At 36.6% G+C, this 72,089-nt stretch overlaps 4 protein-coding genes across 4 annotated transcripts; 2 read left to right on the top strand and 2 right to left on the bottom strand.

Moving 5' to 3' along the window:
* Positions 1-10,411: 10,411 nt before the first annotated feature.
* On the bottom strand, positions 10,412-17,243 carry LOC132556713 (probable ubiquitin-conjugating enzyme E2 W-A). Its single transcript, XM_060221157.1, has 4 exons — positions 17,229-17,243; positions 15,869-15,960; positions 14,456-14,558; positions 10,412-10,519 (listed from the first exon to the last, which is right to left on the bottom strand). Exons 1-4 carry the CDS (start codon positions 17,241-17,243, stop codon positions 10,412-10,414), a joined length of 318 nt encoding a protein of 105 aa, XP_060077140.1.
* Positions 17,244-17,483: 240 nt separating this feature from the next.
* On the top strand, positions 17,484-29,027 carry LOC132556723 (inositol monophosphatase 3-like). The gene is made up of 5 exons (XM_060221168.1): positions 17,484-17,807; positions 21,009-21,174; positions 25,946-26,041; positions 26,496-26,678; positions 28,045-29,027. The coding sequence occupies exons 1-5, from the start codon at positions 17,484-17,486 to the stop codon at positions 28,329-28,331; spliced, it is 1,056 nt and encodes a 351-aa protein (XP_060077151.1). The 3' UTR covers positions 28,332-29,027.
* Positions 29,028-40,232: 11,205 nt separating this feature from the next.
* Positions 40,233-46,983, bottom strand: LOC132556265 (uncharacterized). Its single transcript, XM_060220651.1, has 2 exons — positions 46,677-46,983; positions 40,233-41,389 (listed from the first exon to the last, which is right to left on the bottom strand). Exons 1-2 carry the CDS (start codon positions 46,981-46,983, stop codon positions 40,233-40,235), a joined length of 1,464 nt encoding a protein of 487 aa, XP_060076634.1.
* Positions 46,984-53,468: 6,485 nt separating this feature from the next.
* LOC132556285 (uncharacterized) lies at positions 53,469-58,978 on the top strand. Its single transcript, XM_060220669.1, has 2 exons — positions 53,469-53,799; positions 58,146-58,978. The coding sequence occupies exons 1-2, from the start codon at positions 53,469-53,471 to the stop codon at positions 58,976-58,978; spliced, it is 1,164 nt and encodes a 387-aa protein (XP_060076652.1).
* The last annotated feature ends 13,111 nt before the right edge of the window (positions 58,979-72,089 follow it).

Raw genomic sequence — 72,089 nt, forward strand, 5'->3', positions numbered from 1 at the left:
GCGAAGGGTGACGTATCAATGTATTGTGTACAAGTTTCTGATACCAGGACAGAGGGGGTGACGTATCAATGTTTTATGTACAAGGTTCTGATACCAGGACAGTGGGGGTGACGTATCAATGTATTGTGTTCAATTTTCTGATACCAGGACAGCGGGGGTGACGTATCAATGTATTGTGTACATTTTTTCTGATACCAGGACAGAGGGGTTGACGTATCAATGTATTGTGTACAAGTTTCCGATACGATGACAGAGGGGTTGACGTATCAATGTATTGTGTACAAGTTTCTGATACCAGGACAGAGCGGGTAACGTATCAATGTATTGTGTACAAGTTTCTGATACCAGGACAGTGGGGCGAAGGGTGACGTATCAATGTATTGTCTACAAGTTTCTGATACCAGGACAGAGGGGCGAAGGGTGACGTATCAATGTATTGTGTACAAGTTTCTGATACCAGGACAGAGGGGGTGACGTATCAATGTATTGTGTACCTGTTTCTGATACCAGGATAGAGCGGAGAGACCTCTCGTATCAATGGAATATTGGGGGAGATTTAAAAAGAGTAATGGGGAACGGAAAACAATATAGAGATGAAAGATTTACATGTTGGGGAGGGAAGAATTACACATTTACACTAATTCACAGTATACATATTAATGGATTTTTCTATATAAATATCCATGTCCATATATATTTACTGTAGTGTATCTATGACATATATTAGGAATATGAAGTTCTAGTAGCCTAAATCTGTACCTATGACATAAATAAGGAATATGAAGTTCTAGTAGCCTAAATCTGTATCTATGACATATATTAGGAATATGAAGTTCTAGTAGCCTAAATCTGTACCTATGACATAAATAAGGAATATGAAGTTCTAGTAGCCTAAATCTGTATCTATGACATATATTAGGAATATGAAGTTCTAGTAGCCTAAATCTGTACCTATGACATATATTAGGAATATGAAGTTCTAGTAGCCTAAATCTGTACCTATGACATAAATAAGGAATATGAAGTTCTAGTAGCCTAAATCTGTACCTATGACATAAATAAGGAATATGAAGTTCTAGTAGCCTAAATCTGTATCTATGACATATATTAGGAATATGAAGTTCTAGTAGCCTAAATCTGTAAACTTCCATGTGATGATTGTTGAAACATTTGACTCCTTTTCGAAAGCAGTTTAAAAGCAAAACACCTCAGATTGGTTTTCTTATATGGTATCTGAAAATATCTATGTATTTTCATTAATTGTACATTTTTTTCATAAATAAAGTCATTCTTTCAACTATATACGTCTCTCCATCCTTAAAATGCAATAGAAAAAAACTGGAGTTAAAAACAGTACTATGAAAATGTTAAAAATTTGTTCTATTTCCCAAGGTAGCACAGCTACTATTTAAAAAAAAACACATCAAGAAATATTAATTAGAATATTAAGGACCCCGAGATATGACAAGATCATGATGACGGAAAAATACAGGAGGCTGTAATCTCCCAAATGTACATGCACATTATATTGAATCAAACTGCCTTTCAGAAAAACACAACTTGTGGCATGATGATAAAGCTGATGTTGATGAGAATACATCTAAACGGTTATTATCGACAGACAAATGTGTCCCGCTCTACTTCAGTATTCCAAAACAAACCAATTAAATTCAAAACTTTTATTCTATATGAAAGCAAATGTACAATAATTTATTAAATTGGTATCATACCTAACAATCTTAAATTAGAACATTTACTCGATGATGACTTAGCGAAGTATTATGGATAAACATGGGTAAATTTGTTCAAAGCCGCATTTGAATAAGCTGATTGAAACAGTTCAAGAGGTCCGAATTATTCCATGATAAACAAATGCACAGGTACAAGGTGTTGGAACCAACATATGTTAATATCAAAATGCACAGCTTCAGAATTTCTAGTCAAATTTCTAACTCATACTTTATAGAATAACATTTCCGAAAAGATTTGCTTGCATCGACCCTGCTTTATGCTGAAATTCTGAAAACTAATGATATTCAGCAAGTTAGTTATGGACCCTTCAGACATGCTGAAGATCTGTACCTGCTGGCTTGTCTCTTGGAGTTTCATTCGGTCCAACCATTTCAACCGCTTACCCTAAAGCGACCCTTGTATTAAAATCTTCATCATTATGTGAGTAGGACAGTAGACATCAAACAATAATCATAGCCAGAATGCTGTACTGATGACTATAATGCAGTTTCAATTTATTGTTGATGTGTTTAGACCAAACAGGAAATCATAATAGAAACAAGAGGCCCATGGGCCTTAACGGTCATCTGACAAAAAGCAAGCCAAACCTAGAAAGTGGGTTGAGGTCATTCATTTGAACAAACTTGGTAGCCTCTCCTCCAAGCATCTTACAGGCCCAATATCAGCACTCATGGACTTTTGCTTGTTGAGAAGAAGTCGTTTGTATATTCTAACATATTTGACCCCTGTGACCTTGAAAGTGGGTTGAGGTCATTCATTTGAATAAACTTGGTAGCCTTTCCTCCCAGCATGCTACAGACCCAATATCGGCACTCATAGACTTTTGCTTATTGAGATGAAGTCCTTTGTATATTTTAACATATTTGACCCCTGTGACCTTGAAAGTGGGCCAAGGTCATTCATTTGAACAAACTTTGTAGGGCTCCATGCCAGCATGCTATGGGCCAAGTATTAGCCCCCTAGGCCTTCTAGTATTTGAGAAGAAGTTATTTAAAGATTTTGACATATTTGACCCCTGCGACCTTGAAAGTTGTTCAAGGTCATTCATTTAAATAAACTTGGTAGCCTTTCCTCCCAGCATGCTACAGACCCAATATCGGCACTCATAGACTTTTGCTTATTGAGATGAAGTCCTTTGTATATTTTAACATATTTGACCCCTGTGACCTTGAAAGTGGGCCAAGGTCATTCATTTGAACAAGTTGTAGGGCTCCATGCCAGCATGCTATGGGCCAAGTATTAGCCCCCTAGGCCTTCTAGTATTTGAGAAGTTATTTAAAGATTTTGACATATTTGACCCCTGTGACCTTGAAAGTTGTTCAAGGTCATTCATTTAAACAAACTTGATAGCCCTTCATCCCAGCATGCCACAGGCACAATATCAGCAATCTGAGCCTTTTGGTTATTGAGAAGAAGTTGTTTAAAGATTTTAACATATTTGACCCCTGTGACCTTTAAAGTGGGTCAAGGTCATTCATTTGAACAAACTTGGTAGTCCTTCATCCCAGCACGCTACAGGCCTTATTTTAGTTGCCTGGGCCTTTTGATTACTGAGAAGAAGTCCTTTGAAGATTTAAAGACATTTGACCCCTGTGACCTTGAATGAAGGTCAAGGTCATTCATTTGAACAAACTTGGTAGGGTTTCATCAAAGCAAGCTACAGGCTAAATATTAGTTGCCTGGGCCCTCCAGTTATTGAGAAGAAGTCGTTTGAAGATTTTAAGACATTTGACCCCTGTGACCTTGAATGAAGGTCAAGGTCATTCTTTTTAACAAACTTGGTAGGGCTTCATCAAAGCAAGCTACAGGCCAAATATTAGTTGCCTGGGCCTTCCAATTATTGAGAAGAAGTCGTTTGAATGAAAAGTTTACAGACGGCGCACGGCGGACGGCGCACGGCGCACGGCGGACGACGACGGACGAAGCATGATGACTATAGGTCATCGGACCCTTCGGGTCAGATGACCTAAAAATCCTACAGGATGGAGTGTATCTGCAACATTTAGCAAACGTAATACTTAATTGTTTAAATTCTTTCACAATAGTACTGGTCATCACTTCCATTGTGTAGGATCACAAAACATTTAAGAGATGCCAGTGAATATCTACCAACTTCATCCAGTTGGTTATCCTTAAATTTCTAGGAAGTAACCCGAACAGCTGAACTGTTTTTCTCAGACTTGCTTTGATATTCTTAACGTTTAGAAAATTACCATTTCTCAGACAATGATACAATCTAAACACATAATCAAAGAATTTCTTCCTTCAATTTACCAATAAGATGGGAATGTAAAACAGGAATAACTACAGAGTATCTCTAATGTCAATATTTACTTGGTAAATAAATAAAAAATACAACAAAGTCTGATTACCTATGTCATAATATACAAACATCAATATCCAGATTTAATATCAAAACTGGAAAGAAAACATCAAATTCCCAACAAGCCAAAAACTTTTTCAGATAATTGATATCCCCCCCCCCCCCCAATTTTTTTTCCTGTAGATTACCTGACTTGTTTAGATCTGGACCATGACAACAACACAATTTCACAGATATCTTTTGATGTTTATCTTGAAATTGCATCTAACATTCAGCTGACCTTTTACCTCAATTAATTTCAGAAGTCAAATCACAAATTTAGGGTGTCTATTATGTGAAATAGATATGTTCCTTCAAACTTAAATGTCAAAAATCATTTTTGGGAGTCCAAAATGTACACCTGTAGGCTAAATGGTATCCATGAATTGTGTTATCAATTACACAGCCAATCAAAATCAACCCTCGTTAAGATATCTTCCAGGGGCAAACAGAAGTAGAATGTCGTCATTCATTTATAACCCTTACAACATAATACAACTTGGTCATCCTTACAAGTTGTCAGGAAAATAAAAGGATTTTCTGACAAAAAATCACAAGATAACTTCGATTAAAACATCTACCAACTTAAATCAAGGGAGAAACATATCACGTATTGGATGATGTTAAATGTGGGCAACAAAGTCAGTGTACTAAGGCAGCATACAGCTTCCCTTTTACTGTGTGGAGCATAAGGCTCTAAGTCATTCAATGACATTGCATAATTAGCACTAGTGGAAATCTGAAACACTAAATGTTCATCATCTAGAAAGTGATGTACAACACCAATCCAATGTCTAGTGTGTATACAGATACTCTAAAACAAAAACTAGCTTTGTATCATGATACAGAGCTAGTTTTTATTTTACATACTAAATATCTGATTTCTATGATGGAACTTGTATATCACAGGAATCTGATATCTAGTATGTATATTGATACTTAATCAACAAGAGGCCCAAGGTCACCTGAGTCACAATGTTTCTTGTAACATTTCATAGAAATGATTATAATAAAATAAGTAATATAACTTTAACTATATTGTACACATAATGCAAATGTAAGTTGTGTATACTTTAACTGTTTGACCCCACCCATTAGCCCCATGAGGCTAATAAGAAAAAATCAATCCAAAGTTTGAACTATTTCTGAAAACAAATTAACAAATTAAAAAAAAATGCAATTTTCCTATATATAAATACAATAAATTTCACCCCCTCCACAACTTTCATAAAGCACTGTAAGACACTTCCATCCATGAAGAGTATTTTGTTCTACATTATCACGGTATTGAGAAGAAGGTTTCTGAAATTTCAGTCAATATGACCCATTTTTGGCCCCACCCAACAGCTCCTGGGAGTCAGATGAGGTCAATATCTGCATTTCATTAAACTGTCATCTTATACTAATAATTTTAACCAGGTTTGAACTATTTCAAAAAGAAAATAAACAAATAATGTTAAAAAATGTAATTTTCCTATATAAACTTTAGTAAACTTTACCCCCTCCCATGGGGGAAATGCAAGACCCAGGGGTCATAAAATTCACAATTTCGTTAAACCATCTGAAGGACTTTCCATCCATGAAGAGTTCTTAAATCTACCATACCTAGAATTTCAGAAGATTTCTGAAGTTTTTGAAGCTGCACCTCAGGCCCCTGGGGATTGGGTACCATATAATTTATAATTTTGGTGTGGTTTTAGCCATGGAAGGTTTTTGTAGAATTTCATCGAAATTTGGTTTAGGCAATTTCCAGAAGAAGTCGAAAATGTTAAAAGTTTAAAACACGTGATGCTGGATAAAAGGGGATCGCAATAGATCACCCCGAGACTTTGTCTCAGGTGACCTGAAAACTAGCTTTGTATGATGATGCAGAGCTAGTCTTTATTTTACATACTAAATAACAAATTCCTATGGTCTAACCAATATCATTACATAAACACCATAAACTTTGCAACCTCATCAGCATTGCTCTAAACTTGTACATTTAAATTACTACAGGTAAATCCGATTCATCAACCAATGAAATCGACATTGTCTATGATTATCACATCTAATCAAAATTCATAACTACAATCAAGTTAAAGCAAGCTTTTCATCAATTTTTAGATTTTTCTTTTTCTTTCAATAATTCAATAACACAAATTTTTTAAATGAGAGTATCCTGTTAAGGGCACCCTCTACCTTATTCTTACAATCAAACTGCATTTATTTATACAACAAATATCTCAGTTAAAACCAAATAAACATATAAATATTTATCCTTTATATCGTATTCAATATCACATACATTCAGGTTTATTAACTTGTATACACAACAAAAATGACAATCATACAATGTCAGTATAACATTTCTAAAATTAGCTGATCATGTGTAATACAGTGTGGTCATGTTTAACAAGCCATCCATACTAAAAATCCAAACAGGGAAAGCTAGATCTATAGAAATGATACAGAGAATGTTATTTAATATTGCAAATTCATGTCTGTTCTCATGATATTTGAATTCCTATGAACGACTTGGACAGAGAAACCTCTTAGATGAATATAAATATTACTTATCTTTAATATGTATATATGTGTGTGTGTATGAATATGCATATATATACTTGTATGACATCTACGTATCTAAACAGATGACTATGCAAAGACAGACCTTGAGTTACCTCCCTTGTTAGAGCTCAATATTGGGTCTTCTATATATGTATAGTATCACCAACTCGCCTAACTTTTTCAGAGCATCCTGATATTGGCTACATCATCACCTGTTTAATATTGAAAGGTTTGAATAATGTGATATTTATTTACTTTTAATCTGTGTTCAAACATTGAGAACATTACTTAATACAAACAAATTTATTCATTATAAGGAGTTTTTCCTTGAGGACCCTCTAATGATTTCATTCAACCTTTATTTTGAATGGGTATGACCAGAAATGAGATGACTAGAGGTGGGCAACTCTATATGTATGTAATGTGTATATCATACTCAAATTACTGTATCTATCAAGAATGTTTTTGTTTAATCTGTAATTTCACCTGTGAACTATTTTGGCAGATCAATGTTCAATACTGACATCACAGATGTTATAGATTGAATGAGTTTTTACACTATCAAGGATATAGTATTTGTTAATACTGATACTACCAGTAAGACTTTGACAGAGACCTCGTGTATTATTGGCAAGGTATATACATTCTTAAAAACATTTAAAAAGTCATAACATTAACAGGTTGACAACATACATCACAGCCGTAACTGCCCAATTTTAAGCGGAAATAAAAAGTGAATATAACAAAGGACACATCCAGGTTCCAGTGAGTTTCAAGTTCTGGTTACCAACCATATTGTTGATGTGTCAAGTCTTGGTTACCAACCATATTGTTGATGTGTCAAGTCTTGGTTACCAACCATATCAATGATGTGTCAAGTCTTGGTTACCAACCATATTGTTGATGTGTCAATTAAGTTTTGGTCAACAACTATATCAATGATGTGTCATTTTTTTGGTTACCAACCACATCAATGATGTGTCATGTCTTCGTTACCGACCATATCGATGATATGTCAGGTCTTTAGTTACCAACCATATCAATAATGTGTCAAGTCTTTAGTTACCAACCGTATCAGTGATGTGTCATGTCTTGGTTACCAACCATATCAATGACATGTCAAGTCTATGTTTCCAACCATATCAATGATGTGTCATGTCTTGGATACCAACATATCAATGATGTGTCATGTCTTGTTTACCAACCATATTGTTGATGTGTCAAGTCTTGGCTACCAACCATACTGTTGATGTGTCAAGTCTTGGTTACCAACCATATTGTTGATGTGTCAATCAAGTTTTGGACAACAACCATATAAATGATGTGTCAAGTCTTGGTTACCAACCATATTGTTGATGTGTCAAGTCTTTAGTTATCAACCATATCAATGATGTGTCATGTCTTGTTTACCAACCATATTGTTGATGTGTCAAGTCTTGGTTACCAACCATACTGTTGATGTGTCAAGTCTTTCGTTATCAACCATATTTTTAATGTGTCAAGTCTTGGTTACCAACCATATCGATGATGTGTCAAGTCTCTAGTTACCAAACATATCGATGATGTGTCAAGTCTTGGTTACCAACCACATCAATGATGTGTCAAGTCTTGGTTACCAACCATATAGATGATGTGTCAAGTCTCAATTTTTGGTAACCAACCATATAGTTGATGTATCATGTCTTGGTTACCAACCATATTGAAGATGTGTCATTTCCCATCCATTCCTTAAGTGTGGTTCCGTGAATGTGTCCCTCCTGTCCCTAAATTGTCATACATCATCATCTACAAGAAAAAAAACCAACAAAATGCCAAACACCACATGAAATTTGAAACACTTTTTCCAATATAAAAATACTAAGATGAACCATCAAATCATCGTTCTCTATGCCAAAGAAATCACCTGCAGACAAGTAGAACATTTTACAAGGATTTCAAAATTGTGCTTCTGCCAAATGTCAGAAATCAAATCCCATTAATCTAAACACTAGCAATTCTGAAAATTTTTTCTATAAAATATTAAAAAGTTCAATTATAATGAGTAAGAAGCTTCAGTATTTTGTTATTGTCCAAAATATGTTTAACTACTCAAATCAATTCATGGAATACAAATGTACAAGCTTAACAATTGTGTTATAATGATGCTAGGAACAGTAAAAGATTAAAACCAAGTATTTCAGTGATATATATATGAATATATATATATACTTAACATGTTTCTCATCGTCATCAACAATTATTCAGATCTGAGGAGAATGTGATGACCAACCTATATCATAATACATGCAAAATATACGGAGAGGAAAAAGAAACGCAATTAGCAGAAAGTTAATATTGTAAATTAAATCTTTGCCGTACACCCTTGAAACTTGACAAATGTGTGCATTGGAGTTAGGTCCCTATGGTACCATATTAAAATCACTGATGCACAAAAGAATAAGAGACAAAGGCACGATATCTCGAACCCAGTATAAAGGATTGGTTCAAAATCTGTGTGTGCGAATCTTCAGACATATTTGTCTTGATTTCCAAAATTTTAAGCATAAACAGTTCACTGTAAAAAATGCCACGACTGTCCGAAGTTGACAGGGGTCGTGCCATTGCACTTCTTATGCAAGGTACCCGGTAAAATCTGGTCGCTAATCAATTTGGAGTCCATCCATCGAACATTTGCCGTCTCATGCAAAGACTACACGCCACCGGAAGGGGAGCTGACCGTCCCAAAAGTGGTCGCCCTCATGTGGCGACACGTCGGCAGGATAGGGCAATGCGACTTGCGCACCTACGCAATCGCTTTCTGATGGCCACGGAAACAGCAAGGAACACAATTGGGCGTCACCATGTTCCAAATGATTCAAGACAGTGCATACTCAACTGCGTGCCTTCGGTCTAAGACCACGACAGCCATATGTTGGACCACAGCTTAATGGGCGGTGACGTAACAGACGAATGCAATGGCAGAACGCACATTCCGGAAGACGCTTCATAATGCAACCTTGGAGAAGGGTCCTGTTCTCAGATGAGTCCAGGTTTTTCGTTTTACCGGGCAGACGGCTGACGTCATGTCTATAGAAGTACCCATGAGCGCTGTGCAGATGCTTGCGTGATAGAGAACGACTGCTTTGGAGGAGGATTGGTCATGGTATGGGGAGGGATTTCGCATGGTACCAAGACTCCTCTGGTCGTTATTCAGGGAAATCTCATGGCCGTCTGCTATAGAGATCAAGTTCTGGTGCCGATTGTTGTTCCTCTAGTACAGCAGCGTCAACTAACATTTCAACAGGACAACGCCCAGCCGCATGTAGCCAGGGTTTATTGTGGTTATCTCGCAGCAAACAATGTCCCCACCCTAGACTGGCCCCCATACAGCCCTGACCTCTCCCCAATTATGGGACGAGTTGGACAGAAGGATAAGACATAGGCCGAATCCTCCAATTAATGTTGCTCAGTTGGCGTTGGCGCTGGATGAGGAATGGAATCATATACCAATGAGGAGGGTTAATACCCCGATCAATTCAATGTACAAAAGAGTTAGTGCAGTTACTGCAGATCGCGGGGACTTCATTTTGAGCGGGGTACTCTTGAATCAACGTCAAATTTGAAAGGTTTACTTTACGTACACGAATGAAATTCTCATAGATGACAGAGTGGTCAACTATCTTCCAGATGCACCATAATAACATTCTAAAACCCTTTTCTATTTCCCGTAGTTGACCTGGAAATTCCTAATTGCGTTTCTTTTTCCTCTCAGTATAGTTTAAAATCATTATCAATCTTACCATGGTACCACCATCTAGTTTTCTTTGGATTTTTGCTGCATGTTTTCACATAAAATGCATTATCTGGTGGTCGTTTCTGCAAAAACAATTATCAAGGAAAGTGTTGGGAATCTAGACAATGAACTACATATGTAAGATATGAACAATTACGTTGATGAATTTATAACTGTTTTCTATTTTAAGTATAATATCAATCTTGTACATCAAAAAACAGACTCAAGACTAACCAAATGTTCAGTATACCAGACAAGATTGAGGGTTCTCCCTTCCCATTGTCTGATATACCAGACAAGATTGAGGGTTCTCCCTTCCCATTGTCTGATATACCAGACAAGATTGAGGGTTCTCCCTTCCCATTGTCTGGTATACCAGACAAGATTTAAGGTCCTCCCTTCCCATTGTCTGATATACCAGACAAGATTGAGGGTCCTCCCTTCCCATTGTCTGATATACCAGACAAGATTTAAGGTTCTCCCTTCCCATTGTCTGATATACCAGACAAGATTGAGGGTCCTCCCTTCCCATTGTCTGATATACCAGACAAGATTTAAGGTTCTCCCTTCCCATTGTCTGATATACCAGACAAGATTTAGGGTCCTCCCTTCCCATTGTCTGATATACCAGACAAGATTTAAGGTTCTCCCTTCCCATTGTCTGATATACCAGACAAGATTGAGGGTTCTCCCTTCCCATTGTCTGATATACCAGACAAGATTGAGGGTCCTCCCTTCCCATTGTCTGATATACCAGACAAGATTTAAGGTCCTCCCTTCCCATTGTCTGATATACCAGACAAGATTGAGGGTTCTCCCTTCCCATTGTCTGATATACCAGACAAGATTGAGGGTTCTCCCTTCCCATTGTCTGATATACCAGACAAGATTGAGGGTTCTCCCTTCCCATTGTCTGATATACCAGACAAGATTGAGGGTTCTCCCTTCCCATTGTCTGATATACCAGACAAGATTAAGGGTTCTCCCTTCCCATTGTCTGATATACCAGACAAGATTGAGGGTTCTCCCTTCCCATTGTCTGATATACCAGACAAGATTGAGGGTTCTCCCTTCCCATTGTCTGATATACCAGACAAGATTGAGGGTCCTCCCTTCCCATTGTCTGATATACCAGACAAGATTGAGGGTTCTCCCTTCCCATTGTCTGATATACCAGACAAGATTGAGGGTTCTCCCTTCCCATTGTCTGATATACCAGACAAGATTTAAGGTTCTCCCTTCCCATTGTCTGATATACCAGACAAGATTTAAGGTTCTCCCTTCCCATTGTCTGATATACCAGACAAGATTGAGGGTACTCCCTTCCCATTGTCTGATATACCAGACAAGATTTAGGGTTCTCCCTTCCCATTGTCTGATATACCAGACAAGATTTAAGGTTCTCCCTTCCCATTGCCTGGTATACCAGACAAGATTTAAGGTTCTCCCTTCCCATTGTCTGGTATACCAGACAAGATTTAAGGTTCTCCCTTCCCATTGTCTGATATACCAGACAAGATTGAGGGTTCTCCCTTCCCATTGTCTGATATACCAGACAAGATTTAGGGTCCTCCCTTCCCATTGTCTGATATACCAGACAAGATTGAGGGTCCTCCCTTCCCATTGTCTGATATACCAGACAAGATTAAGGTTCTCCCTTCCCATTGTTGATATACCAGACTATACCAGACAAGATTGAGGGTCCTCCCTTCCCATTGTCTGATATACCAGACAAGATTGAGGGTTCTCCCTTCCCATTGTCTGATATACCAGACAAGATTTAAGGTTCTCCCTTCCCATTGTCTGATATACCAGACAAGATTTAGGGTCCTCCCTTCCCATTGTCTGGTATACCAGACAAGATTTAGGGTCCTCCCTTCCCATTGTCTAGTATACCAAGATTTTGGCTGCCCCTCCCTTTGTGTATAGAAGTCAATGCTGAGGCATAAACACCAGATTCAAACAAAGGATCAGTTTACCTTTTCTTTACAGTTATATATACAACGCTATCACCTGTCACCTGTTCATCATATAAATATCACCCATATAAACATCACCTGTTACACCTGTCATATCCTGTTACATATAAATATCATCTGTTATATATAAATATCACCTGTTACACATAAATATCATCTGTTACATATAAATATCATCTGTTATATATAAATATCACCTGTCACCTGTTACATATAAATATCACCTGTCACCTGTTACACATAAATATCATCTGTTATATATAAATATCACCTGTCACCTGTTACACATAAATATCATCTGTTATATATAAATATCACCTGTCACCTGTTACATATAAATATCACCTGTCACCTGTTACACATAAATATCATCTGTTACATATAAATATCATCTGTTATAAATATCATCTGTTATATATAAATATCACCTGTCACCTGTTAGATATGTATATCATCTGTTACATATAAATATCATGTTATATATAAATATCACCTGTCACCTGTTACATATAAATATCATCTGTCACCTGTTAGATATAAATATCATCATATAAATCATCTGTTACATGTTACATATAAATATCATCATGTTATATATAAATATCATCTGTCACCTGTTATATATAAATATCATCTGTCATCTGTTACATATAAATACCATCTGTCACCTGTTATATATAAATATCATCTGTCACCTGTTACATATAAATATCATCTGTCACCTGTTACATATAAATATCATCTGTCACCTGTTACATATAAATATCATCTGTCACCTGTTACATATAAATATCATCTGTCACCTGTTATATATAAATACCATCTGTCACCTGTTATATATAAATAATCTGTCACCTGTTATATATAAATATATCACCTGTTATATATAAATATCATCTGTCACCTGTTATATATAAATATCATCTGTCACCTGTTATATATAAATACCATCTGTCACCTGTTATATATAAATACCATCTGTCACCTGTTATATATAAATATCATCTGTCACCTGTTACATATAAATATCATCTGTCATCTGTTACATATAAATACCATCTGTCACCTGTTATATATAAATATCATCTGTCACCTGTTACATATAAATACCATCTGTCATCTGTTATATATAAATACCATCTGTCACCTGTTATATATAAATATCATCTGTCACCTGTTATATATAAATACCATCTGTCACCTGTTATATATAAATACCATCTGTCACCTGTTATCTGTCACCTGTTATATATAAATATCATCTGTCATCTGTTACATATTACATATATATATAAATATCATCTGTCACCTGTCACATATAAATACAATCTGTTAGATATAAATAACATCTGTCACCTGTTAGATATAAAAAAAAATCTGTCACCTGTTATATATCAATACCATCTGTCATCTGTTATAAATAAATACCATCTGTAACCTGTTACATATAAATATCATCTGTTACCTGTTATATATAAATATCATCTGTCACCTGTTACATATAAACATCATCTGTTATATATAAATATCATTTGTCACCTGTTCTATATAAATATCATCTGTCGTCTGTTATATATAAATAGCATCTGTCATCTGTTATATATAAATACCATCTGTCACCTGTTACATATAAATACCATCTGTCACCTGTTATATATAAATATCATCTGTCACCTGTTATATATAAATATCGTCTGTCACCTGTTACAAATAAATAGCATTTGTTTCATATAAATAGCATATACATTTTACATAAATTTTACCTATTTCAACAAAAGAATATCACAAAATATTTTAATTAACATTAGGACCTTTGGTGTAAACAACTACGAATATCATTATATGTTTTTAAGTCTGGTATTCCAATGGAATATCCCCCTATAGAACACCATCAGTATGTGTTCTCTTATATTCATGTACAGTGAAAATGTATAATGTCCAACGTACACATTCTATTTTGTGTTTTATTCTAAAATTAAATGTTAAGGAAATCATTGATTATTACTGTTTGTTTCAGCGCTTAATTAGTAAAATTTTTACCTGAGGCGATTCAAATGGATATCTTGCACCAAATTTAAACATTAACTGGAACTTTTCTCCCTCATAAATAGATTCAGGGGCACCCTCTAGGTCAACGGTCCATCTGGAATTGAATTGAATGAAAACTTCCTCATGTCTTATAGGTTCTTGTCATTATGACTAGATATACACAAACATGAAATATTTACATATATACATGAATGTCACAACAAAACAGGTTAAATCTACAGTTGGTGTTAACACAGCTACAGCATGCTGTGTGTGACATCCAAAGTTGTGGCTGAGTTATGTAGAAAGTGAACCTTGCTCATCTTCAGTACTGTGTAACCACAGTATGACAAGCAATGTTCTACATTTTGAAAAGTGGAAACTTATCTTTGTGGCACATATATAACAAAGCAGGAGATTCTGAAGGTGTACAGAGAAATCCAAATAAAAGAGGTCTGGACGGAGCCTCAGTCCAACCAGATCTGCTCTATGTTCATTTTAAATCGTTTTTATTTCCAAAAGGTTTCCTGCAACTCATAAAAATGTATCCATATTGCAGGAATCGTAAGAGACTATGCTCTGTTTCCTAAATGTCTGTGCATGTGTATATGTACGTGTCCACAGCTGTTATCAGCAAAGCCACCACTTACACACTTTATATATAACCATGAACTCTATGAACAATAGGTCTTTGCTGTCTGGTGAGAGGAACATCATACTTTGATAATTTTATTATACTACTACCTTCCCAGTTTGCTATTATTACAACAACATTTCATGTTTTTCATGGAAAAAGCTGTTCCTGGTATGTATGTACTGTATACTATACTGAATTTGAGACTTTATACTAAATTAATATATCTATCATATGTATGTGTAAGTCCTGGTAAAAAGACACATTAAAATCTATAGCTACAAATGTATGACAGAGAAAAAGATACAAATGACACAATTTGTCATCAAAGTCATATGTAACACTGGTAAATACTAGTTGTATTCACAATATGCTGCTCGACCAGAAATCTGAGATCTACATTTACTTTTTATCACGATCAGTTGAGCATGAGACTATAGCTATAAAGCCAAATGTTCCAGTTCTGAATCATAGTGAACGCATTGATATAAATAATGATTCTCATCTGTTACATCTACTTATATAGCTAATGCCTATGTTGGGATCCGGAATAATACACAGCATTACATTCACAAACATCACTGTAACCCCTGGAAACTCGATGATGATTTCCTGGAGGGAGGAAGGTAACCCTGGTGAAATATTAGCTGCAATATGCCACTTAGCTAGAGATCTCTTTAACTTGATCACTTCAGTGTAAGACTAGTGAGCCAATGTTTCAGGTTCCAATTCTTGTGGAGGCATTGAAATAGATAAAGGCCTCTCTGTTAACATTACACTTATATACTTACTCAGAAAGATTTGTGCATATACTTTTTGAATCCACCTTCACACCAGCTGGTGGGTCCTTTGTTAGAGCTAGGAGCTCTTTCTGCAACCGCTTCTGCAAGTGAAATTGCAAACTTTTATTGAGAATTAATTAATGAGGAAGTAAATGCAAGGCTAATTGAGAACACAAGTATGTGGTGATATAAAATACCCATTTATGAATATCACAGTGCTCACTTTCTCAAACAAAATTCTTTTCTTTTTGTCACCTATGCTAGGTGTAAGCTGTACATGGATATTGCCACAACCAGATGGGGAATGATAGAATCTTTCATCCCTTTGGAGGTTAGATAGGTGGATCTACATCCAAGGAAAAAGATGATTAAGTTATATTAGCAAACATAAGACTTACCAAGTGTTTGGATCTTAAACATCTTTTCCCGAGGGTTGAGATTGCCCTATCTCACAAACATGGGAATGAGTGATTATTTTCCTTTTACCCTACTGGTTTGGTACTAGATTGTGTTTTGCTGTCCCATTGCTTCACATTATTGACATGATTTAATTGCAAACGTGACGTCACTGAATTGTTACTGTGACTTCATGTCATTGTCTTGACAGTGAATACCCGAATCTCGACCCTCCAGTCAGACAAGGAAATCTCACGCTAGTAAAAAGCATGGATTTACCTGACCAGGGTAAGAGAAATATCTAACTATTCAGCCTTTCTAGATGTATCTCAGATTTGTTCAAGTTTTAACTTGGTGAAAACAGTGTACTTGGAAAGATAAAACATTTCTCTTAATGGTATTGTATGTGTTACTAAGATCTTCAGGCCTTAGTATAAATAAATAAATATAAATAATTAACTCAGTTATCATTTCTCAGGAGTTACAACCTTGGTCAATTTAATGAAATATGTGGACTGTTGGTTGCGAATTTGTGCAGAGTCCCAGTGACTAAAAGGAAGTAACAGTGAGACTGATTTAACCACAATGCCATGTATTTCCTGAGTACACCGATAAGACTTTTTATGGCCCAAACTAAACTACTGTAGCAAATTTTCATAACATAACCGAAGTTTGTATGATTCAGCCGAACTATGTGATGCCTGTTGGCAAATCAGCTCACAAATCGTTACTGTTTAATTACATGCACTCTTATGAACAGCTGATGCCCATCGAACATCAGTCACATCCGGACATGAATTTAGATCTGTCAATGTGAACTTGTCACTGCTGAAAAAACATTTTTCAAATGAAATAAGAAATTTTGAATTAGAGGGAAATTTATATCAATCAACGTCATTAATAAACAGTAAGTTGGTAGGCCTAAAAATAGCTTAACACTGACAGACCCTTGGGAATTTTCACTGACACTCACCTCCATGGAAGCCATATTTTTCGTCCGTGTTTACAGTTAGTTTCGTATAATTGGGCCGTCTAATAAAACTAGCCTTTTTAATTGACAGTGCAATATTTTATCAATCAAAATTATTTTTTGCAACCGAATATTTATAATTAAATAGAGATATTCGGATATAAGAGATTTACTCTGATCTGTTTGCCTTGTTCTATAGAACTACGAAACAGAGGGTGGTGACAATACGGCCACATCACACATCATACAACAAGCAACATGGGTCCTGCCAACATCAAACTGAACCCTGTAGGAGCCGCTATGTTTTTAGCGGTAGCATTGTGTTTGGTCATATATGCGTTTGGTGTTCCAAATTGGTTTAACAGGGAACCTACTGTAAGTATGAAAGAACTCCTGACAGCAAGCATCGAATTAGCTAGACGTGGAGGCGCAAGAGTCAAGGAAATTCGATTGAAAAACAGCTTAGGAGAAACGGTGAAAGGCAAGACGAAGGAGGGGGCAAAGGAGATGCTAACTGAAGGAGATTCAGAATCCCACAGAGCAATTGTATATGGGATGTCGAAAGCATTCACTGGTATTCAGGTATAATCATTTACCGCTCTTATCACATCAAACATGTCATGCATGAAAAAGTCATGCGTATAAGTGATAGCTTCTGCTTTCAGTGATAAATTTGTTACGCATTGCCTTGGTCGTTTGAAATAGAAACATATATTTCTGTGAAACATTTTCACCAAATATGTGTATAATTCAGTTATCTGGCTATTTGTTAATGTCACAAGCTTTGGGATACAAGCCATCTCCATTGCTTATATTGTGACTAGAAATGAAACACGGGTATATTTATGCTCACCTGCACTTTAGTCAATAGAGAACACAGTCAATGATACAGGTTGTCATTTTAGCATAAGGTTAGACAACAGTTAATGAAGTTGTGCAAATATACATAGTGTCACAAGGATTGGTTATCAAGCCATATCAAAATGAAAACAGCATTTCTTGTTTGACATGTTTAAAAAAATTATTTTCAAAGTAATCATCACTCATTAGAGTAACAAATTTATTTCTCAGTGCACAAATGCACTGTACCAATGCACAAGGAGCTCAACATTTTTAATAGATACTTGTCATTATATTGTCATCTACCTGTGACTGCTAAACCATTGAAAGAAATTGCTTTTACATGCAGTTGATGTTTAACACTAGATGTCATGAATTCCACAGTATAATAATTGGAGGAGTAAATGTAACAGAGATCATTTTTCATCTCAATGCCTCCGCTAGGAATCGAACCCAGGAACCCTGGCTCACTAGTCCGACGCTCAGCCAATCCAGCTAAAGAGAAGTTCTCTCTAGCTGAGTGGTATATTGCGGCTAGTATTTTACCAGGGTTACATACTCCCCCTCCAGGAAATAACTTGTCCTTGAGTTTCCAGGGGTCACAGCGATGATGGTGGGGCATGGCTAAGTACTATTCCCGGGTCCCTACATGGGCGCCAATTTAACAGAGGTCATTTTTCATCTCAAGCCTCCACTAGGAATCAAACCCGGAACCCTTGGCTTACTTCTTGTCGGACGCTCAACCAATTAAGCTAAAGTGAAGGTCTCTCTAGCCGAGTGGTATATTGCGGCTAGTATTTTTACCAGGGTTACATAAAGAACAGGTTTATTCACCTAAAGAGAGGAAAAACTCAGATAACAATCAAATAAATTAAAACACTTGTGTTTGAAAGTATTTTAGGAATTATGTCAAGACTTTTATGTTAGTGTGAAACTACATTTCATTTCAAAAGTTCACTTCTGATATAGATATACATAAAAGTCTTCTACCTGTCATCTATATATATATATATTAATATCCGCAATATGTTTCCTGTTTGATGAACCATATGGTTTTCAAAGGTAACTCATATGAGAAGGGAAGCAACTCAAATAATGCGTAACACATAGCGTTCTCATTAACTGTACACACATACTTGTTGCACATATCATACTTGTATTTGTGAAGATTACAAAGAGCAACACCCAACTTAAAAGCCATTACAATATAATTTTATGCACCTCGAGATGCGTTTGACAATTTGTGAACCAATTGGCTCATTCCAGCATGAAAATTGGTGAGCAATTCCCAGATTCCTACACAAATTTAGGACTATTTTATATACTGTAGAGGATATTGTGTCATTGCCTAAATGTGTCCGGTTTCTTTTGTTGAATTAAAACATGTCAGGACTCTGGGGGACCAATATACCCAATGAATCATTCACTGTATTCAGAGTCAATAAAATAATGTAAAATACAATACAAAAACCAATTAAGATTATTAAAGCAAACTGTAAAGATTGTCACTGATTCGTTTAAATGACAGCTTTTATGACAATAAACAGATTGTCATCTGAATCAGTATAGGGTGAATTTTTTTAAATATGGAAATTAACACGGTAACTGACAAGCTGATATGACAGGTTAAAATATCAATAACTCCAGTTTACTAGATTCAATGAAGTAAGATATTAATGTCATATCTCATATTTTATTGATAATTTATTCAGAGAAGTTAAAAATCAGCAATACACAACCCTCCACATCACCTTACCAATCATACCACCCTGTCAGTTATACACAACCCTCCACATCATCTTACCAATCATATCACCCCGTCAGTAATACACAACCCTCCACATCACCTTACCAATCATATCACCCCGTCAGTTATACACAACCCTCCACATCATCTTACCAATCATATCACCCCGTCAGTAATACACAACCCTCCACATCACCTTACCAATCATATCACCTCGTCAGTAATACACAACCCTCCACATCACCTTACCAATCATATCACCCCGTCAGTAATACACAACCCTCCACATCACCTTACCAATCATATCACCTCGTCAGTAATACACAACCCTCCACATCACCTTACCAATCATATCACCCCGTCAGTAATACACAACCCTCCACATCACCTTACCAATCATATCACCCTGTCAGTTATACACAACCCTCCACATCACCTTACCAATCATATCACCCCACCAGTAATACACAATCCTCCACATCACCTTACCAATCATATCACCCCGTCAGTAATACACAATCCTCCACATCACCTTACCAATCATATCACCCCGTCAGTAATACACAACCCTCCACATCACCTTACCAATCATATCACCCCATCAGTAATACACAACCCTCCACATCACCTTACCAATCATATCACCCCGTCAGTAATACACAACCCTCCACATCACCTTATCAATCATATCACCCAACCAGTTATACACAACCCTCCACATCACCTTACCAATCATATCACCCCATCAGTAATACACAACCCTCCACATCACCTTACCAATCATATCGCCCCGTCAGTAATACATAACCCTCCACATCACCTTACCAATCATATCGCCCCATCAGTAATACACAACCCTCCACATCACCTTATCAATCATATCCCCCCACCAGTAATACACAACCCTCCACATCACCTTACCAATCATATCACCCCACTGGGATTTCAGAATATTAATTTATCACCATTTTCCATGAAAAATACCTTGAATTTTTCGGAGAGAGAAGGACCGATAATTCAGAAAATTTCAAATATAGATCACAGGTATCAGTTTATGTTTAATTAAGCATTAGAGATTGTTAATTCAGAATTTTGTCTAGTTATAAGTGTTATTTCAGTAACATACATGAATCTGACTATTTCTGACTTCCAACATATAGATGACTTCTGTAAATGATCATGAATTTTTTTTTTAGATTATATCGGAGGAGAAGGATTTAAAACCTGTTGATTTTAAAACAATTGACGATGTCAGCAAAACACTTGAAGAGGTAGAAAATGTTATCAAGGGTGATGAAAAAGTGCCAAAGAAGGACATAACAGTGTGGGTAGATCCCTTGGACGCCACTCAGGAATACACAGGTAACCTGATATAAATATTCGTACACAGGTGTACACTGATTAGTCTGCATCTTTTATGGCTCATATTTAACTTTATTGCTTATAACAATGGGCCCTACAATGTTAAGTTTGAAGTATTTCCAGAAAGTCCTTGAGTTATGTAATAGTTGAGGAGTTGTAATTCTCATGTAGATTAACCATGATTATGTGTAAACATAGTACATACCCACAGGTTAATGAATAATACATACATACAGTTATGATATACACAGATGTATACATTAAACATACACAGGGTTATACATAATATATGCATAAACACAGATTGACATACATAACACATACATCAACAAACTGGTGTATACATTACACATATATCAACACACTGGTTTATACATAATACATACATCAACACACAGGTGTATACATAATACATACATCAACACACTGGTGTATACATAACACATACATCAACAAACTGGTGTATACATAACACATACATCGACACACTGGTGTATACATAACACACTGGTGTATACATAATACATACATCAACACACTGGTGTATACATAATACATACATCAACACACTGGTGTATACATAACACATACATCGACACACTGGTGTATACATAATATATACATCAACACACTGGTGTATACACAATATATACATCAACACACAGGTGTATACATAATACATACATCAACACACAGGTGTATACATAATATATGCATCAACACACAGGTGTATACATAATACATACATCAACACACAGGTGTATACATAATACATACATTAACACACTGGTGTATACATAACACATACATCAACACACAGGTGTATACATAATACATACATCAACACACAGGTGTATACATAATATATACATCAACACACAGGTGTATACATAAAACATACATCAACACACAGGTGTATACATAATACATACATCAACACACTGGTGTATGCATAATACATACATCAACACACAGGTGTATACATAACACACTGGTGTATACATAATACATACATCAACACACTGGTGTATACATAATACATACATCAACACACTGGTGTATACATAACACACTGGTGTATACATAATACATACATCAACACACTGGTGTATACATAATACATACATCAACACACAGGTGTATACATAATACATACATCAACACACTGGTGTATACATAATACATACATCAACACACAGGTGTATACATAATACATACATCAACACACTGGTGTATACATAATACATACATCAACACAGGTGTATACATAATACATACATCAACACACAGGTGTATACATTACACATACATCAACACACTGGTGTATACATAATACATACATCGACACACTGGTGTATACATAATACATACATCAACACACTGGTGTATACATAATACATACATCGACACACTGGTGTATACGTAACACATACACTGGTGTATACATAATACATACATCAACACACAGGTGTTTACATAATACATACATCAACACACTGGTGTATACATAACACACTGGTGTATACATAATACATACATCAACACACTGGTGTATATGTAACACATACACTGGTGTATACATAATACATACATCAACACACAGGTGTATACATAATACATACATCAACACACTGGTGTATACATAATACATACATCAACACACTGGTGTATACATAATACATACATCAACACACTGGTGTATACATAATACATACATCAACACACTGGTGTATACATAATACATACATCAACACACTGGTGTATACATAACACATACATCAACACACTGGTTTATACATAACACATACATCGACACACTGGTGTATACATAACACACTGGTGTATACATAATACATACATCAACACACAGGTGTATACATAATACATACATCGACACACTGGTGTAAACATAACACATACATCAACACACTGGTGTATACATAATACATACATCAACACACTGGTGTATACATAATACATACATCAACACACTGGTGTATACATAACACACTGGTGTATACATAATATATACATCAACACACAGGTGTACACATAATACATACATCAACACACAGGTGTATACATAACACACTGGTGTATACATAATATATACATCAACACACTGGTGTATACATAATACATACATCAACACACAGGTGTATACATAACACACTGGTGTATACATAATATATACATCAACACACTGGTGTATACATAATATATACATCAACACATAGGTGTATACATAATACATACATCAACACACAGGTGTATACATAACACACTGGTGTATACATAATACATACATCAACACACTGGTGTATACATAATACATACATCAACACACTGGTGTATACATAATACATACATCAACACAGGTGTATACATAATACATACATCAACACACTGGTGTATACATAACACACTGGTGTATACATAATATATACATCAACACACTGGTGTATACATAATACACAGGTGTATACATAATACATACATCAACACAGGTGTATACATAATACATACATCAACACACTGGTGTATACATAACACACTGGTGTATACATAATATATACATCAACACACTGGTGTATACATAACACACTGGTGTATACATAATATATACATCAACACACTGGTGTATACATAATACACTGGTGTATACATAATACATACATCAACACAGGTGTATACATAATACATACATCAACACACTGGTGTATACATAATACATACATCAACACAGGTGTATACATAATACTACATCAACACACTGGTGTATACATAATATATACATCAACACACTGGTGTATACATAATACACTGGTGTATACATAATACATACATCAACACAGGTGTATACATAATACATACATCATCACACTGGTGTATACATAATACATACATCAACACAGGTGTATACATAATACATACATCAACACACTGGTGTATACATAATACATACATCAACACAGGTGTATACATAATACATACATCAACACACTGGTGTATACATAATACATACATCAACACAGGTGTATACATAATACATACATCAACACACTGGTGTATACATAATACATACATCAACACAGGTGTATACATAATACATACATCAACACACTGGTGTATACATAATACATACATCAACACAGGTGTATACATAATACATACATCAACACACTGGTGTATACATAATATATACATCAACACACTGGTGTATACATAATACACTGGTGTATACATAATACATACATCAACACAGGTGTATACATAATACATACATCAACACACTGGTGTATACATAATACATACATCAACACAGGTGTATACATAATACATACATCAACACACTGGTGTATACATAATACATACATCAACACAGGTGTATACATAATACATACATCAACACACTGGTGTATACATAACACATACATCGACACACTGGTGTATACATAACACACTGGTGTATACATAATACATACATCAACACACAGGTGTATACATAACACACTGGTGTATACATAATATATACATCAACACACTGGTGTATACATAATACACTGGTGTATACATAATACATACATCAAATCACAGGTGTACACATAATACATACATCAACACACAGGTGTATACATAACACACTGGTGTATACATAATACATACATCAACACACAGGTGTATACATAATACATACATCAACACACTGGTGTATACATAATACATACATCAACACACTGGTGTATACATAATACATACATCAACACTGGTGTATACATAATACATACATACATCAACACACTGGTGTATACATAATATATACATCAAAACACTGGTGTATACATAATACACAGGTGTATACATAATACATACATCAACACAGGTGTATACATAATACATACATCAACACACTGGTGTATACATAACACACTGGTGTATACATAATATATACATCAACACACTGGTGTATACATAACACACAGGTGTATACATAATACATACATCAACACACTGGTGTATACGTAACACATACACTGGTGTATACATAATACATACATCAACACACTGGTGTATACATAATATATACATCAACACACTGGTGTATACATAACACACAGGTGTATGCATAATACATACATCAACACACTGGTGTATACGTAACACATACACTGGTGTATACATAATACATACATCAACACAGGTGTATACATAACACATACATCAACACACTGGTGTATACATAACACATACATCGACACACTGGTGTATACATAATACATACATTAACACACTGGTGTATACATAATATATACATCAACACACAGGTGTATACATAATATATACATCAACACACTGGTGTATACATGTATGAAATCTTTTATTAACCGTACATTGTGAAAGGTTACATTCAGGTCCCTGTTGAGCTTATTGTCTCTCTAAGAGCATGTATTGTTGTAATCAAACCAGGAATTTTTTTCTTAGCAGTCCATGACCCTCCCGACTCACATTAAAGATGACCTTCAATTATAATAGCTTAGCATTAATCACACTTTTTTAATTCATAAATATTGTAAAAAATACAACATGCATGCATGCTTAACCGAAATAATATGGAGAGGCAAGGACACAGGAGACAAGTTTTTATTGTTACAACATCACTGTTAAATAACCAGTATTATGATAGTGTGTTGATGAACTCCTACTAATATATTGATTATTGTGATATGAACAACAACTGATAATTATTGGTTATATTTTACTTGGATTTCAGAAAACTTACAGGACTATGTAACAGTAATGATTTGTGTAGCAGTGAGAGGATCACCAAGAATAGGAGTTATATATAAACCTTTCAGGCAGCAAATAGGTAAAACTCACCAACTTATGGTCACTATAATGGCCGGTAAAACTGACCAACTTATGGTCACTATAATGACTGGTAAAACTGACCAACTTATGATCGCTATAATGACCTGTAAAACTGACCAACTTATGATCGCTATAATGACCGGTAAAACTGACCAACTTATGATCGCTAAAACTGACCAACTTATGATCGCTATAATGACTGGTAAAACTGACCAACTTATGGTCACTATAATGACCGGTAAAACTGACCAACTTATGATCACTATAATGACTGGTAAAACTGACCAACTTATGGTCACTATAATGACTGGTAAAACTGATGTTTAATGTCTTTGTTGTAATTTTGTGTTGATTCAGTATTGATCATGACCTGTTGTCATAATCAGTGTGCTTATTTCATGTTAAACTCTATCCCATACGAATATGATACACACTGATTTGTTTTCTTTCAGCCTGGGCCTGGGTAGGATACGGTCACTCTGATAATCTCAAAGTTTCACAGAAGAGTACATCAGATAGTAAAGTAAAGCCTCTGAGAACCATTATTGTATCACGGTCACACAGTGGGCCAGTGGAGAAGATTGCCAAAAAAGCATATGGAAATGATACCAAAATAGTTCCTGCAGGTGGTGCAGGTAAGATCATATTTATTATAACGTAATCTCTTACAAAGTGTAAAATTGGAAAAAAGTCTTTTGTAAAATGTTCTGTCTCACAAATGACAAATCTTGTGTTAAATGTACTGTGTTGAGATTGATCATATTTACAAAAGTCTACTATAATCTGATCTGTCTTGAAATAGACCACTCAAATAAAATCAAACTGTGAAATATTCTGGTCCCCTAAACCAGTTTTAATGAAGAAACTGTAAGTTTGTGCTCATCTGCCCAAAGTTCTCTTACTCCATGGTACAATATCCATCATCCTTCTAGTCATCCTTCCTTTTGTCTGGCCTCAACTTTTCCTTGTCTCTCCTTCCTTTTGTCTGCCCTCAACTTTTCCTTGTCTTTCCTTCCTTTTGTCTGGCCTCAACTTTTCCTTGTCTCTCCTTCCTTTTGTCTGGCCTCAACTTTTCCTTGTCTCTCCTTCCTTTTGTCTGCCCTCAACTTTTCCTTTTGTCTGGCCTCAACCTTTCCTTGTCTCTCCTTCCTTTTGTCTGGCCTCAACCTTTCCTTGTCTCTCCTTCCTTTTGTCTGGCCTCAACTTTTCCTGGTCTTTCCTTCCTTTTGTCTGAACTTTTCCTTGTCTCTCCTTCCTTTTGTCTGGCCTCAACTTTTCCTTGTCTTTCCTTCCTTTTGTCTCAACTTTTCCTTGTCTTTCCTTCCTTTTGTCTCAACTTTTCCTTGTCTTTCCTTCCTTTTGTCTGGCCTCAACTTTTCCTTGTCTTTCCTTCCTTTTGTCTGGCCTCAACTTTTCCTTGTCTCTCCTTCCTTTTGTCTGGCCTCAACTTTTCCTTGTCTTTCCTTCCTTTTTCTGGCCTCAGCCCGTTGTACATATATTGGCTATGTAGCAGGGATGAAGGGTAAGCAAACTAACTCAAATGAATGACTTACACTTGTCACAATAATTTAATTTGTTTAAGAACTTTCTTCTTTTCAATAACCATAACGCCAAGAGAATTAATATTGGGTCTGTTCAATGAAGGGCTAAGTCTTTTTGTCAAATGAATCACTTTTATCTACTTTCAAAGCCATATTGTTCAAATATGTTTGAACTTTAAATCAACTTCTTTTTAATAAGCAACAGATCATGAATCATGGTAATTGTAAAGTAGCATGCTAGAGGAATATGCTTTAAAGTTTGTAGAAATTTATTTAACAAACCAAAAATGTCTTCTGTGTAAACTGCGCAACAGGTGAGCTATTTAGGCCCATTGGACCTCTTGTTTTATATTTTGCTCATCTCAACATTGTATGATACAGAAAATCTTCTAAAACAAAACTTAACATTATTAGCTTGTTATCAGACAATGTCCTATTTATGGAGAATTTCTTTTTATAGGCTACAAGACTTTGGAAGTCATTAGAGGAAACGCTGATGCATATGTACATATAACACTTATCAAGAAATGGGACATCTGTGCTCCAAATGCTGTTTTATCTGCTTTAAATGGCAAAATGACCACACTTGAAGGAGATACTATAGACTACAAGTACAAAACAGAAGGGGATGTGAAAAATCATGATGGACTTTTGGTTACAGCAGCTGCTAATGATCATTACGAATTCCTCAGTAAGTTATCAAAGGTTGCAGAAGAAGCTAAAAAATCAGTCAGTTCTAAACACTGACAAAATCATTTTTTTATTTTTAGCATTGGGTTTGTATATTGGGTAATTTGGGTCAATACAACTAGATGTTATGTTGTAAATTAACATTCGTTGTAAAACAGATCTCATGATGTGTACTGCAAATCTATCGTTACATTTTCTTAAGATGTCTACAGAATCATGTATAATGTAAATGTGAAAGCAATGCTCACTATTATGAAGGATATTCATTTTTTTGAGAAATAATTATCTCCCTTGACATATAACTCTCTAGTGATTTAAATATAACACATGTGATAACAGGATTTCTAGGAAACCAAAGCATTAATAAATTTTCCTCTGATATTGATTAATTTGCAAGGAGTTTTTACAGAAATATATACAAAACAAAATACTGTAAACATGCATATTTTCGCAGTATTGCGCTAAAATATGAGTGCGCTAACAGTAATTTCTGAATGCTGTTCATGTTTATAGCGATCCTTGTAGACGAGCAAATGCAGCATTTGCTAATTCACTGAAGTGTGATAATGAGCTAAAATTTGCACCGCCTGAAGTAACATTTACAGTAATCATTTTATTTGTAAACATTATGCATGGTTTTTTTTTCTTCTGTAACTGTTTTTTTTTCAAATTTCACTTCAAACTTTATATTTTTTAATTTGTTCCTTGTTACATGTCACTATTCAAGACAAAGTATTTGTTTATCATTTTTCACCAAAGATGTCACTTTATTTTGTTAGTACATATTGTGAATATTATGAATTGTATACTTAATATTTTTCTGTTGGATTTGTAAATTATGTATATCATGGTTTCCCATTAGCTATAGAAGTAGTATATCTAATGGTTTGACATGAGGTATATAATATAGTATATTACATCATGGTTTCCCGTTGGATATGGTATTAATGATATTTTTCAGAAGGTTAGCACCCTAGATATTAAGTCAACAACTTGATATCATCATTGTGCTTATATCTTACATAGGGTTTTGTTATCACTTTATTAGGTGGTTTGACATGTCATTATAGATAAGTATGGTCTTCCAGTGGATATTAATTCAGTGTACAGTCTACTGTCTATTATATTAATGTATATATTTATTAGGTAGCTTTGGTGATGTACCTTTCATGGCCATTTCTTACTTTCCTCATGGTCTAAAATTTATTGACATGTCTGATTGTGAAAGAAATATTAATCGTAATAACTTTAGGTGAGAAAGTAATTAAATACTGGTATATGTAAGTGACAGTATTTGTAGTGTTGTATTTGTTTACTGAAATGGTGTTATTTAGTGTAACAAAATGTTACGGACTGCTATTGGGTTCAAAGTCTTGAAATGTGTTAAGAACACATCAGTGCTTGTTTGTTGTATTGATTTATGGATATTCATTGTAAGGAAATATCATTTTGTCCATGGATGTTTAGTGTAAGGAAATATCATTTTGTCCATGGATGTTTAGTGTAAGGAAATATCATTTGGTCCATGGATGTTTAGTGTAAGGAAATATCATTTGGTCCATGGATGTTTAGTGTAAGGAAATATCATTTTGTCCATGGATGTTTGGTGTAAGGAAATATCATTTTGTCCAAAGATGTTTAGTGTAAGGAAATATCATTTTGTCCATGGATGTTTAGTGTAAGGAAATATCATTTTGTCCATGGATGTTTAGTGTAAGGAAATATCATTTGGTCCATGGATGTTTAGTGTAAGGAAATATCATTTGGTCCATGGATGTTTAGTGTAAGGAAATATCATTTTGTCCATGGATGTTTAGTGTAAGGAAATATCATTTTGTCCATGGATGTTTAGTGTAAGGAAATATCATTTTGTCCATGGATGTTTAGTGTAAGGAAATATCATTTGGTCCATGGATGTTTGGTGTAAGGAAATATCATTTTGTCCAAAGATGTTTAGTGTAAGGAAATATCATTTTGTCCATGGATGTTTAGTGTAAGGAAATATCATTTTGTCCATTGGTAATACCTGACAGTTAAAAGGAACACATGAGTATGTGTTGTATTGAGTGGACTTTCAATTTATTGAAGGCAGTCTGAGATATCATAACTATGTGTATGGTTTGTTCTATTTATATCTTGGGTCAGTGGTAAATAGCTTTATACACACATTTGTCTTTGTATTGTGTGAGTATCCTGTGACAGTAGTACAGTTCGATTGGGATTCTCTGTTTAAATAACATGGTCGGTGTGATTACTGTGTCGATTGGGATTCTCTGTTTAAATAACATGGTCGGTGTGATTACTGTCGATTGGGATTCTCTGTTTAAATAACATGGTCGGTCGTGATTACTGTGTCGATTGGGATTCTCTGTTTAAATGACATGGTCAGTCGTGATTACTGTGTCGATTGGGATTCTCTGTTTAAATAACATGGTCGGTGTGATTACTGTCGATTGGGATTCTCTGTTTAAATGACATGGTCGGTCGTGATTACTGTGTCGATTGGGATTCTCTGTTTAAATAACATGGTCGGTGTGATTACTGTCGATTGGGATTCTCTGTTTAAATGACATGGTCGGTGTGATTACTGTGTCGATTGGGATTCTCTGTTTAAATAACATGGTCGGTGTGATTACTGTCGATTGGGATTCTCTGTTTAAATGACATGGTCGGTCGTGATTACTGTGTCGATTGGGATTCTCTGTTTAAATGACATGGTCGGTGTGATTACTGTGTCGATTGGGATTCTCTGTTTAAATAACATGGTCGGTCGTGATTAGTGTCGATTGGGATTCTCTGTTTAAATAACATGGTCGGTGTGATTAGTGTCGATTGGGATTCTCTGTTTAAATGACATGGTCGGTGTGATTAGTGTGTCGATTGGGATTCTCTGTTTAAATAACATGGTCGGTGTGATTACTGTGTCGATTGGGATTCTCTGTTTAAATAACATGGTCGGTCGTGATTACTGTGTCGATTGGGATTCTCTGTTTAAATAACATGGTCAGTCGTGATTACTGTGTCGATTGGGATTCTCTGTTTAAATAACATGGTCGGTGTGATTACTGTGTCGATTGGGATTCTCTGTTTAAATGACATGGTCGGTGTGATTAGTGTGTCGATTGGGATTCTCTGTTTAAATAACATGGTCGGTGTGATTAGTGTCGATTGGGATTCTCTGTTTAAATAACATGGTCGGTGTGATTACTGTGTCGATTGGGATTCTCTGTTTAAATAACATGGTCAGTCGTGATTACTGTGTCGATTGGGATTCTCTGTTTAAATAACATGGTCGGTCGTGATTACTGTGTCGATTGGGATTCTCTGTTTAAATAACATGGTCGGTGTGATTAGTGTCGATTGGGATTCTCTGTTTAAATAACATGGTCGGTGTGATTACTGTGTCGATTGGGATTCTCTGTTTAAATAACATGGTCGGTGTGATTAGTGTCGATTGGGATTCTCTGTTTAAATAACATGGTCAGTCGTGATTACTGTGTCGATTGGGATTCTCTGTTTAAATAACATGGTTGGTGTGATTAGTGTGTCGATTGGGATTCTCTGTTTAAATAACATGGTCGGTGTGATTAGTGTGTCGATTGGGATTCTCTGTTTAAATAACATGGTCGGTGTGATTAGTGTCGAGTGGGATTCTCTGTTTAAATGACATGGTCGGTGTGATTAGTGTGTCGATTGGGATTCTCTGTTTAAATAACATGGTCGGTGTGATTACTGTCGATTGGGATTCTCTGTGTAAATAACATGGTCGGTGTGATTACTGTCGATTGGGATTCTCTGTTTAAATAACATGGTCGGTGTGATTACTGTCGATTGGGATTCTCTGTTTAAATAACATGGTCAGTCATGATAACGGCATGTAACACTAGACAGTGCTAGACTAATACCTTAAGTGCTGGTTTTAGAAACCCAGGACCATTATATTTTAAGGCTGTCCCCTAACAGTTGTTATTGGCCTGTGGTGTGGGTTAGTGTTAAACATTATTGGCCTTTGTTGTGGGTTAGTGTTAAACATTATTGGCCTGTGGTGTGGGTTAGTGTTAAACATTATTGGCCTGTGGTGTGGGTTAGTGTTTGAAATTATTGGCCAGTGGTGTGGGTTAGTGTTAAACATTATTGGCCTGTGGTGTGGGTTAGTGTTAGATGTTTTTATTGCTTGGTAAGGAGAATCTATCTATCAAGAGTAGGATAGAAAATGGATAAAGTTTGGTTGTTTTTGTCAAGTTTTCTATTAATGTATTGTTTTTATTGGATTCGTTTTTGGTGTGATGGAACAATAAATACGGCCAGGCATCTAACTGCAATGAACTTATCTGTTGACAGGTAATATTTTCACTTAGTATGTACAACAGAACTGATAGAACATTTTTATTCATCTGTTTTTTTATCAGACATTTTTGTGCCTTGTATTATTTTTTTTTCCTGGTTCAACCATTTTAGCCAAATATGCTTTTTGACTTTTTGTTATAAACTTCAGAGTCGAATAAGTGATTATGGTGAAGTCCTTCAATATTATTAGAACAAATTTAGATAGCACTGAATCTCTTCATTTTACAGTCTTTACGTGTTCTGGGCTTTACAAGGATAAAGAAAACAAGGTCTTAATGTCAATGATAAACAAATAGGAGTTACACATTGTAATATTCCCGCTGACAAATGTTGTACATGTCACATGTAAATGTATACAGATTAAGGCATTGTTGGTGCCAAGAGAAAAACAACCTTGGCATTGTACACACTAGTGATATAGGTGACTTAATGTGGGAATATGTGTATCATCATACTTCTACACTGATTACAATTAAAGTTCACATATAAAGCCTAGAGACTGAAGAGAGTGTAAGAGTTGGTGTTGATTAATAATGATGTGTGCCTAAAACAAGAAGAACTTGGTGAGGTTTCTTGGCTCCAGCACAGTCCTGGTATGCGACAATATTTCCATGCCCACCTCTTCCCACTTTTTTTTCTTTCTTTTTAATCGAAAGATCGGGGGCTTGTTGTTTTTGTGATGTCTCTCTGGTGTCAACTTTAACCTTGTCCTTAACTGTTGCTCTGTAAAAGCCAGAGATTTCATATTTGGCATGTGTCGTCCTTGTGACAAGACCCTTCCGGTGCTACAAAAATGTTTGACCATGTGACCTTGACCTTGTCTTTTGACTTACGTTTGAAAGTAAAACAAGAATCATTACCATGCTAAAGAGGTATTAAAAAGGGTTTCACAAAGAGTGCAGATGTCTTACACAGTACAGTTTTAATGTTCCACTTCAGAATTTGATAGGGGCATAGTGTTTCATTAAAACACCCTGTTTCATTTGTCATTGTAACAATCACACTAACATAAAGTGAACAAAAAAGTTGTTATAAGATTGTATTTTGTGTGTATGGATGGAGAGCTTATTTATTTAATTATTGAATTAAATCTGTCGTACTGCATCAATCCTTGTTAATTGAGATTGATATGAATATGTTCATTCATCTGGCGTCATTATTGGTCTGTTGAGCATTACAATATATAAACTATTAACTACACAAGTTATATGTGTCCTCTGCCTGTTACAGATTTATTATTGATTTCTGGGTGTCAAACATCAAACTCACTAATAAACTGTTGAATACAAGAAAAGGACTGAGTAAGATGTATATTTGTACCAAATTTTCTCTCGTTTGCTTCATTTTAGGACATTTTCATGTGACAACAAATGTGTAAAATGCCAGAACTATATGCTTGCTTTTTAACAAATCTAGATTATTATTTGGTAATGAAATCATATTTCTTTTCATTTTCTTGCTGAGCATTGCTCGCAAATGTTTTACTTTTGAAATAGTAATCCATGGACCCAGGTTTTGTTTTATGGTACTAGTTAACACAGTTGCCAACAGGAAAGAAAAAAATGTGTGTTGGTCTTTGACCTATCAGCATTTTCATTTCTCCAGACTTGTAGAATTTTGTCACAAAGAGAGAAGTGTTAATTTTGATTGAAGTCAGTTGAAATGCAGTAATAATTATACATGGTTTGTCAAAGGGCATTATCAAATTTTACACAGTATAGGAAATTGAATGTAGAATAGATACTCAGAAATCCAGGTTTAAGTTTTAAACAAAATGATGAAACATATCTTTGATTATTTATAGAGTAGATACTGCATTGTATGTAGCAGCTTTGGAAACTTTATTTGTCAGATATTGGGATATTATTGAATAATATAAACTATGAAAGGTATTGGTACTGTACAGTGTAAGTAGTCGGTCAGTTATATACTATGAATAAGACATTCTTTTGATAATAAAATATACTCGTTATCAAACATATGATAGTGTTGTTTTGTAATCTGGGGTATAGATATGTAAAATTGCAGAGCTGCTTTGACACTCTGTAAACAAAGTTATATTACAGTGGTAAGATGTGTTTTATATAACTGTAAACAACTAGTCCTGAAAAAAGTCATAGGTGTTACAAAGCATTCAAAGCAGTGGTTGTGTTCATGGTGTCATACTTATAACACATACCAAATTTCAAAGAAATCTGTCATTATAAGGTTTATGACTAATCAGATGGTCTCGTTTGGTTCTATGGTAGGCAGTCAAAGTATGGAAAGCCCTGTAAAATAACCCTTGTGATTACTCACACACTTGTAAAGTTACATTAGATATGTTACATAGTGGTAGAGACTCCCCACTTATGTAGATAGGTACACGTTCAGCTGGGCATTGATAAAGTTAATATAAAAAAGGTGTTGACGAAGTTTCGATCTGGTCCTAAGTTTAGTAATTAAGGCAGCTTCTGTGATAATTTAAGGAAACAGACAGACAAAAATAAAGAAAATACTGACATGCCAACAGAATCTTAATTCAAACACCAATTCAATAAAACTTGGACAAAATATTAACCAAAGAAAGATTTACACTGAAAAGGTACAAGGATAATATGATAATGTGTTTCGGAAGGGTTCGCGTCCTCTGCTTCATCGACGACACCCTCTTTGTAAATCTTGGTCAATCCAAGTATGTTGTGTCACTTTTACCCATAAGAACAAGGTAAATGACAAATTTCTCATTTTAATTAACATCAAACACGTGTCACAAAGAAATCTTTCTCGTCGATATCATGATGACAAACGTAAAACTCTCCAAAATCTTTCTCTATCTGCATCTTTATATGCCACGTGTTGTGAGTCTGTCAGTTGCTGACGTCTGATCGTGGCACTGGAAACAAGCACAAGATAATTGAATCAGCTGCGACATGAAAACACCATAGGTTGGGGATTCATGGCTGTTGCTTTCCAGAAATAGAAAATTGAAATCATCACGCCTATCGTACTGCTTGATGGAAATCCGTCCATGTTTGTTTCATTGTAGGAAAAGATTGAGGTAAGTGACTGATGTGGAGAGTCTGAAGTGTCCTTGATTTGTCGTCCGTCAGTTTTCCTTGTTCTACCTCTACTAAATTATAACTGTGGTCTAACTGGGTACATAGTAACTGGTGATTTCAGCTTTACCGAAAAGCTGCGAGAGCTTTTCACGAATGGTAACTTGCGAGCATCAAACACGTACAACTTCATATCATACAAAGAAATAGAATATTTCGCAATGAGATCAATATGGCGACTGTAAAATGTCCTCAGAATTTTCATCAACATGCATCTTTTGAAACCCTGTGTTACGATTTTGACCATCAGTTGACGACTTCTATCACGAGAATCGTGACAATGGGGACAGGCCCTTGAATATCGAATCAACTGCTACATGTTATCATGTCCGCATTATATTTCTTTTCCTTCTTTCTGGCTTTATTTCTGTCTCTCTTTTCTGGTGGAAATAAGTGGTTATCATAGAAATCTCGCGTTACTAGGTTTTCGTAAGGTCTTTTGACCTGTTTTGATAAGCTTGTTTGAGATACTCAGTATGTTTCCATAGGTACATTACGATATCGAATTCTTGTCATGCATTTCATTTAACGTGGTTTTTTTTTTTATAAAATGGATAAAACAATAGACGTAGTCTCTTTAAATCTAAACCTGGTTTTAAACATGCATACTTTTATTTGGATACATATATCCATGTGATTAGTTCTCAGTAATACCAATCAGACTTGTTTCCATTATACTGTAAACATTTCTGAAAAGATTGTTTTTCCTGGGCACACACTAACTTAAATATTATTCAAACTGTTAAGCCACGAGATATCGTGAGACCCCGTCCGTTAATTGGAATATGAATGCCACGATACTTATCGATTCTGTAGAAAACTATGTCATAGAATGGATGAATGGGTTACATTTACTATCTGAGCAAGTTAGATTCTGTCCATCCTTTTAAAAAGAATTTGCAGTGTGAAATTTATAATGAGAACAAAACACAGGTTAGCTTTCCTCGATACTGATGTTAAATCCACACTTCAAGATTTACATGACAGGTATGATATTGTGCCAGATAAGGTGTTCAATAAGTTGATCCTTGTCTGGAAAACATTGTTATATTTCCTGTACATAAAAAAACTAGGCTTGCTTGATAACGAAGGAAATCTCACCTACATATTATAAATCTTTCCAAAGAAGAAATACTGGCAATAGATTGCTTATAAATTATAAGGATACGGACCTCCCTCGTTTATGCTTACTAATCCAACCGCTTGCCATGGGCAAACTGCCGAGGATCCCGTGCCTTCAAGAGCAGTCCAGGTTCAGGTGCTGGATACCAATATCTCTGCATCAGTAACAGAAATGTCAGGAGACATCAAAGGTACACAGCCCTTTAATTTACCACAAATTGAATCCTTTTAGTCTAGAAAGATTTCAACTATAGATAAGATTTGTTCTTGTGTTTTTATCCCCGTTATTTCATTAAATCATTTATCAAGAAAAATGTATGATAAATGTTTGAAATTAATTCTTATCAAATAAGATTCGATCATAAATTGACATTGAAGTCTATGAAGATACAAACATTACAGATGTCGCTGAAGGTGTCGTGGCCTGCGCTGGTAGACATTACCGATAAAAACCACGGAAGTCAATATAGTGAACTATAACTTAGCTTGTATGTCGATAGTTGAACCAGGAAGAAGTAATATTAAATCATTTTAAAACCTTGCTTTTTTTTTAATTTACGCTATCATATCACAGCTAAGTGATGTAAATAAAGGCTACTTATTACAGACAAATTCTTACTGTCTCTCCTCAGGATAACCACGTTCACTTCTGACTAGTAGAAGACTTCAGGTTTAAAGTTGATAATTGATTAAGTCTTTAAGACTTGTTTCGATTTAAAACGTGATCACTGTGTAAATTTTAACAGGCGTCTTGTTACAGTTAATAATTTCATAACAGCGAGAGTAAGCCTTTCATTTTTTGTTAGTGTTAATGAGTAACAGTAAATTTTAAAGCGAATATTCATCATAGTTTCAATAACCGGAATACAACTTCTTGCTGATTTTCATTAAAATGAAACAAGACAAAACTGTGGAAGGACGGCAGTTCAACTGACTACACCACTGTTTATGCCGTGGTATCAAAACCCGATGATAATCAAACCCGGTAAAATTGTAACAACGTAAACTCCGAGACAACGTAGAGATTATTTGGCTTTCGCTACTGTAATTAACAATCGCAAACAAGAAATGAATTCATATAATTTTTAATGAAAAATGTATATAACGAATGAACATAAACGTGGTAAAGCAATAAAATCGATACAATTGCACAGTTGATTGCTATTGGTGTTAAGTTCTAACATTAAAACAGACATGTAACAAAGGTACATATTAGTTTTTGGTATATAAAGAGTAATTATAACTGATATTGTGGATAAACGGTAATCAGAAGTTGTCCATGAACGGTAGTTAGAAGTTCATATTGTACGTGAACGGTAGTTAGAAGTTCATATTGTACATGAACGGTAATTAGAAGTTCATATTGTACATGAACGGTAGTTAGAAGTTCATATTGTACGTGAACGGTAGTTAGAAGTTCATATTGTACATGAACGGTAATTAGAAGTTCATATTGTACATGAACGGATTAGAAGTTCATATTGTACATGAACGGTAGTTAGAAGTTCATATTGTACGTGAACGGTAGTTAGAAGTTCATATTGTACATGAACGGTAATTAGAAGTTCATATTGTACATGAACGGTAATTAGAAGTTCATATTGTACATGAACGGTAGTTAGAAGTTCATATTGTACGTGAACGGTAGTTAGAAGTTCATATTGTACATGAACGGTAATTAGAAGTTCATATTGTACATGAACGGTAATTAGAAGTTCATATTGTACATGAACGGTAATTAGAAGTTCATATTGTACATGAACGGTAATTAGAAGTTCATATTGTACATGAACGGTAGTTAGAAGTTCATATTGTACGTGAACGGTAGTTAGAAGTTCATATTGTACATGAACGGTAATTAGAAGTTCATATTGTACGTGAACGGTAATTAGAAGTTCATATTGTACGTGAACGGTAGTTAGAAGTTCATATTGTACGTGAACGGTAGTTAGAAGTTCATATTGTACATGAACGGTAATTAGAAGTTCATGTTGTACGTGAACGGTAATTAGAAGTTCATGTTGTACATGAATGGTAGTTAGAAGTTCATATTGTACGTGAACGGTAGTTAGAAGTTCATATTGTACATGAACGGTAATTAGAAGTTCATATTGTACATGAACGGTAATTAGAAGTTCATATTGTACATGAACGGTAATTAGAAGTTCATATTGTACATGAACGGTAGTTAGAAGTTCATATTGTACGTGAACGGTAGTTAGAAGTTCATATTGTACATGAACGGTAATTAGAAGTTCATATTGTACATGAACGGTAATTAGAAGTTCATATTGTACATGAACGGTAGTTAGAAGTTCATATTGTACGTGAACGGTAGTTAGAAGTTCATATTGTACATGAACGGTAATTAGAATCATATTGTACATGAACGGTAATTAGAAGTTCATATTGTACATGAACGGTAATTAGAAGTTCATATTGTACATGAACGGTAATTAGAAGTTCATATTGTACATGAACGGTAGTTAGAAGTTCATATTGTACGTGAACGGTAGTTAGAAGTTCATATTGTACGTGAACGGTAATTAGAAGTTCATATTGTACGTGAACGGTAATTAGAAGTTCATATTGTACGTGAACGGTAGTTAGAAGTTCATATTGTACGTGAACGGTAGTTAGAAGTTCATATTGTACATGAACGGTAATTAGAAGTTCATGTTGTACGTGAACGGTAATTAGAAGTTCATGTTGTACATGAATGGTAGTTAGAAGTTCATATTGTACGTGAACGGTAGTTAGAAGTTCATATTGTACGTGAACGGTAATTAGAAGTTCATATTGTACGTGAACGGTAGTTAGAAGTTCATATTGTACGTGAACGGTAATTAGAAGTTCATGTTGTACATGAATGGTAGTTAGAAGTTCATGTTGTACGTGAACGGTAATTAGAAGTTCATGTTGTACGTGAACGGTAATTAGAAGTTCATGTTGTACGTGAACGGTAATTAGAAGTTCATGTTGTACATGAATGGTAGTTAGAAGTTCATGTTGTACGTGAACGGTAATTAGAAGTTCATATTGTACGTGAACGGTAATTAGAAGTTCATGTTGTACGTGAACGGTAATTAGTTCATAGTGTACAAGTAAAGTGTTTGACTAACCACTGTTTTATTTTTTTTTTTTTTGACAATTTAATGTCGCGTCAAAAAAGTTTCATCGTTAAGTTATGCGTTACTTGTCACTTTACATCATGTTTTAGTATGCATAAACTGAAATTGCACCGATAAAACGAGTTTACATTTTGTTGCCTTCGACAATTAATATTCAGAAGCTCTATAATGACTTGTGTTATTATTATACAGCTCGACGGTGATACGCATTATATATACTAAGTGTCCTGTGACAAATATTATCAACTCATTTCAATAGATCAAACTACATCCGGCTGTTCATTCCAAACTACATGTATGTTTTCTTCCACAGACGATTTGGGACTGTTAATTTTGTTGATAGAACTGTTGAACACTTTCGGTGGTACGGGTATTTTTTCAAGCGTCTTTTTCTTGGATGACAAACGCTTTACATTTTCCGGTGGCGCCCATTTGAACATGAATTCTGACTGAGCATCTTCCTCTTCGATTTCACTTCCGGTGTCGTAACATGATGGAACATCATCTAGGGACGTCGCAGTTTCCGCATATGACGCTCGTTCTTGCTGTGAGGGGTCGGAACCTTCGAAAGTTTCCATGGGTAAAGCACGATGCTTACGCAGAGATACATCCATACTGTCCTTCTCCAGCGTCCCTGGGAGCTTGGACTGTGACATCAAACTTCCGTCACTTTCAATCGAAGTAGTTGAACTTATGAGAGAGCTTGCGGGAGAAATTGTGAAGGTCAATTTAATACCTCTAACGTAAGCCTCTCCGTCCGTTTCACACATATGAAGAGCCTCGAGATAATTGTCAGATTTCCTCAACTGACTTTCATTCAATCCCATCTTGAATTTAAATGGTGAGTCAAGTTGCAACTCTAGCGGTATCATAGTCATTTTATCTAACGTCGACGCTAGAACTGTTTCCTCCTCAATCACATCCAGGCACTGTAACACATTCCTATAACAAGAAGACAGCGATGGAAGTTCGCCAATGATGTGCCGAATTTTGAACGGAAAGTTGTCTTTCTTCGATATGATATAGGAAATCCTCCTTAGACCATCCGAATCCATGAATCCCTCGGATTCACAGGCTATTTCATAGAATTTTCCATTCTTTGACAACGGCAATATCATTTTATCATCTTTTTCGTCATTACAAATAAGAAATTTCTCCCTCAGCATTTTCTCCGTATCTACTTTCAACATCTTTCTGATAGTGGCCGTTCCAGCTGTTTGTGATCCTTCCAGAATTTCACCTGCCTCCATGTGTCGACTGTCAATCGTGTGTGGTTTCTTTTTCCCTGGTTCTTCATTGAGAGCCAGATAGCTGAGGCTGGAGGCCACATAGAATTTAACTGGTCCTCCTGCCAGGGATGCCACCGTCTTGTGCACTTTTGGCTGTGCTTCATCAGATTTCATGATGTAAAACCAACCTGTGAAAATATGAAGATCATTACGTCTGGTACAAAAAACATTGAACATAGTAGCACATGTTTTATGAATATATATAGAAAGTAACAGATTCAAACATTAACAGGAGAGATGGCAACCTCCTATTTAGAACAGGATAGTTATATAGACTTTCATATTACTTGACTTAAATTTTGAACACGTTTGTAAAAGATTACAAAAACGACATATTAGTGAAAAGCACTTTTCCTGATGAATAAAACTAGATACAATACGATATATATATTGTTCAGATCTTTTCAGTGATCTTTTGGCAAGTAATCGGAGATGCCGTACATTGTGTTTCAGTAAACCCGGTTTTCTTTCTTTAACAGCTTTAACAGACTGATAAACTTAATTTCAAAAGGAAGCTTTCATAGATATATTGTTTCAACACATTTTTGAAGATGGTTTTTGTCTTCAAATCTCAAAAATCTGAATTAGTCATCAGCTACGGGTATCGTATATTCTGTATTGTTTATAAAGAAAACATCCAGACATTCATTTCAGACATATGCTGATCAGGACTCCAGTAAAATGGCTGACAGTGACTGGTTCTGAATTATTCATTATCTGCAACACACTTTCTTGTGAATTGAAACCATTATAATCATTTTAAAACCTTTTATGTCAAGTCTAATTTCAGAGTTAAGCATTTGTTCAGAGTACCATGATAATGTATGATTATGTGGGTATATATGATCACTTCTAGAAAACACATTAGACGATGTAATCTTGTACATTTTTTGTTATCTAGAAAATCCTGTTTCGCGTGTACTTAAAAACTTTTTATTAAAATGCCTTTGAGGGAGCTGTATCACTGAATATTTTAATATTTTATCTTATTTCAGCTACATCATATTCAGGACAACCACCCATCGTAAAGCGTGTAAAATGTATGGTTTTAATCTCACTCTGTCTACCGAGGAAATAAATTATTACATAAAATATCATAAAGATCATCCTCCATACTCCGGGGGTAACGATCACTACATCCTCCATATTCCGGGGGTAACGATCACTACATCCTCAATACTCCGGGGGTAACGATCACTACATCATCGATACCCCTGGGGTAACGATCACTTCATCCTCGATACTCCTGGGGTTACGATCACTACATCATCGATACCCCTGGGGTAACGATCACTTCATCCTCGATACTCCGGGGGTTACGACCACTACATCATCGATACCCCTGGGGTTACGATCACTACATCCTCGATACTCCTGGGGTTACGATCACTACATCATCGATACCCCTGGGGTAACGATCACTACATCCTCGATACTTCGGGGGTTACGATCACTACATCCCCGATACTCCTGGGGTAACGATCACTATATCCTCAATACTCCAGGGGTAACGATCACTACATCCTCGATACTCCTGGGGTTACGATCACTACATTCTCGATACCCCTGGGGTTACGATACTCCTGGGGTTACGATCACTTTCGCTCTTTGCACCCCTGGAACATTTCAGTGGAAAACTGAAGGTTCCATGTGCGACACCATTTTCAGGTCGCATAACGGTATATTGTAATGACTTAGAAGCTGGGTGTCGCTCCCTTGTAATCTTCACAAGAAGCGTAGCAGTCTGTGATTGGTCAGGTTTTTTTCTCCTGGAACCATCAAATTACTTCGCTTGTGCCTTTAATTTTTGTCATGGCATTTTGCAGAGGTGCAGAGAGCGAGAGTGATCGTAACCCCAGGAGTATCGAGGATGTAGTTATCGTAACCCCAGGAGTATCGAAAATTCTAAAGATAGATCATTGTGTAATCGTGATTTTTTAATAGTTCATGTTTACCTCATTAGTATGCACTTGCTGTAAATACCAGCTGAATGACATACGTCCTGAAAGTTTACTGTGAATAAACAATTTGACGATTATATTCAGCCTAAGGTGTGGCCTACAGTTGGTAATGTGTTTACACGTAAGCGTTTACAGCGATCGGCTTACCTGTCCACTCAATATGTCACCTACACATGTACTTATCGAGATCAATGGCTGACTTTCTTACAGCGTCGTATACATTGATATAATTTATTAATGGTCATGTTTGCAAATACTTCTTTATATTGTGTAACACTAGTCTGGTATCATTATCGTAGTGATATAAAACACATGAGTAATTTTGAGAAATGAGATCCATAAATGAGCTATGTAAATATTTGTATCATTGTCATATAGTTATATGTTACATTGCCTAATACGATTTGATGTTATGTGTGTTCTCCTTAGTTAGTACAGCTGGTGATTTCGTTGTGTGACAAGAGTACACCTGGTTATTCCGTTGTATGACAAGAGTACACCTGGTGATTTGGTTGTATGACAAGAGTACACCTTGTGATTTCGTTGTGTGACAAGAGTACACTTGGTGATTTCGTTGTGTGACAAGAGCACACCTGGTGATATCGTTGTGTGACAAGAGCACACCCGGTGATTTCTTTGTGTGACAAGAGTACACCTTGTGATTTCGTTGTATGACAAGAGTACACCTTGTGATTTCGTTGTGTGACAAGAGTACACCATGTGATTTCGTTGTGTGACAAGAGTACACCTTGTGATTTCGTTGTATGACAAGAGTACACCTTGTGATTTCGTTGTGTGACAAGAGTACACCATGTGATTTCGTTGTGTGACAAGAGTACACCTGGTGATATTGTTGTGTGACATGAATTTAGATGTTTTCTCTGCACTTTGGGTTTTTGTTTGGTATAAAGTAAAATGAATTTGATGCTCATCAGAAGTTTAATCTGATGATTTTAAACATTTCTTGCTTGAAGTTACCCAGATTTACAAAGACGCTTACGTTTCCGGAACACCTAGTCTTATTCTGTTAATATTGTGTCAAAGGTGTCCGTATAAAGCTTTCGTTTTTGTTGCTGCTTTCCCCTAATTTTGCGTTGTAAATATGTCGGATTCTCTTGTAATTTTTCATTTGTTATTTTATTTTTGTTGTTGTGCAATTTAAATTGAGGACAAAATGTAAAGTTCGGTATGAAAAAAATGCTTCCGGTATATGTTGACTTCTGAGTGTTGTTAACCAGAGCGGAACAGTGGGTCATGCAGCTTCTTACAAACATTGATATTGTGAAGTCGACTTCCCAACAATCAACTTGCAATTACACAGTACTCGATGAAGCGATAGACTTGAATTTCACACAACAAACACGAGGAATTCACGCTATAGTCATTGTAATGAATTCCCGGTGAAACTGGTCTATACCTCCCTTCCCAGTGTCGACAGCTATTTACATGTCACAAGAATCATTTGGGTACAATCGAGTTCAGTAAAAAGGACGGTTCGTTTCGTCTTATTTGTGATTTTTATTTACTCAGTGTTTGTAAAGTGATATCTAAATCTCGTACGTAAATACTTCTGTCGGTACTACCTACAACTGACTGTATCACAATATCATTATAAACCTGTGTTTTATACATTGTATTATAAACCTGTGTTTTATACATTGTATTATAAACCTGTGTTTTATACATTGTACTATAAACCTGTGTTTTATACATTGTACTATAAACCTGTGTTTTATACATTGTACTATAAACCTGTGTGTTATACATTGTACTATAAACCTGTGTGTTATACATTGTATTATAATTCTGTTTTATACATTGTACTATAAACCTGTGTTTTATACATTGTATTATAAACCTGTGTTTTATACATTGTACTATAAACCTGTGTGTTATACATTGTACTATAAACCTGTGTGTTATACATTGTATTATAATTCTGTTTTATACATTGTACTATAAACCTGTGTTTTATACATTGTGTTATAAACCTGTGTTTTATACATTGTACTATAAACCTGTGTTTTATACATTGTACTATAAACCTGTGTGTTATACATTGTACTATAAACCTGTGTGTTATACATTGTATTATAATTCTGTTTTATACATTGTACTATAAACCTGTGTTTTATACATTGTGTTATAAACCTGTGTTTTATACATTGTACTATAAACCTGTGTTTTGTACATTGTACTATAAACCTGTGTTTTATACATTGTACTATAAACCTGTGTGTTATACATTGTACTATAAACCTGTGTTTTATACATTGTACTATAAACCTGTGTTTTATACATTGTACTATAAACCTGTGTTTTTTACATTGTATTATAAACCTGTGTGTTATACATTGTACTATAAACCTGTGTGTTATACATTGTATTATAAACCTGTGTTTTGTATATTGTACTATAAACCTGTGTTTTATACATTGTGTTATAAACCTGTGTTTTATACATTGTACTATAAACCTGTGTTTTATACATTGTACTATAAACCTGTGTGTTATACATTGTACTATAAACCTGTGTGTTATACATTGTATTATAAACCTGTGTTTTGTACATTGTATTATAAACCTGTGTTTTATACATTATATTATAAACCTGTGTTTTATACTTTGTACTATAAACCTGTGTGTTATACATTGTATTATAAACCTGTGTTTTTTACATTGTATTATAAACCTGTGTGTTATACATTGTTTTCATATGTTACGTGTCCTTGGTGAGCTTTAGTTGTTATAAATATTGTCTGCACTATACAGATCAGTAACATTACAATGTAAGAATGAAATATCTACAGGTTATCATTGACCTTATTTTTGCTTGAATCTCAGACATTATCTTTATCTCAGACAAGACTTTATCACTATCACAGACAAGACCTTATTACTATCACAGACAAGACCTTATCACTATCACAGACAAGACCTTATCACTATCACAGACAAGACCTAATCACTATCACACAGACAAGACCTTATCACTATCACACAGACAAGACCTTATTACTATCACAGACAATACATTATCACTATCACACAGACAATACATTATCACTATCACACAGACAAGACCTTATCACTATCACAGACAAGACATTATCACTATCACAGACAAGACCTTATCACTATCACAGACAATTTATTATCACTATCACAGACAAGACCTAATCACTATCACAGACAAGATTTTATCACTTTCACAGAAAAGACCTTATCACTATCACAGACAATACATTATCACTATCACAGACAAGACATTATCATTATCTCAAACAACACTACTTTCAGTTTTGATGATAAATATTTTTTTCTTGTAGACGACACATTTTGTCATCTTTGGAGATATTTATCTCACACGTTACCAAGACCAGACCTTAAGACTATATATATATTGATAGTAATAATACACTATACTGACTTAACCCTTTGTACTGACTACTTACCATCGTAGTCTTCCGGAATAACAAGAACTGGACCAAACTCTTGAGACTGACCACTGGCGTTTTTGTGGACACATCTGACTCGCAGTTTCTGGACTCTTCGGAAACTGTGGAGCAACAATGGTTGAGAGAGATCAAAGTGGAAATCTTCCCAATCTACAGGACAGGATTCGTAGCAACACCTTACCACACAAGGCAATTTGAATCTTTCCTTGATACCCTGTAAAGTAAAAGACTGGGTACTCCATGTGAAATCAGCTGTCACACGATCTTGAGATTTCTTTACAACATTTACTTTCCACCTCAACATTGCTTAAAATGTGCGTCGAAAAATTAACTATCCATGATTGTGCTGTTTTTCAAAACTGATTTCTGAAAATGCATTGTTGTTGGGCGTGTTTCTTGTGGTGTTCACGTGCTGCACAGTAAACAACAACGTTGCCCCATTGGAGATCCTTTTTGTTTCTCTTGGTACTTACAGAGAGTTTTAGTGTCGTCACATCTTGTTCCTTAGAAATGTGTTACTGGTACCTGCAACGAACTGCAAGGTCGCCCAACGTTATCCGATAGTCGTTCACCAGGAGCTTCAACACAGTATACATGGTAGATAGTCCTGTGATGTAGCTGTGTCAGAAATTAAATGTTTGGTGTCACGAATCCATTTATATTGTAGCACTTAAGGTATAGCATGTTCGCTTATTTTACTATATATAATCACACACTTAGCTTACGTTGAACAAACAAAACAAAAATATCTGTCGGCTAAAACATGAATTCGAAAGCCACTGTGACTTCAGAACTTCAGCTTAACAAGACTGTGTGGCACAATGGCACAGTATAACACATATACTGGTATTGTTGACGAACTGAGGTAAATTAATCGGACAATATATAAACGTAATACCAGCATGTCAACAGTCCTTGTGATGTTCACGGCACACTTTCTGAACAAAAGCTGTGTACACGAGATTCCTCTCCGTGTCTCAGAGAGCCAGCTGATGGCGTAGATTTCAAATCACATCGCTCGGTATTCACATACACAAAAAATGGACACGACGATACGCTAACTAAAATAATATTTGAATACTCGCCATACCTGTTCAACCTCTATATCCACCATGTTTAGAAGTGTATCTCTCAGCCCATTGGTCATGCTTCGGCGATCACACTGGTGAACAGTCCCCTTTTAATAGAATTGTATACTGTGTACGCGGTATAAAAACTTCCTCTGATATGCGATAATTGTCTGACAACGTAATGTATATTTCAAATATGACCAATGACCTGTTTTTTTTTATTGTGGGGATTTATACAGGTGATGAACATCCATTATCACAGGTGATCGAAATCAGTTCTACAACATGGTAGATGTGGCCATCCCTGACAACGTTACACTACATGGTAGATGTGGACATCCCCGACAACGTTACACTACATGGTAGATGTGGACATTCCCGACAACGTTACACTACATGGTAGATATGGCCATCCCGACAACGTTACACTACATGGTAGATGTGGACATCCCCGACAACGTTACACTACATGGTAGATGTGGAAATCCCTGACAACGTTACACTACATGGTAGATGTGGCCATCCCGACAACGTTACACTACATGGTAGATGTGGACATCCCCGACAACGTTACACTACATGGTAGATGTGGACATCCCCGACTATTACATGGTAAATGTGGACATCCCCAACTATTACATGGTAGATGTGACCATTCCTGACAACGTTAGACTACATGGTAGATGTGGCCATCCCTGACAACGTTCTACTACATGGTAGATGTGGCCATCCCTGACAACGTTCTACTACATGGTAGATGTGGCCATCCCTGACAACGTTCTACAACATGGTATATATCTAGACAATTCAGCATGTATTCAAAGAGAATTGAAGGTCATGTCTTTGTACAAAATAACAAAAAATAAGAAGGCATGACTTGAATTGACACAATTATTCTAAAAACTACTGAAAACATAATATATTACAAAAGACACCAGGGAATGGCATCTTTCGATAAAACTGAGGAATTTAATTCAGTAGAACAAAAAACTTAACTGCATCATAAAGTTGTTTCGTTCTTCTAGGACTTTTCAGTGATGCCAAGGTACTAAGATTTGAAACCTATTTATGATTTTGTTTACTACATAAAATCATCAACACGTTCATCAATCAAGCACACATTTTTTAGAACTTCCATACACGTCATTCTTTAAGTTTAAGATTTCAACATGCCCAGTATCTCCATTGTGTTGTGAAATTGACATCTAAATATGTGCGACGTCATAGTTTTATTATCATCGAACGGCACCTCGTGAAAAAAGTAATATTACATAAAGTTTCATGCAAAGTGTTCCAAGCACTGATATTTTTGTAGTATATACTACATCTGGTGTAGTTGGAATGAACCAGTTCGTGACGTGTCCTATGTTGATATACTTGTATATTCTCGTCAGATACTAACTTGTGCAACAGGGCATAATGACACCACGAGACTTAGTACAGCCTAGAGATTAACAGCAGTACCTAAGACCAGACAGTGTAAGTTGTGACTATTCGAGAGAATGGTTCCTCCGGCGAAATTCTCGATACTACTCGACGGCGTAATGGAATTTAGGTGTAAGATACACATCTAAGTCAAATAAACATCCCCACGTGTCTTTATAACCCTGTTATTTGAAATGACATCATTCTGTTTCGGTTCTGAACAAATGATTTGTGATAGCCCTGGGACGTTCAGTTGTCGTGACTATTTCTTTATGAAACGAGTAATTAAATGAAAATGCTTTATTTTTAGAAAAAAAAATGTTGTGAAATTCTTAGACTTTTCATCAAAACATACATTTAACATGTGTAATGAAATCAAAATTGTAGATAATATTGCAACCAGCTAGTCTCATGGTGACAAGAGGGTCGCTGATGACTATTTTGTGCACCACGCACCTGTCTAAATACTTCAAAATTGATGGACATGTATATAATACCCTATCCCAAATGAAATATACCATGCTCTATTACTCTATTACATATGATATAAATGATAATGTATTACATAAGACGTATAACACTCTACTCCAAATTAGTAGGTTTCGACCATCTGTATGTTTACTTGCCACCATCTTGAAATGTTTCCTCCGTACCACGTGTTTTTACCAAAATAAAAATCGGGCGTTGTACTTTGGCGTATTCTGACTTCAGAATGAAACATTTCGTATCATTTAAATCCTGAATTATTTCAGTGATATAATTATTGAATGTTGTGAAGTTGGTGTTCTGTCGTTATCAAGAAAGGGCTCCAGGGCGGACACCAATGACTGGCCATATCGTTCCCGGATTCATTTCTCAACCTTCCATTACCAATATTAATCAAATAGTTCTAAGACTTCAGTGTATAGGCTTTAGTTTCCGTTTGAGATCATATGATTCATAGTTCTTTGATACAACTCTGCCCAGCAGTCACATTAACCTTAAAATCTAGAAAGGCGTACACCATATATAAATCATACGATAGACATCTATATTGTGTTCTTCACAAAGCGTCTACTCGCCCTATTGTCAGTCTATTTTCATTGCAAAATCAAGTGTTCTGCTCACTATACTGGTGTTAGATGTATGGAACGTCACGGTTGACCGAATCACCTCACAATCCTGCCAGGTAAGTCTTATGTTTTTAAAATTCAGCACTGTTTGGGATATTGAGCGAGGTAAGAGTGCGAGTAATTTCATATTTTTCGCGTTTCGGAGAATAGCGGAAAATAATTGTCCTATACGTACGGTATTCGGGTATCTTCGTGAGAGTTGTATGGTCCAATGGGAGTGCGACGCGTTGTCCGCACGTGCAAGTTAACAAAGTGTGTAAGGGTAGGCGAGGTATCGGGCACTCTAGCCGTGGACACCCACAAGTACAGTCAAGAGAAATTTTGCCAAGTATTACATTTTTAACTGTATTTATTTCAGTACGGAATGGCTTTGAGTTGTTAAAAATCCAACGCGCTGAGCTTTAAGCATTGAGGGTTGGTACACTTCCTGTTTTCCTGATAGGTTTTCAGGTTGAGTGGCTCGCTTAGCTCTTTTTATCTACTCAAGCTATTCCTGGGCGGAATGTATGCGGGTGTAAGAGTCGTTTGTGGAGTTATGAAAAATGTCCAAGTTTGTAAAGATATGTATTCTTGTCTTTATATTTCGTAATAAACGCCGGGTGACACTCTATTGTCCACTACTGGCTAGCGGCAGTCTTGTGTTGGAGTTATTGTTAAGAGATGAGTATAGAGAGGACAATAAGCGTTCGATATCATTGTCACTATCTGTATACAAAGATATCGCTGTAACGGAAAATGTAGTATAGTCTAAATGTCTGTATTAGTGGGCAAAATCCCTGTATTAGGTAATGTATTATAGGTCAAATGTCTCTACTAGTAGGTAATACCCCGGTAATGTAGTATAGGTGAATTGTCTCTATTAGTAGGTAATACCCCGGTAATGTAGTATAGGTCACACGTCTCTATTAGTAGGTAATACCCCGGTAATGTAGTATAGGTCACACGTCTCTATTAGTAGGTAATACCCCGGGAATGTAGTATAGGTCATATGTCTCTATTAGTAGGTAATACCCCGGTAATGTAGTATAGGTCATATGTCTCTATTAGTAGGTAATACCCCGGTAATGTTGTATAGGTGAATTGTCTCTATTAGTAGGTAATACCCCGGTAATGTAGTATAGGTCACACGTCTCTATTAGCAGGTAATACCCCGGTAATGTAGTATAGGTCATATGTCTCTATTAGTAGGTAATACCCCGGTAATGTAGTATAGGTCACACGTCTCTATTTGTAGGTAATACCCGGGTAATGTAGTATAGGCCATATGTCTCTATCAGTAGGTAATACCCCGGTAATGTAGTATAGGTCATATGTCTCTATTAGTAGGTAATACCCCGGTAATGTTGTATAGGTGAATTGTCTCTATTAGTAGGTAATACCCCGGTAATGTAGTATAGGTCACACGTCTCTATTAGTAGGTAATACCCCGGTAATGTAGTATAGGTCATATGTCTCTATTAGTAGGTAATACCCCGGTAATGTAGTATAAGTCATATGTCTCTATTAGTGGGTAATACCCCGGTAATGTAGTATAGGTCACACGTCTCTATTTGTAGGTAATACCCGGGTAATGTAGTATAGGCCATATGTCTCTATCAGTAGGTAATACCCCGGTAATATAGTATAGCTCACACGTCTCTATTAGTAGGTAATACCCCGGTAATGTAGTATAGCTCACACGTCTCTATTAGTAGGTAATACCCCGGTAATGTCGTATAGGTCATATGTCTCTATTAGTAGGTAATACCCCGGTAATGTAGTATAGGTCATATGTCTCTATTAGTAGGTAATACCCCGGTAATGTAGTATAGGTCACACGTCTCTATTAGTAGGTAATACCCCGGTAATGTAGTATAGGTCATATGTCTCTGTTACTAGGTAATTCCCCGGTAATGTAGTATAGGTCATATGTCTCTGTTAGTAGGTAATACCCCGGTAATGTAGTATAGGTCTTATGTCTCTATTAGTAGGTAATACCCCGGTAATGTAGTATAGGTCATATGTCTCTATAAGTAGGTAATACCCCGGTAATGTAGTATAGGTCATATGTCTCTGTTAGTAGGTAATACCCCGGTAATGTAGTATAGGTCATATGTCTCTATTAGTAGGTAATATCCCCGGTAATGTAGTATAGGTCATATGTCTCTGTTAGTAGGTAATACCCCGGTAATGTAGTATAGGTCTTATGTCTCTATTAGTAGGTAATACCCCGGTAATGTAGTATAGGTCACACGTCTCTATTAGTAGATAATACCCCGGTAATGTAGTATAGGTCATATGTCTCTGTTAACTAGATAATTTTCCACGCACATTTATTTTTTATTCGCCCGTTAAAATTCCGTATTAATGATCGTAAGACCAGTTTAGTAAATAAATAAATAAAGCAAGATTTTAGTTTTTCTGTGGCATCCAGGAAGTTTCACTGCTTATCGTGGAAAGATCCGAGTGTGTTGGTATAGTTTGTACACCAAAACTCCAACAGGATTATCTTTTGTTAGTGTATGTAGAGTTGGGCTTGTTTAGTAACACTGAAACAACAAACGGGTAGACTTATATGGGACCACTATGGAATGTTTAAACTTGACCTGTTCCTGTAAATACACAACCTCACTCGTACGACACCGAATACGGGTGTGATCTCCGGTTTTTGAACAACTTCATTACATAAAGACCATATCTTGGTGACGATCTGTCAGAGTTATAGGTATTGTAATCTGATTATCTACCCATGAGTACCTCGCGAGTCCAAGTGCTCAGGGAAATAACTTTCAATAGGTCCCAGGCAGTGCTGCTACCGACCCAGTATACCCGCTCAGGGGAAAACCTGTCCAACAGGTTAGCAGGTTTTACATTTAGAATTCCAGGTTTAGACTAGAATGAGAGTGGAGCAATTTACACAATAACTGACAATTAGAGTGGACGGGATCTCGTGGTGAATGACTATTATATCGGCGAGTTTATATATATTCATGGTCAGACTGACCACAGGCTGAACTCGTGTGGTTTACCCATGAGGCTTCAGACAGTCGTTCTGCTCGCCCACGAATAGTCCTGTAGATTCCTCAACATGTGAATATCTGTGATTAGAAAATGGAGCAATAACACAAGGATAGCATTTCTGGAGCTAAGGAACCTGAAGTGTTGTGAAATTGTGGATAAAGAAATCTTATTGACAGTGTAAAATGTCCAGTAGACGTTCTATCAGCCAAAATGGTACAATCAACAGGTCACATTCGGGTAAGCCTGAAGGGAATCGAGCCCAATGGAGTACACAGTCGTTTACCGTGAGCCAACTCCTAAAACAGTTTCCTTTTCCACAGACCGTAAAATGTACACAGCAGTGCATTTTTACCAAAAACAACTCGTCGCTTCCTGTTAACCTGTCACAACCAGTGTATCTCTACCACAAACGAACAATTCGGAAATTGCTCGCTCGTAATGTTGTTTTGGACCCAGAGACTCAACGTTATACAGAAAAGGACGAAACTATCGTCATTCCCGCTGATTACGAAGGTTTGTGTTCAAAACATCAATTATATTGATAATTATAACAAAATCATGCATTTCGATGTGAAGCAGATTTGATATACTGACATAACTCGTTTGTGATACTTCATGCATATAGGTGACACAGGTTATCTTACATCGGTAGATCAACTCTATTTAGGTGACATACAGGTTATCCTACATCGGTAGATCAACTCTATTTAGGTGACATACAGGTTATCCTACATCGGTAGATCAACTCTATTTAGGTGACATACAGGTTATCCTACATCGGTAGATCAACTCTATTTAGGTGACATACAGGTTATCCTACATCGGTAGATCAACTCTATTTAGGTGACATACAGGTTATCCTACATCGGTAGATCAACTCTATTTAGGTGACACACAAGTTACTACAGGTTATCACACAGGTTATACATCGGTAGATCAACTCTATTTAGGTGACATACAGGTTATCCTACATTTAGGTGACATACAGGTAGATCAACTCTATTTAGGTGACATCCTACAGGTTATGACACTACATCGGTAGATCAACTACTATTTAGGTGACATACAGGTGGTTATCCTACATCGGTAGATCAACTCTATTTAGGTGACACACAAGTTATCCTACATCGGTAGATCAACTCTATTTAGGTGACATACAGGTTATCCTACATCGGTAGATCAACTCTATTTAGGTGACATACAGGTTATCCTACATCGGTAGATCAACTCTATTTAGGTGACACACAGGTTATCCTACATCGGTAGATCAACTCTATTTAGGTGTTATCCTACATCGGTAGATCAACTCTATTTAGGTGACATACAGGTTATCCTACATCGGTAGATCAACTCTATTTAGGTGACATACAGGTTATCCTACATCGGTAGATCAACTCTATTTAGGTGACACACAAGTTATCCTACATCGGTAGATCAACTCTATTTAGGTGACATACAGGTTATCCTACATCGGTAGATCAACTCTATTTAGGTGACATACAGGTTATCCTACATCGGTAGATCAACTCTATTTAGGTAACACAGGTTATCCTACATCGGTAGATCAACTCTATTTAGGTGACATACAGGTTATCCTACATCGGTAGATCAACTCTATTTAGGTAACACAGGTGTTCCTACATCGGTAGATCAACTCTATTTAGGTGACATACAGGTTATCCTACATCGGTAGATCAACTCTATTTAGGTGACATACAGGTTATCCTACATCGGTAGATCAACTCTATTTAGGTGACACAGGTTATACTACATCGGTAGATCAACTCTATTTAGGTGACATACAGGTTGTCCTACATCGGTAGATCAACTCTATTTAGGTGACACAGGTGTCAACTCTATTTAGGTGACACAGGTTATCCTACATCGGTAGATCAACTCTATTTAGGTGACACACAAGTTATCCTACATCGGTAGATCAACTCTATTTAGGTGACACACAAGTTATCCTACATCGGTAGATCAACTCTATTTAGGTGACATACAGGTTATCCTACATCGGTAGATCAACTCTATTTAGGTGACACACAAGTTATCCTACATCGGTAGATCAACTCTATTTAGGTGACATACAGGTGACGGTAGATCAACAGACACACAAGTTATCCTACATCGGTAGGTAACACAGGTTATCCTACATCGGTAGATCAACTCTATTTAGGTGACATACAGGTTATCCTACATCGGTAGATCAACTCTATTTAGGTGACATACAGGTTATCCTACATCGGTAGATCAACTCTATTTAGGTGACATACAGGTTATCCTACATCTATTTAGGTGGTAGATCAACTCTATTTAGGTGACATACAGGTTATCCTACATCGGTAGATCAAAGGTGACTACAGGTTATTTAGGTAGACAACTCTACAGGTTACAGGTTATCCTACATCGGTAGATCAACTCTATTTATGTGACACACTAGTTATCCTACATCGGTAGATCAACTCTATTTAGGTGACACAGGTTATCCTACATCGGTAGATCAACTCTATTTAGGTGACATACAGGTTATCCTACATCGGTAGATCAACTCTATTTAGGTGACACACAAGTTATCCTACATCGGTAGATCAACTCTATTTAGAATTGAGTTTTGGATGCTGTTAACATCATTTCTGCTGGTATCAAGTTACGTAGAAGCAACACGTGTAAGCGTGTGTGTACTATTGCACAACTTTCGTCATACGTTAATACACCTCGAAAATGTTTGAAAATGTACATTTTTTTCAACGATGTCGTCGTGTTATGACGTGCCATGGTAAACAGGCGTGCCGTTAAATAGACAAACATTACTCAATACTCCAGCATATGAATTTTTTTTTTATACGTCTTCATTTGCTTGCGAAGTTGTCAGTAGCTGGCAGGCCTGTTAGCTCACCTACCCGAAAAGATTAACCTAAACCCTAAATTAACAGGAGTCAGCTGTGTTCAAAACTTAAAAATATTACTTTAAAAGATACCTCATTTCTTTGATTGTACGAGATGATTGATGGTGTTTTCCCGTTACTGGCCATCCTCACTACGAATCAAAACTTGTACTCCGTGGCAGTTTGTAATACTGTGTGTGACAAATCTGGTGTAGAATCAGTTGTTGAGGTGTTAGACATGACGGGACCAACAAGAACGGGGAAAAGCCCGCCAAATACTCATCATTAACACTGATGGACAATCGAGAATTCGGGTGGATGTGTGTAATGATGATTGTTTTCAAACTTTAGAATGCTAATATGTAATTTTCTGTGAAGAAAGACGTCAGTAAGTCGGAACAACTTTGACTTCATCAATGTCGAAAATAATAAAAATCCAATGTTAATGCCGCTTTCAATACCTATCCCCTATATTTGTTGTTCTGACTTTGGGGCGAGGACACAATGAACACTCTGGACCTAATCCCTTGTGATGATAAGTGTATTGAATGGATGTCTGATAAGTAGGTAACATTACTATAACAAACAACATGGTGGTGGATTATTTCTTCCATGCAAATAATTTCTAATTTTACCATTTTATACAAGGAGAGTTGTTTCCCTTTGATTATGTTTTGTAGATAATCATTCTGTTGTAAAGAGTCCAAATATCTTCAATGTTGACGACAGGAATTTTGGAACAAAACTTAAATATTTATCAATAAAATTTCACGAAAATAATATAATTTTTTTCTGCTTAATTAAAAAGCAAAGTGTCATGATACTTTGCTGGTCACATGTCTATATCAAGTCTGTTCAAATTAATTATCTTGACCCACGTATTTTTCCTTTTTTTAATGCATGATGTTGAACAACTTTCAAGGTCACAGGGGTGGAATATTTAGAGAGCTTTTAGCTACTCCTTTTCAATTTCAAAGTATCAAGACCTCGGGGCATGGTGTTTGTGTAGAAGCAAACACGGAAAATGGGTTTTCAAGTTTGCGGAAATAAACTTATTATTTTCTTTTTAGATGCAGGGCAGGTGACGTCTATTTTAATCTTACCCTCACTGGTGTTAGCGGGACATGTAACCATGTTTCTGGGTGTTGACAACTTGTATGGTATAACTAGTAGAGGGGATCAACGATAGACAAATTCATCACCTTAAAAATAGTCGCCGATATTCGGCCAAATACTGATTATTGTTTACCTCTTTGGTACCTAAATCATCATAAATGAATTCTTTACAAAGAAAATACGACTTGAAATATAACTGACTACATTAACACACCTTACGTTCACTGTGAATGCGAAACAAGACCGGCAACTTCCCCATTGTAGCTATGTGTGTCTGCTGGTATCAAGTAAAAACGCCGTAGGCATGTATTTAGTTACCTTTCTATTGACATGGTTTGTTGTTACATACGTATACTATTTCCGAATCGGATGTCAAGTGCCCACTTAAAAATAATCTCAGACAACATATCTCTTTTCGTGTTGATAGTATTACCGAAATAGGAACAGGGAAACTTAAGTTTTCAAAGGACGTGTTTGATTGGTCGATTCTATTTATTGACCAATCAAATAATTCCTTTAAAAATTAAATTACCCCGTTCCTATTCCTATTTCCTATATAGGTTTTTACTTCACCATAATAAGTCTGGTCGAAACTGTCCCCGAAAGGGTCAAAATGATAGTAATTATATTAAATCACGATGAATCCTATGGTTTTATACCTCCTCTTCCCGGTTCGAAAGATCGGGGGCGTTTTGTGTTTGTGGTGTCTGTTTGTTTGTCTATAGTGAACATTGCAACTGGGTGGGAACATAGTGTTTTATATAAGCACATCTTCTTTCGCAAGTACAAATACATGTACACATGCTTATTTCCAAAATGTAATTATATAACGTAACTTCAATGTTCTTGTTACAGGAAGGTTTCTCCGTTTAAATTCACGGACTGTCAAAGACAGCGAAGGTCATCGGGATCTCGAGAGCTTGTCCCGGAACCATGTACAGGCATTCCTCACACTGACCAAACTGACCGCCAACGTAATAGGGTCTGGTCCGGAGTCTAAAGATTACGACAATGTGAACTATGGCCCCGGGAACGTATTCTTAATAGATCGTGTGTACACGGGTACATCACACATACAAAGTGAAGGCAGACTCTTCACAATCCGGTCCAGCGCCAGAACACAGGTCAGGTATCTCAAGTGTAGGGACGAGAAAAATGTGGATGTCCTTCTTCCCCTGTCACAGACCGGCGAATTTGTGGAGGTCATACCTAACCAAAGTGACGACAGTCGTCTTTCTGTTGACAGCGAGTGTCTGATAGCGACGTCCAAGTTCCCATCTCTGGTCAGATTTCTCAGTGGTAGAAATCGACCTCGACTGACCACATTTAACGGCCTTTTCACATTACTGGATTCGTTCGAGGAGACGACTCTGTTTGGTTGCGTCCTTGACCCTCGTGGATATACAATGATAGAAATTCCTGTATCGTCACCACTCCAATTTCAACTGGCTTTGAATAAGAACGATCTGTCCGTGAATCCAGTTGTGAAAAAAGCGCACAAGTTATGCGAGACGAATGCGCCAGATTTCTGTAGAGATATCAAGTATAAGTTCAAGTTTGCACAGAAAATTACACAAATAAGCGGGCGTAATGTTGGTCCGTTAGACGAAAAGAACCCACATGAAGACACATTGAGTGCCACTAACAGTGCTAGGTTCGGGCTGTCCACGACACACATTTATCTGTAACAACAGGTTCGGAGTGACCGCGACACAAACTTACCAAGTATCAGTGACAACGGCACAAATTTACAGTGTATCTGTGACCACGACACAAATTTACAGTGTATCTGTGACCACGACACAAATCTACAGTGTATCTGTGACCACAAATTTAGAGTGTATCTGTGACCACGACACAAATCTACAGTGTATGTGACTACGACACAAATCTACAGTGTATCTGTGACCACGACACAAATTTACAATGTATGTGACCACGACACAAATTTACAGTGTATCTGTGACCACGACACAAATTTACAGTGTATCTGTGACCACGACACAAATTTACAGTGTATCTGTGACCACGACACAAATCTAGTGTATCTGTGACCACGACACAAATTTACAGTGTATGTGACCACGACACAAATCTAGTGTATCTCTGACCACAAATTTACAGTGTATCTGTGACCACGACACAAATTAACAGTGTATCTGTGACCACGACACAAATTTACAGTGTATCTGTGACCACGACACAAATTTACAGTGTATCTGTGACCACGACACAAATCTACAGTGTATCTGTGACCACGACACAAATCTACAGTGTATCTGTGACCACGACACAAATCTACAGTGTATCTGTGACCACGACGCAAATTTACAGTGTATCTGTGACCACGACGCAAATTTACAGTGTATCTGTGACCACGACACAAATTTACAGTGCATCTGTGACCACGACACAAATTTACAGTGTATCTGTGACCACGACACAAATTTACAGTGTATCTGTGACCACGACGCAAATTTACGGTGTATGTGACCACGACACAAATCTACAGTGTATCTGTGACCACGACACAAATTTACAGTGTATCTGTGACCATGACACAAATTTACAGTGTATGTGACCACGACGCAAATTTACGGTGTATGTGACCACGACACAAATCTACAGTGTATCTGTGACCACGACACAAATTTACAGTGTATCTGTGACCATGATACAAATCTACAGTGTATGTGACCACGACACAAATCTACAGTGTATCTGTGACCACGACACAAATTTACAATGTATGTGACCACGACACAAATTTACAGTGTATCTGTGACCACGACACAAATTTACAGTGTATCTGACAACAATGCTAGGTTTGGAGTGACCACGACATCAATTTATCTGATGTGAAATTATCAACCTAATGACAATATTCTTAACCACATAATAAACTGTATCCACGTGTATTCTTCCATATATCTGATAGACATCAATAGTTTATATCTACACGAGAAATATAGTATGGTTATAAATACATTGTACAATCATAGGTTTCCTATTCTTCTTTGTGATTAAAGTATTTTAAAAGATATTGTATTGAAAACTCGTTAAAGAATAACAAATGTTGTATTGAAAACTCATTAAAATATAACAACTGTCTCATGTGGTATGTTATCATTATAGATATGACCCTAAAGCATTCTTATGTAAGTCCACATGAATCCACGTGACCACTGCACCATTCCATGCCTTTATATTGTACACCACGTGATCATTTGTAAGTCCACGTGACTCCATGTGACAAGTACCTTATTACTTCTATTACTCATCAAGATATCGGCGAAACTTGTTCAGGTTATCTTCGGGTTATAAACATTTTTCGGATTGAGAACTTGGTAAACAACAACAGTATTACCTAACGGAGTAATGTATAAACAATCTACATAATACAAACATATCACGCTCAAGAGAAAGGCATGATGGGAAATACATTTATCTAAGCAATATAAACACAGGAGTAGATTTTGGTCGATAGCACACTATGAAAAGGGAAATAACCCATTCGGAAATGGGAGATAACTCACTCGGAATTAGACATAATATTTCCATTTATCAGCGAAGGGTTACAGTCATATTGTTGCTACTGTTTACTTGAAAAGTGGAATGACTAATATGGAGTTTGAAAAGTTCTTCGAATCTTGAATATCCTCCCCGGGAAAAAAACACCTTTATTCTGTACACTACTACGCTCCATCACAAATTCAATGAGTGTCTTCAATCTTCATTCATCAACTTTCTTTTCTGATAGATGTTCACCGAGATAAATTTATTCATTATATCAAATGTTTTCTAATCACAACACTATTTTGCAATTCATAAATACATATACAATATACCCTAGACACAATAACTGTTGTTTTCATTTACATATGTATATACAAAGCTAACTTCATTGATATATATTTTAGAAAACGATAAAATTATACTGCTCTCATATAGGTAAGTAAATATAGGTTTCAAAATAAGTATTCATTTCATGACATATTTTAGTAAAAAAGTTTTAGAAGTTACTGTCCTTGCGAGTCTTGGCAAGCAAAATTAAGGAACTTCTAAACAAGTTTCATAAAATTGAGTTCCTTTTTATCATACAATATGGAAAATGACACTTCAAACAATTTTCAAGTACAAAATGTAATGAAAAAGATTAGGAAAAAGTCAAAAGGAGACGGCAGCCCTGTTGCGTCATTTTCACACGTCACACAAGGCGTTGGCGAAAGATCTCAGCCTGTGTGTTTATCGTTATGACTGACGGTCTTGGCCATGAACTGGACAAGTCGACCCCTGAAATACTGATTGAAAACACACATATTCCTTGTATATTATTAGCGAAGATATTTGTGTCTTATTCGGATTTAATACAAAGTTATAACGGATCCTATATATTGTTTAAAAATACTCGTTTAGGTGAGTGAACTACAACTCTTATGAGAGGGAGATATACTTTTTTCGTTCTGGAAGTAGAAGGATTGACTAGGTAGATACAAACTCTGCCTCGGTCAAGACAAAAATCGAAGTGAGAGATGTGAAATATACGCTGGTATTATATTCAACGAAATATCAAGAAGCGAGTAAACGATATGCGAATCCAATAATGAAAAATCGAAAGAAATTGAACAGCTTTATCTCAATCGGAGTCATAAAAATGGCATGAAGCCTGTTGCCAATGCAGCTATTTAGAAAGGGTAAGTTATACCGCCTCTTCAATTGGCCCTGAATAAACTCTATATTGACTAACAACGCGACGAAAACAAGGTTTTAATTCATACTATCCGAACGTCGTAACAATCCCTCCATTAGGACAACATGAGGTGGTATTACAGAGGTGTTGTTTCATTAGCAGTAGAATACACGACTAGTAGATGGGCAAGAATTAGCTGATGTAACCCTAAGTGTGACATTGCAAGAAAAAAAAATATTCATAAGCCTACAAATTTTGTTACACAGTGCTACACAGTGCTACACAGTGGACAGAGCGGAGACAGACTCCTCATAATTGAAGAAAGCAAACTGCTTGAACTTTTTGATAAATGTAGACACTGTTTATCACCATGCCAAGGAGAAGTGACACGAATGATCGGTACCATGTGTTGTGTGCATCAAAAATGTGACATGTGTGGTAGGACCTTTAAATGGAGAAGCCAGTCAATGGTGGGATCCCTTCCAAGAGGAAATGTCCAGCTGTCTGCCAGCATTTCATTTTCTGGATCGTTGCCCTCAAAGACTCTAAGAATTTTTAACTTTATGGACATCCCGGTAATATGCCATGACACGTTTTTCAAGCATCAGCGACATTATTTACAGCCTACAATTCTAAGGATGTGGACAGAAAAACAAGTGAAATATTTTGCAGAAATGTGCGAAAGTGACAATGACATTTATATAGGAGGAGATGGCCGATGCGATACCCCGGGACACTGTGCTAAGTTTTGCAGTTATTCACTGATGGATTTGGACAGAGGGACAGTCGTAGATATACAGTTAGTTCAGGTTGGTATTTCTAATCGTAAAAATTTAAAAAATGTCGGCCATCTTGTTATCGATCAGTTCCAAAAGACGATATGCATAACTAGGCCTCAGGTGGGACATATATGCAAAATTTCAGAAAGATCAATTATGCAAGTTTTTTTTTTATTTTGAGAAATAGCGATAACAAAAATTGTTCACATACAGCCGGACCTCGAGAGAGTAGAATATACCCTCTTTGTATGATGTGTATAGGTGACGAGTACCATTATCTTAACGGATGTTAAAATGAATTGGTTAAAGAAATACTCGCAAATACATTACTGAACATTATCACAAAAATTCTAGTATAACTAAGATGAAAGGTATGTTTTCTATTTGTAATGTTACACTTATCAAGAAAGTAGTATTTTTTTTATAAAATCTAGAAAAAAACAAGCTTACAGTGAGTGTTGCATGCAACACTCGTCCCCTGCCGTTAATTAATTGTTCTAAGAAACATAGATCTTGATAGCCATGAACAGTCTTCCCTCCTGAAACTAGTGTCTTGAAAGGAAGGGCGCACAAACAAGAAAATAACGCGAAAAACTTTAATAAGCACTCCCTTGTTATTTATACTGTATGAAGTTTTAATCAAGTTTGTCATTCCTAATTCAACTAAATAATTATCTGGAAAACAAACCAAAACACTGACATACCAGAGAGGACCCTTTTAGGGTAAATTTAACCATTACAGTCACATCGTCAGTATACACATAAAAATATGTAAAATTTGACCTTGACCTTTTGACACAGTGACCTCGAACATTGGTCAGTTTACTATTGGTGTCACTTTAATAAACTTTGCTTCCCGCATCTTTGATGCAGGGCCCTAAAAATGGTGGCATATGTCCATTATAGTAAGTGACCTTCATAGCACAGTTGACCTTTTCTTTCCCAACCCCATCCCACCCGTATGATCTCTAATAATATTAAATTGCATCAAGTTTCAATACAATTGGTCAACCCTATCACAAGTTATCATCTGGAAGCCAAAATCTGACGATAAAAGACTATTTTTAGTAACAGCGACTTCGTAGTTGATTGACTCTTTGACCCCAAACTCACTCAACTCTATATTACATCAGAAGATAACATTGTATGAAGTTTCAAGCCAGTCCATCGACCCTTTCTGAAAATTTCATCTGGAAACCAAAAAACGATAAAAGTTTATTTTTTGCAACAGTGAACTTCGCAGTCAACCTTTTGAACCCAAACTGAATTACACTATGTATTTTCTCATAAGCTAACATTGTATTGAGTATCAAGCTGCACGTCGCCAGAACACTGATGTTCGTCGGTGGAACGATACCCGCACACGGGAGAAGTCACGGAGACGGAAAACCTGTCAATCAATCAATTCAAGCAAATTCATCAATCCTGTCTGAAGTTATCATCTGGAAACCAAAATTTGACGAAAAATATCTATTTCTAGTAACCGGAGTGACCTTTGTAGTTGACCTTTTGCCCACAAACCCAATCCCACTCTCTATTACCTCATAAGCTAACATCGTATGAAGTTTCAAATATGTATGTATGTATGTATGTATGTATGTATGTATGTATGTATGTATGTATGTATGTATGTAACTATTAATGTGATTTGTTTATAATAATCTATACTATGGATTTGTTGATTGACCTATTGTAGCACATGGATTGTGTGTCCGGAGAGAGAATAAATTGAATCAAATTACAGGCGAACGGGACTTTAAACGGCGGCCCATGTACATATGAGGACTGTGCATCCTCGCAAAATAAAGATTCTTCTACGATTTTTCGAAAAAGAGTAGGCGTGATAACGCCGATCCAGAGGTTTAGGGAATGAGATTAAGATAAAATACATCCGTTATTAGGGCATTCGATAGACGTCAAAATTACATTATATTTAATTATATTTAATCAAAATTATGTAGGCCCCACCCAGTTATGTGTTATCAGTTCATGAAATATCAACAACATATGAGCACTCTCTCTCCCTCCCTGTTTACCAGTTTGTATTTATGTATTCTGTACGTGTATTTCATGTTACCGTGCATGCATGACGTGTTGTTCACGTGACCGTGTACCTGTCCAGTGGAATGTGTGATATGTAGCCGAACCAGTCTGACATCAACTTGAACGCAACTCAGCATTTTATCAAATACACTTGCACTTCATGCTTAATGCGTTTCCACACCTGTTTACGTCACGCGTGACACGTATATCATGAATGCCACAAAGCGCGAGTCGTGTTCAGAGACTTGAAATCGCCACGTGCACGGCGTGTTGTGACGTTAGCTTTGACACCCTGTACGCTAATCCTACAATATATAAATATTACACAAAACTGTTCAAATAGAAGATCTGAACCACCAAAATACGTAATTTGAACGAGTGACATACATGTATAAACATTTTATTTATTAATTTTAAGTTTCGTTTAAGCCATAAAAGCAAATTTTGTAGTTTAAACCAAAATTTTTGACGCACTTTATTTGGTAATCATTTTACAACAACAGTGTGAATGCACGACACTGGTAAGCGTATGAAATTTAGTCACATGATCACATTGACGAATGAAAATCGTCATAGATAATAATGATATGTAATAAAAAAGAATTTCACGGGAGAGTGTACACGGTCATTCAGAAGATAAAGATTGAACTTGTAAGATGTGTAAGTAAATGCTCTACTTTTTTTATATCCGATGCTAAGTAAAACTGTAGGTTTTTAGTCTCGTGAACATTTAACTACTATTTATTGGTTTTTTTTATTGAAAATATAAGTTGAATTAAAGTTAATACTACTATGGGGAATCTGGGGACAGGCAGATTCATACAAATACTCAGATAAAAGTCACAGGTTTATTACGCAATTCCATAAAAGAGTAATAGAAAGTAGAAAAATAGTTTTCATAATTTTTGTGGGAAAAAAGCATTTTTCTTACCCCCCCCCCCTCCGTTTTGTACACGAGTCTTGGCAAGTAGATACAAACGGAGATATAAAATACATTTTTTCAATAAATGGTTAAAAAATCAGTGTAGAGGGGGTTTCATGTGAATTCAGAAGGCAACGAAGCGAACCGAGAGAGTAAATCGTGACACAGAATGCGACAGACATTAACAATAGTGGTTTCTAAAGTGAAAAGTGTAAGCTTGTACTATCTGCATCGGCATTGTTAAATCAATTGATAATCTATAAATATTCACATAGATACAATAGTTCCTCCTCCCTCTCAAAAAAATATCCAAATATTTCATCTTGATTGTATAAAATTGTAAAATTTCTAATGGGGAAAAAGCTTCATATTAATTTGAAAACTTGTGTCCGATCTTATTTTGTACTGTTAATCCCTATATTTCTCCTGCACTGTTAATTTTTAGTGTTACGTTCATCCATGTATGATGTTTTTAACGTCTAAATTCAATCCTATTTTGGTGTAAAATTTATGGTTACACCATTTCTGATGTAAAGTTAATCACAACAAAGAAAAGTGTATAGTATACCGACATTTGGTGTTACTTCAATCCTAAATCGGTGTAAATGTGTTACTTTACACCGTAAGAGAGTGACTTGACACCAGAATCTCGCAGAAAAGTTACTGTATACCGAAATATTGACTTTACACCAGATTCTCACCTAAAAGTGTTACTTTACACCGTAAGGGGTGACTTTACACCCAAATCGATACCTTTGTTATCTTACACCGCACAGGTGCAGCATTACACCAAATTTTCACTTAAGTGTTACTTTACACAGTGACTTTTACACCAAATCAGTACTGAAACCTGTCGCCTTACACCGCTGTTGTGTATATGTACTAATGGGTTGGGTGAAGGGAGGTAACTCGAATTGATTGGTATTAAATTACTGTTGATTGAAGTTGAAACTCTTCATATAGAAGGGACAAAAAAGTGATGAAGAATAAAATTTTGGAAAGGCGATCACGCATCGTTTGATACTTTTCCTCTCACATGCAGATAGCGCTAACATGGTGGAGAATCCTAATGGTTAACAACGCACAGAAGATAGTTTGAGTGTTTTTAGTGGATGTGTAATTGTCTGAAATTGTTTAATTTCTAATTTTTTTGGTGACTTTCAATTTAATCATGGCAATCCACGTGGTTATGGCGGGACACTGACACACAGAATGACTGTTTTATTTCTTGCTGATTCACGATTTGTTGATGTTCACATATCTGTGTAACGAACGACGTCTCGCGACCCGCTAGTGGCCGCCCCGCGGACATCACCTCTGTAGTTACAATAATAAAAGTGCCCAATGGGTTCGACTGCCGCTTTCGCTTGCAGATTTCACTAACAAATTTCGACTAAGCACTGGCAATAATGACGAGAAGAATTAAACAGATTCAACAATTTATTATATATTTTACAAGAGTAAAGTTTAGCATGAAAGACATTTAACCGGCTCAGTGAGTGTTTTTAATTAACCCTAACAATGTACAGAAGCCACCTGAAATAAACAAACTTTTACCTAGACTAACTACCAGGCAGGAACCAATGTCGTGGTTGTCGAAATTCTCTAGCTAAATTAACTCTCGGCCCACGGAATCTGACACCGTTCCTCGGAGCGAGTCTCAAACCTCGCCGAACGGACAAATCTCCGCCACGTGACCGACTCCAAATTTACAAAGTTTAACTCAACACTACCGCCTTCTCCTACGTTCGTCTTGGCGAGGGGGGCACACAAAATTAGCCTCACCGAACGAGAGAAAACTACTCCCCGAGAATACCAATTCTCGAATTATCCACTATTTAACAAAATTTCAACAGCTAGCGAACGTTCCCCTCAATCACGACACGAGGTTCCAGCCAAAACTTAAGTCCGCATAAATCGAAAAATATACCAAAATACACGGTCGGAAATCAAACCTATCGGGTTGTAGGTGGCAACTGATGTTTAGTAAACCATTTTATAACATTTTAGGGAAGAGATGGGCGCTGACAACACAAAAATCTAACAGATTACCCTGCCTGAATTTCAATACCGACCTATCGTATCTTGGCCTCCAAAGGAAGAGACTGTGACGTCACTTTTTCTCCCAGAGTTCCTCGCTTCCTCGGACAGGGTTGTACTAAATTCCGAAAAACGACACGAAGCGACCCACGCGTCGCTACACACCCCCCAACCACCCGGGCAGGCTACGGCCGCGTAGCCGAGACTCAACTTACTGTTTCAAAATCCGTAAAATATTTCTATGTTAAGTAATGGCCTTTGTCCTGGTAATATTGACCTTTGGTCCAATGACCTTGGACTCGACTGACTATGACTCATTTCCTCTCGGGATGTCTTACAATTCCACCAGTGAACGACATAAACCTCGACCTTGACCTTTACTCGGCAATATCGACCTTTGACCTAGTGACCTTGGCTCCTTTACCTCTGATCCTTTCTACCTCATGATGTCTTGCCACAATTCCACCAGTGAAAGACAAACCCCGACCTTGACCTTTGACCTAGTTAAGGTTTGTCACCCATAATGGTAATGTATCACCAGGCTGGCCAACGATGGTTCCACATGGATTGCTGTTGAAACAACACGTGGTCCACAGGACAAACCAGGTGGGCCAAAGCAGCCCAAACTTCTCGGAACTGAACTTAAAATTAAAAGATTAGCCATGTGCTATCAATTGCCACATCCAACTCGACTCACAATAATAATAATAATAATAATAATATTAATAATAATAATGAACTATTGCATTTGATCAAGTACCATCATTTCCTCACTGGCCAATAAATTTGAATGACATTTCATGTCTTTACATACAACAAAATTTCACCATTTGATAATAATACCCAATGGAGGCAGGCCCCTATAGCATGAAGTTCAAAATTATAATACAAAAATATTGGCATTATTACACATAATCTCAATTTCCAGATGACTCGGCCCAAGTCTTGTCTTTATTGCTATAATTGCTTGTACAATTTTAAATTACAATCTACTGAAGATAAATTGGTTGGTATCTAAATGTCACTTATATAAAGTCTTGCTCAATTGTAATTTAGTTAAGAGTCACAACTGTATAATCAGATTTTTTTTCTACTTTGGTGCAACTCCTGGGGCATCAGCAATAATTATTGCCAAACTTCAACAGTAAGTAATCAATATTACAAATATGTGCTTCCCATAAAATATGGGTCATGACAGTCCTTGTCTTCACATGGTTGATTGTCTGGAATGTTTAAAGTTCTGGGAAGCACCATAAAATTCATAATTTTAAGCAGATGTTCTCAAGGTGCAGTTAACTCAGTTTCTGAACACTTTCAATCACAACAACTCCTGATCTCTTCAGGCTGTCGACACAATTTACATTCTCTCCACTGCGAGGAAAGTTTTTGGCATCCCTAAGCATGTTAAGCATCATTGAGCATGTGCGAGCATCTTTTGAGCATTTTTCCATGAGTAGCACCAGATGTACATGGTAATGGTTGTTTAAGCACAGATGAGCACAATTGAGCATATTTTAAGCATCATTGGAGCATTTTTCTATGAGTAGCACCAGATGTACATGGTAATGGTTGTTAAGCACAGATAAGCACACTTGAGCATATTTTAAGCCTCTTTGGAGCATTTTTCTATGGGTAGCACCCGATGTACATGGTAATAGTTGTTAAGCACAGATGAGCACACTTGAGCATATTTTAAGCATCTTTGGAGCATTTTTTTTCTATGAGTAGCACCAGATGTACATGGTAATGGTTGTTAAGCACAGATGAGCACACTTGAGCATATTTTAAGCATCTTTGGAGCATTTTTCTATGAGTAGCACCAGATGTACATGGTAATGGTTGTTAAGCACAGATGAGCACACTTGAGCATATTTTAAGCATCTTTGGAGCATTTTTCTATGAGTAGCACCAGATGTACATGGTAATGGTTGTTTAAGCACAGATGAGCACAATTGAGCATATTTTAAACATCTTTCTAAGATAAGTGCATAATGTTCATGGTAATCATTCCTAGTGCTTAAGTTACAGATAATTCAGGCTAGCAGCCAATATAACAGTACATTATTTGATTAGTATAATTTGAATTGATACACTGTGGGCCATTACTGTCATCTCCAAACAATCGAATTTTTACATTTTTATCTCAACAAGTTTAACTGGAACCAAGAAAAATATTCAGAGAGTACAGTTACAATTTTACTGTGTACATTACATTATAACAATTTGAACTACAGTTTACAATATAGAAGAACCCGACTAGTTATGGCTGCTGCTTAATCATTACATTCCATGTTCGAATTTCACTACTGGCTATCATGATAATCATTACTAGTCTATTAGTGGTACCTCAATATTATTACCACAGTCGAATGAAAATATATAAATTCATCATTCTAGACTTCAGAAACCCCCCATTTTGAACAGAAATACCCGTATTAGCACTAGTCAGGTTCTTGGCTAAGGGGCAATACCTCCATAATCACCATCTCCTTGGTGGCAACATGATTTCCTCTCAGAGGTATTTACTTGTATAACAAAAATAAAAATAACAAAAATATATGACATATATAAAATTAGCAAACTTGAAAAAAATATTCTGCTCCTCCTCCGGCGGCCAAGAGTTTTTCCCCCCTACCCACAGCTATCACTGGGGAAGCCACCCTATACTAACATATGACTAAATTAAGCCGGTCCAGGCATTCGGACACCCTCCCTATTCTAACTAAATGGCTGTGAATGGTGCTCCGCCCAAGTGTTGGTCGTATCAACTCTAGCCACAAGGACTAGAGCCCCACTCGAAGCCAACCTAACTAACCTACCAGGCCGAATAACCCACCCCATCAATTTTGAACCCTGGGAGAGTCAAGGCAAGGCTAATCTTGAGTGTTGGTCGTATCAACTCTGGCCACCCAGACCAGCCCCTACCCGGTGACCTCCCTTTCTAACCCAACCAAACTGTAAACCTATCTAACCTATCAAGCCGAATAACCCACCCTATGAATTTTGACTATGGGGGAGTCAGGACAAGGTTAATCGAAAGTGTTGTTCATGTCAACTCTGGCCACCCTGACCAACCCTGTCCAAGCGACTTCCCCCTCTATCCCAGCTACCTAACCTACTTGCCCAATTATCTCCCCTTGAACACCTGGCCCGACTTGTACTACCTATAACATGATACCAACCAATAAATTCCTATCACTCTATTTTAACTCGCTGTCTCCTCCCTTCCTGTTCTATTAAGTCACTAATGTCGTAATGTTTAAAGATGTGTCTGACACGCTTCCCTGGGGGAGGGAAATTTGTTGTGGACGTCGACTCTGGTGTCCCACGGGCCCCTGGTTACCTGTCCTCGAGTTGCGTGCATACAGGCATTTACCGCCAGAAACGAAAGTTCTCCTGATTGGGTGTGGAGGTCTCTCACCGCCAGGGACGTCTTCCTGTCTCCAGGTCTCCGAGTAGGCATTTGGGGGTCACTGCCACGTCTGGGGTGTGGCCACCACCCCAGGGGTCCATGGTGGCTATCCCAATGTTCAATCACCCGCTCACATAAGAGAAAACTGTATCATTGCAAATACCAAAGGTTCCTGGAGGGCGAGAGTCTCCCAGGACGTCTCCAGCCGGCAGTTTCCGGGGCCCGGGTCATCCTCTTCTGTCTTGATCCCTCCCCCAGGTCAGGGGGTGTCAAGAGCACCATTTTACATGAAAGATAAAACAAGTATAGTTCAGACAGGATCTACATAATCTAAATTACTATACAGACATCTTCCCTAACCTACACAAATAAATGTACTGAAGGGCCAATCAGGTGAGGTCATAGGCCCCAGACCGCATCCAGTCGGGAGGCCGTCTACGACGCCTCCCCACTCGACGGTCCGGAGTTGCCCACAGGCTCCCCCGACGTCGCCATATTGATGCCGAACTTAGCGTGGACGCCCGATCGACATAGAGCACCTGAAGCACTGAGGCCCCCTCCGAGCCTGGCCATAGTAATTTCCCTGACGGGGGGGTGGCTGATCTCCCCTACGATAATCCCTATCCCTATTAAATCGGGCCTGTAACGCCTCTATCTTCTTAACAAGAGTGGCTATTTGTTCTTGCTCGGAGGTCGGAGCCTCCTCCCTCTCTACAACGGGGGATTCTGTTAAGCTATCGACCCCCACCGCTTGGGGTATCCTAGCAGACCCGCCTATCCGATCATAGCTCTCCTCATCAAGGGCCATACGAACGGCCTCTGCTAAACTGGAAGGCTTATTCCTTCTTAGCTATTTCTGGACCTCCCGTTTGTCCAGCGTATCGATAAAATGTTGGATCTCAATAATACTCCG

This window comes from Ylistrum balloti, unplaced genomic scaffold, assembly GCF_031769215.1.
Source record: "Ylistrum balloti isolate Yb309-2 unplaced genomic scaffold, AGI_CSIRO_Ybal_v1 Utg369650, whole genome shotgun sequence".
Classification (NCBI taxonomy): domain Eukaryota; kingdom Metazoa; phylum Mollusca; class Bivalvia; order Pectinida; family Pectinidae; genus Ylistrum; species Ylistrum balloti.

Coding starts and splice junctions, on each gene's coding strand:
- LOC132556713 (XM_060221157.1), bottom strand. Junction 14,559..15,868: donor ATATGCACAAATCTTTCTGA/GTAAGTATATAA, acceptor ATTCAATTCCAG/ATGGACCGTTGACCTAGAGG. Junction 10,520..14,455: donor ATCCATTTGAATCGCCTCAG/GTAAAAATTTTA, acceptor TTGTTTTTGCAG/AAACGACCACCAGATAATGC.
- LOC132556265 (XM_060220651.1), bottom strand. CDS start 46,983: ATGTTGAGGTGGAAAGTAAATGTTGTAAAGAAATCTCAAGATCGTGTG. Junction 41,390..46,676: donor TATTCCGGAAGACTACGATG/GTAAGTAGTCAG, acceptor ATATTTTCACAG/GTTGGTTTTACATCATGAAA.
- LOC132556285 (XM_060220669.1), top strand. CDS start 53,469: ATGTCCAGTAGACGTTCTATCAGCCAAAATGGTACAATCAACAGGTCA. Junction 53,800..58,145: donor CATTCCCGCTGATTACGAAG/GTTTGTGTTCAA, acceptor TTCTTGTTACAG/GAAGGTTTCTCCGTTTAAAT.
- LOC132556723 (XM_060221168.1), top strand. CDS start 17,484: ATGGGTCCTGCCAACATCAAACTGAACCCTGTAGGAGCCGCTATGTTT. Junction 17,808..21,008: donor AAGCATTCACTGGTATTCAG/GTATAATCATTT, acceptor TTTTTTTTTTAG/ATTATATCGGAGGAGAAGGA. Junction 26,679..28,044: donor AGTTCCTGCAGGTGGTGCAG/GTAAGATCATAT, acceptor TTCTTTTTATAG/GCTACAAGACTTTGGAAGTC.